This window comes from Marmota monax, unplaced genomic scaffold, assembly GCF_021218885.2.
Source record: "Marmota monax isolate L192 unplaced genomic scaffold, Marmota_monax_Labrador192_F-V1.1 WCK01_AAM20220418_F8-fsc00008, whole genome shotgun sequence".
NCBI lineage: Eukaryota > Metazoa > Chordata > Mammalia > Rodentia > Sciuridae > Marmota > Marmota monax.
Window position 1 is genome coordinate 22,790,883 of NW_026694432.1, and position 60,493 is coordinate 22,851,375.

Consider the following 60,493-nt stretch of genomic DNA (forward strand, 5'->3'; position numbering starts at 1 on the left):
GTATTAATTCCTTAGCTGGCCCAACCTACTCCATGAGTCCAAAAAACGACTTAAAAAAATGCTTCAAGAAAAAAAACTATTACCATAAAATCTGAATGCCTGAGGAAGTTACATTCCCAGCACTTAGAAAGTTGTGTCTTGGTCATAGCCTCCCAATCTCTTTTTAGTAAAAATATTCTATAGTCTTTGTAGAGTTGAGAGAAGGAAGAAAAAAGAAAGAAATAGCCCTAGCATGCAGCCAAGAAAACAAGGTCTAGGGGTTGGGATCGAGTCTGAGCTTGCCTCCCATCTTAGAAAAGTTATTTTAACGTGTCTCTCTCTCTCTCTCTCTCTCTCTCTCTCTCTCTCTCTCTCTCTCTCTCTCTCTCTCTCTCGGTACCAGGGATTGATCTCAGAGGCACTCAACCACTGAGCCACATCCCTAGCCCTTATTTTGTACTTTATTTAGAGACAGGGTCTCACTGAGTTGCTGAGCGCCTCATTTTAGCTAAAGCTGGCTTTGAACTCAAAATCCTCCTGCCTCAGCCTCTTGAGCCTTAGCTTCCTCGGTTCTAATGTGTATCTTGCAGAGTTTGTGATAAATAATACATGCAAAGCTACTAAATAATACAACTGACATAAAATGTGCTGAACATGTTGTTTTTGCTGTTATTAACATTGTTGTAAGCTTTCAATTGAGAGAGGTCACAGCACAAATAAGAAAGCATCTTGCTTAAAATAAGATTCCAACTGAGGGTGACAGTGAGCAGATCCTCATGTAATGGCTCAGTAATACTCTTTCAGGAAATGCTTAGTGCCAGCCACGTGCCTGGTATCCTTCCTGAACCAGGTCCATCTTGCCCACTGCACAATATGCCAATCACTGACAGAGTTTTGCAAAAAAAAGCTTATTCAAAAAGCAGCTGAATGTAGAAGAAGAGTCCCAGTTCTCAAATCCACCTCCCAAGGATAGGGTTTGGGGATGCTTATGGGATAAAGAAGCAGGGCTGTAACTAAACAAAAGCCTAAATACACCCTCTAGCTTCACTTGCTTTTAGTAGACTTAAAAATTCTCTAATTTTGAAGGCCATACAGCTGAGCAATATGTTATTAGTCTCCGGCAGGCTCTGCTAAAGTTGAAACTGACGTGTGGGCCATAATCATGGTTGCCTAGGTTACTTTTCAGACATTTGAAGTTTTGTTTGTTTTTTGTGGTACTGGGAATGAACGAACCCAAGCCCTCAAGCATGTGAGGCAAGGGCTCTGCCGCTGAGCTACATTCCCAGCTCTTTTAATTTTTTGACTTGGACACAGAGTGTTGCTAAGTCACTGAGGCTGGCTTTGAACTTGAGATCCTCCTGCCTCAGCCTCCTGAGTAACTGGAATTGCAGGTGTGCACCACTGTGGGGGCTTGAGAGTTGTTCATGCTGACAGCACTGTTCACTTAGGCCTGTGAAAGTATTTGATGGGCGACTAAAACAGGGTGAAAAGTTTCGCATCTCTGTCTTCATTTTGCATCTGTCTCTTTTGCAACTTAACCTTCGGGTCAGATTTCTGCTCATCTCTGCATGTAGATATTAGTCACAAGGGATGCTCATCCAGGTAGTACAAAGTTGATTAGCTCTAAATTTACCTAATCTCTCTCCTCCCCCTTCAAGACTAAAGGCACCAAGATATTTTCAAGATTTACAGGGGCATCAAGACCTTGTGATTATATGAGTACCAACTACCAGTTCTATACCATCCCATTTCGGACTACTGGAAAGGGGACTAGAAGTCTCCAGTTATTGGTCCTTGCCTAACCTAAGCCCCCTGCCTGACTCTCTCCCCCTTACAAAGCGGCTGGAAACTCATGCTAAGTTAAGATGCTCTTTATTGGCAATAGCCTGCTCTCTTCTTGGTTTGCTGATTTTCTAAAGCATTTTTTTCTTTTTTTTGCCCCACAACTTGTCCTCAAGTCATTGGGCCTTTTCAAGTGGCAAGTAAATGAACTTGGGTTCAGTAACAGGGTGACTTAAGGCTTGGGGAAAGACTCACCTCAGGCCCAAAGAAATGGAACAGACTGATCATGACATCAACCCTTGAAACCATGAGCCAAAATAAATCCTTCCTCTTAAAAAAGAAAGAAAAAAAGACCTGGAGGAACGTGGCTGGAGGAGAAGGGTCAGTGGTCTGTGCATGCAAAGCAGACTCCATGGCTCTGCTTGGGATGCGCCTTCAGAAAATGAGGTTAGCATGAGCTGAGGCTGGAGTTTGGGGCCTCGTGACATCAAAAGTTTGACATTTGTGCAGGACCAAGTGAAGAGTCAGAGGTCTCCAAAACAGACTTCAAGTTGCTGATAAGTAACCTAGGCAACCATATCATCATGACCCACGTGTCAGAGGGTCATCTACCACAGAGCTAGTGAGAGACTAATGATATATTGCTCAGCTGTGAGACCTCCAAAACCAGTGACGATTCAAAGCTTACTAAAAACAAGTAACTGAAAGCAAGTGAAGCTAGAAGGTTTATTTAGGATTCCCTTGGTTTCAGTACTGGGGACGCCACAGCAAACAACCAGCTAAAGTCTCTCTTCTTTCCTTTAGGGCATTCGCCTAAAACTGGGTGTATACGTTATTTACTTTGGCAGAACTTGCCAACAAGTGGTTTTAGGGGGCAAATAGAGAACAGAATGGTAGGGACTAGAAAACTGGAAATGATATGGGTTGCCTTAAGTCATTTTGGGGGATCTAAGTATACTTCTTTTTGTAAATTATGGTAAAAGGTACATAACATAAAATTCACCATTTTTGTAGGGCAAGATGTAACGTGGGGCATGTTGCTTCAGAAAAGAGGAAACTTAACTTGCTGGCTGCTACCCGCTTCCCAGTCCTGGAGCCATAGGTGGCTAAGAGAGCACCTAGCGATTAGCAAGAAGGCATTGCCATGGGTTATGATGAAGAATGGGACCACCTCTAGGATAGGCTCAGAACCCTTCTGCCCTCACGGACAGCTCCACAGCTCGTGTCTCCCTTTACTGCCTGTAGGATGGGTGTACACGTAAACTCTCCCCACCCTGCTGACCTTTTCCCTGATTGGCTCCTGTACATTATATTAGCTGTGTATGTTTTCTCATTAAACCGGATCCTGCTTTGACAGTTTTCCCTGGCACGTCTGATTGTCCTCCAGGGAGGGAGGGCTGGGTGTGGGCGGGCAGTCGACCTTTACCTTTCTTGGCCTGTCCTGGCCGGGGCGTGCTCCCCCAATCTCTCCCACAGGTCAGGAGGGAAGAGGGGAAGGACTAAAAACCCCGACACATTTTGACACTTTTGAGTGTACAGTTCAATAACATTCTGTATATTCACATTGTTGTATAACCATCTCCACTAAACTAAAACAATCATCCCAAACTAAAACAATAAACCTGTTATACAAAACTCCCCACTTCCCCTCCCCTAGCTCCTACTTGCTTTCTCTGTGAATCTGACTATTCTAGGTAACTCAGTGTATTAGAGTTCTCCAGAGAAAGAGAACCAGTAGGAGATCTACCAATAGGTGGAATTGGCCCACTGATTATGGAAGCCAAGAAGCCCTACAATCTTCCATCAGCAAACTGGAGAACCAAAAAAAGCTGGTGGTGTGCTTCTAGTCCAAGCAGGAAGGCCCAAGAAACCCAGATCAAGCTGAGAAGATTCTTCCTTCCTCCACTTTTCTGTTTGATATAGGTACCCACTGTTATGGTTGGCACACGAGCTATTCTCCAAGCTCCTATGTTAATGTAGCAATGTTCAGAGGTGAAGTGATTGGACTGTGAGAGCTGTAACCTACTGGGTCCATTCCAGTTTGAATGGACAAGGTGGTAACTGAAGCCAGGTAGAGTAGGACTGCAAGAGGGGGGTCACCTGGGGAGTGCCCTCGGAGGGTTCATGTTCTCAGTAGCCCCTTTCCTTCCTCTCTCTGCTTCCTGGCTGCTGAATGGAATAGTTTTCCTCTGCATGCCTTCCACCATGCTGTTCTGTCTGACCTTGAGCCCAGAGCAATGGACTCAGCCGACCATGGAAAAAACCTCTGACACTCTGAGACAAAATAAACCTTTCCTCCTCTAAGCTGACTAACACAGAAAATAGTGCCAGGAGTGGGGTCATCTTCTGACTAATCTGCCCATGTGGTCCAGAAACCTTTGGAGCTGATATGTGGTGTTAGACCAGGACGCAAGAAAAGACCACTGACTCCAATTAAAATCAAATTAAAGCAAACTTATTATTTTGACCAGCTGGGCTGCCTGTCCCACCCAAAACCGCAGGAACAAGACAGCACCCCAGCTTTCCTGCAGCCCAGCTTTATAGCCCAGAAAGTTACACAAAGCGGGGTTACAGATAACAGAACTCTGACGAGCATAACACAAATGGTAGTTTACATTTTTGCTGGCCCCGACATCAGAATTTATGAAGGTCATTAGAGCCTCAGAGAGGGTCGTTATCTGGCCAGGGAAGGCCAAGATTTGTGAGGCGTCACTAAAGTTTCAGAGACGGCTGCTATCTGGTCAGAGAGCCAGGCATGGTGAGTTCAAGGCACGGGCAGGCATTCCAAGCAGGTTCAGAATTTGCAGTAATTTATAGTAAAGCTGAAATTATCTTTTCATGGCTTTGTGACGAGATGGCTCCCAATTTTAAGAAAAGATCAGGTTGGGTCTATCAGTGGGAAGAATTTGGGAAAGTTTTGAGATTCAGGATGGAAAAAATGTAGAATGTTGTAAACAGAGCTCAATGGGAAAGTCTGGTGGGAGCTCAGAAGACCAGAATGATTATAGGAATTGCAGACTGTGCTCATGGGGTTTCAGAAGAAAATGAGGATTCCACTGGAAATTGGATCAGAGGTCATTCATGTTATATTTTGGCAAGGAACTTGGCTATATTTTGCTCCTATCCTGAGATGTTGTATGAAGTGCAATTTAAAAGTGATGGCCTAGGGCTGGGTATGTGGCTCAAGCGGTAGTGCGCTCGCCTGGCATGCGTGCGGCCCGGGTTCGATCCTCAGCACCACATACAAACAAAGATGTTGTGTCCGCCAAGAACTAAAAAATAAAAATATTTTTAAAAAATAAAAAATAAAAAAAATAAAAGTGATGGCCTAATAAATCTGACAGAGAAAATTTCAAGGCAGCCAAACTTCCAGTCAGTGGGATGGATATTGCAGGCGGCATTTAGACAGATTTACTGTGAGAATTAAGAAAATAGGGCTAAAGGATCTTTAAAACTTGTAGTTTTAAAACTAGGGACAAGGAAGTTGTACTTATTGAAGAGACTGTATCCCCTAAAGATATGCTGAGTACTTTGCACAGAGATAAGATGGTTTGAGGGCATCTCAGGAATTTGCAAGACCATACCCATTGGAGGCTTCTGGGTGTAAAGAGAAAATTTCTTTGAAAATAGATATGGATGTGCCCTGTTTGTGAAAGGAGACCTAAGAATTTGTTTCACTGTGCTCAGTCTCCAGGCACTTAAAGGCCACTGCAGCCATGACCTCAGGGAGTCAGCTACTGCTAGAACTGACAAAGACCTTGCCATCAACCATGTGGTGCTGGTGTTAGGTAGGAATTCAGGAACATCAAGATGGTGGAGATAAGGTATAAGAGATAAGAAGCCACTGGAAGATAAAACAAGGAGATGAGTCCTGTCCCTGTTTACAACGGATCCCCATTACCATGATAACTCCTGCCACTGAGGATTTATCATCATGACAACTCCCACCATAGGTTTAAATTGTAAAATGACCAATGGGGGTAAAGTGGGCAGTATTCTAATTAGGTTTTCTAAAATAACCAATAGAGGGGAATGGAAAAATATTCTAACCAGGTATCATAAGGTAACCAATGGAAGCAAATGAGGTGAGGTCTTCAATCAGGTCCATAAAGGGAAGAGAATGCCCCACAGCTCACTATATAAGACCCTAATTTCCAGACACTGGGGCCTTGAGCATCCCTCTCTTGCTCAGCCCACTCAACTTTACCTAACAGAGTGCTACCTTCTCCTTCAGCAAAGCTGTTCTTTGACTGTTACTTCTGTGTGTCTTGCTCAACTCTCTGTTCAGGACACGAAGGACCTGGACTTCCAACTGGACATCCCAACGGCAACACTGGCTCTGCAGGAATGCAGGATATTGGAGTTAAGGGGTCATGAAGGCTTCCATCAAGACTTCAAAGGAAGTACTGGGAAGCCAGGAAGAGCAAGGCAGGGCTGGAGTCCCTGCAGACTGTCCCTGAGAAGGTGAAGCCAGAATGAAGACCTCAGGAATGAAGAGATGTAAGTAATGTGGACTGTCTGCTGTAAGGGTCCGGCGAAACGTCGGAGAAAGAGACCACCAAGTGACCACTCATGCAATTGGCAGAAGGGGATTTATTGACCTAGCATGCTAGGGCTCCGTGCCCACTCAGGAAGGGAGAACAGCCCAGAGCCCAGAGCAGAGGTCAAGTAGTGCTTAAGTACACTTTTTGGGGAGGGCGGGGGCTTTGCATACATCAGAACAAATCATCATGAGGCGCGGGAAAATTGAACAACAACTCCTAAACATGATTAGTTCATTCATTGGCGGGAACAGGTCAGGCGGGGGTGATAGGTCAGTTCTAAAGCGGGGTACACATTCAAACTGATTGGTTTAGGCCCTGCGATGCCTACGCGCGACCACACAGAGCCCTTCAGTTATTAAACAACCAAGCAGTCAGGGGAAATATTTACTGGGCGGTTCCAAGCATTGTCTTAACAGCTACAGAAATTTCAGGTTTTGCAGGTAGCATAGAAACCTAACAATACCTAATCCTTTACATTTTAACTCAGACCTTGCAGCTTTAAAACTTTACAATACCCGGTCTTTTACGCTTTAACTTCAATTTCCTTTACCCTTACACTGCGAGGCCACACACCCTGCAACCAGCGAGGCCAGAGGAGCAGGAATGCTTAAGCCATTTGGAGAGTCCATCCCACAGCCATATGACCTAGATACAATAGACAGTTCTGCGACTTGTTTGCCTGGCTTGGTCTTGGTCTATCCCTTCTTTCTAAGTCCCTATTCCTCCCTTTTGTAACAGGAATATTTACTCTGTGCCATCGTATACTGGATATAGGTAACTTGCTTTTGATTTTTACAGGGGCTCACAAGTTTTGCCTGGAGTCTCAGAGGAGACTTTGGACTTGGACTTTTGGGCAATGCTGAAACTATTAAGACTATGGAACTCTTAGAGGTGAACTAAAGGTATTTTACATTGTGAGATGAATGTGAGCTTCTGGGGGCCAGGAGTGGAAATGTTATAGTTTGTATACGAGGCATCCTCAAAAGATCCTGGGTTATTTCAGGAATACTCAGAGGTGAAGTGATTGGATTGTGACAGCTGTTACCTAATTGGTCTGTCCTAGTTGAATGGCCTGGGTGGTAACTGTAGCCAGGTAGAGCATGGTAGAGGAAGTGGTTCACTGGGGGTATGCCCTGGAAGGGTTTATGTTCCCAGAAGCCCGTTCCCTTCCCTTTCCTGGCTGCCATGAATGGAGCAGCACTCCTCTACCATGCCCTTCTGCCATTGTTACCGCTGTTGGCCGGTGACGAGTCCTTGCTTCCCCAATGTTGAAGAATAACACCAGAAAAGCACACGCCTAGGCAAGGTCAGAGTAGAAATTAGAAGTTTATTAAAGGACAGCAGAAAAGACTTCTCCCGGAGGAAGAAGGGGACCCAAGAGGTGGAATCCGTGGAAGTGCGTTGTCTCCCCTTTTTATAGTTTTGGTGATGGAATGTAAGGGGGAAGGGTTGGGACACAGGTGGGCCAAACAAGTAATCTGGGCAGGAAGGACTTCATTATCACTTCTCGGGATGGGCTATCTCCAAATCTGTTGGGGGCTGTTTCCTGGGTTCCATTAACATTTCTTTGGGGTGGACTTTGGCCTAGGGCCTTTCTGGGACTTCATTAACATTCCATGAGTTGTCCTGTTTCCCGGAATCATTGTCAGCATGGCCTCCATTTTAGATTTCACTCGATATTAGACCCGATTTACCTAACTACACTGACTACCTAACTTTAAATCTGGCTTCACCATGATGGTGGGCCTCACTCTGGGCCTGAGTCCATGGACTCAACTGACCATGTACTAAACCTCGGAAACCGTGAGCCAAAATAAACCTTTCCTCCTCTAAGTTGTTTTTGTCAGGTATTTTGGCCACAGAGACATAAAGCTGATTAACTCACCCACTCACATTGGGGAAAACAATCTGCTTTACTCAGTCTACTGATTCGAATGCTAATCTCAACCGTAAATATCTCTTAGAAATAATGCTTAGCTAAATAATTGGGATCCCTGTGGCCTGGTCAAGTTATCCCCAAAGATTAACCATCACATTCATAAGAATGGAATCATGATTTCTCCTTTTGTTATCTGGCATAGCATAATTATTTTTTCAGTACTAGGGATTAAATCTAAGGCCTCATACATGCTAAGCAAGCACTCTACCACTGAGCTAAGTCCCTAGATCTTTTTAATTTAATTTTACATATATTTAGTTGCAGATGAACACACATTATCTTTATTTATTTTTATGTGGTGCTGAGGATCAAACTCAGTGCCTCATGCATGCAAGGCAAGCACTTTACCACTGAGCTATATAGCCCCAGCCCCTATTTTTTAATATATATATTATAATATATATATATATATATATATATATATATATATATATATATATATATAATATATTTTTAGTTGTAGATGAACTTTTATTTTTATTTATTTATTTATATGTGGGGCTGAGGATTGAACCCACTGCCTCACACATGCTAGGCACATACTCTGCCACTGAGCCACAGCTCCATACCCTTAATTTTATTTTGAGACAGGGCCTCACCAAGTTGCCCAGGTAGCCTCAAACTTGTGATTCTCCTGCCTCAGCCTCCTGTAGCTGAGGCATGTGCCACCATACCTAGCTCTAATAGTGTCCTTTGATGCACAAAAGTTTTTAATTTTGATGAAGTCCAATTTATCTATTTTTCTCTTGTTGCCTTTGCCTCTGGTGTAATACCCAAGAAATTACAGCCAGATCCAAAGTCAAGAACTCCTCCCCCTGTTTTCTTCTAAGACTTTTGTAGTGGTATGCTCTATATTAATATCTCTGACACATTTTGAGTTAATTTTGGTATAAGGTGGCAAGTACAGGTCCAACTTCAATCTTTTGCATGTGGATGACCAATTTTCTGTGCATCAATTGGTAAAAAGATTGCCCTGGGCTGGGGGCATAGCTCAGTGGTAGAATGCTTGTCTACCATGCAAGGGCCCTGAGCCCAATACCCAGCACCACAAAGAAAAGGAAAAAAAAAAAGCAATTCCATATAAATTTAAAAATGGATTTTTTCTATTTCTGCCAAAAAATAATTGGGATTTTGATAAGGATAGCATTGAATCTACAGTATGTTTTGAGTAGTTGACATTTTAACAGTATCGTCTTCCAGTTCATGAACATGGGATGTCCTTTCATTTATTTATATTTCTTTAATTTCTTTCAGCAGTGGTGTGTAGTTTTCAGTGTAGAAGTCTTAAAGTCATACTGTTTTAAACACCACACTGGTGTCTCTGGGCCCAGTTCAGTTTTCTAGCTGTGGGTTTTGCAATTCTGTAAGTTGTGATCTAAGTGTGATGATGGAAGGAAATGCCCAGTGCTGCTAAAGGTACTTGTCACATCTTGTTCTCTCCCTGGATGAAATCTGGGCCCCTTGAAGGCAGAAGCAGTCCTTTCTCTGACCACCTCCACTGCCCAAAATACTAACGATGGCGGACACATCAGCACACCATTCAATATCCACCCAGTAGCCACAGTGACTATTTACATGATGCAAATTTAATTCCTTCTCCCTGCTTTAAACCTCAAAAGTGTTCTTGTTAGGATAGCTGTCATTAAGGCATCCTCCAAAGACCTGAGATATGATTCCTGCCAAGCTCTCCAATCTTAGCAGAAAAACCCTTTTTTATTCCTTCTATACTCTTCAGTTATTCTGACCTTCTTTTCTTTTTTCCCACTAGTGGGGATTGAACCTGTTCATTGCTGAGCAGTCTGAACAAATGTTAACTGCGGGGTGGGCTGAACACTCCACCCTCACCCTAACCTATCTGGCTCCTTATTGCTCGTTTGCCTCAAGTCTGAACACTCCACCCCACTCAAGGCTGAACACTGGTCCCCAACTGTCTGGTGCAACGAAAACCCACATCTAGCCCCTGCCCCATCTACCTGAAGGCAGAAGATGACACCCTTAGCAACTACTGTATGATCCAATCACTGTGTGCCAACAAGGTAGCTTGCAGACCCAGAGACCCCATTAGATTTTGGTTATAAAATCTCTCTCCTGCTGGGCCCCCCCTCTCTTGCTCTCTCTCTCTCTCTCTTCTCTCACTTTCACTCTCTCTCTCTTTTCTCTCTTTCCTCTCTCACTCTCTCTTTCTTCTCTTTCTCATTCTCTCCCACCCTCTCTCTCTCTTGCACTTTGCTCTCCCCACCCCCTTCCTCTCTCTTGCTTCTCTCACTTTTGCTCTCTCTCTCATTCTCTCCTCTCCCCTCTCTCTCTTTGCTCTCCCCCCTTTCTTTTCTCTTTCTCCCCCCCCTCCCCCTCTCTTTTCTCCTCTTTCTCCTGTCGACCAGATACTGCAGCAATAAAGATCTCTTGGTCGCTGGAAGTATCATGGTTACTTTCCTTTCAAACCCAAGGACACTATCCCACTGAGTTACATCCCCAGCCCTTTTTATTTTTTATTTTAACACAGGGTCTCACTGAATTACTGAAGCTAGTCTGAACTTGCTATCCCCCTGCTTCAGCCTCCTAAGTGACTGGTATTACAGGTGTGTGTCACTGCATCTGGCTTCTTTTCATCTTTCTAAAATGCAGTTTTCAGGGCTGCGGTTGTAGCCCAGTGGTAGAGCGCATGCCTAGCATGCATGAGGCACTGGGTTCCATTCTCAGCATCACATATGAATAACTAAAATAAAGGTCCATTGACAACTAAAAAATATTTTTAAAAAGTTAAATGTAGTTTTCAAACATTTGTTCGCAGCCCATGGTAAGAAATTTATTTTACAATGAAAACTGGTGGACATATATAATAAGCTTTGCAAAGTGGTACTTAGATTTACTGTTTTTTTCAATGTACTCTGATATTTTCTATACTGTTTCTTCTCCCCCCATGCTCTACGGCCTGGAACTTACGATTTTCCTGCCTCAGCCTCCCAAATTGCTGGGTGAGTGAGTCACTGCTCCTGGCTCTGCACTATATATAATAATTGGTATCCAGTAAATTGATATTATAACTAATTAATGGGGCACAACACGCAGATTGAAAACATCGCTCTAAGCATTTGATTGCTTTGCCTCAGGGCCATTGAATAGGTGATTCCTTCTGTCTAGAAAGCTTTAATTGTGTCCTCTTCAACTGGATGGATCTTACTTGCAGTATCCATGGAAGGATGTTTCTCTTTTTGGAGATGACTCCTGCATTTGAGTCCTGACTTAATGAAGTTAACACACGCAAAGAACTCGTAACAGTGAGTGGCACACAATGACACTGCTGCTCCTTACCTTGGGAGTTAGGATTCACACAGCCACCTCTGGGATTGTTACCATCTCCCCACACCTCCCGACGCTAACGAAGCCGGAGGCTGGGTTAACGTCTGTGCATCTCTAGTCCCTACAGCCTCTCTTGGCCTGGCAGGAATAAAAACCAGGAGCCTGTGGGTGGAGCCATCGCGGAGCGCCGCACGTCATTCCCGAGGCTCCGCCCAAGGGGGCCACGCCCACCTGGCGGCGGTCACGTGGTGCCCAGCTGGGAGGTGGAGGCGGAAGCGGAGGCGCGATGGCGACAATGAGGAGGGCGCTGCCGCGGCTACTGGTGCGCTTGGCGTCCCTCCGGGCTGTAAGTGCCCCGGGCCCGGTCGGGTCGCGGCTCTGTCCGTGACGGCTGCTCCCTGAGCGGCGAAGCGGGACAGCCCTTCCGGCTGGGATGCGGAGGGCCGTGGAGCCTCGGACCTTGCCTGTCACTCAGATCTGCCCAGGGGTGTGGGGAAACCGAGGCCCGGAGCGGAACAGCGGCTGACTCGGTCGTGGAGGCCCGCGAGGCCGTCCTGGGCGTCCTGTGCCTGGCCCTCGGCCCTCGCCGGTGTCCCTGGCTCCTTTCTTATTTTAGTTGGGCTGCAGACCGCTCCATGTCCTCTAGTGCAAAACACCCTGCCAGGTCACCTCGCCCACTCGCCTCCTTTTCCAGCTCTTGTTGCTTTAGGGACAGTTAGGGGGAACCTGGGTGGCCCAGGGCCAGCTGTGTTTCCCTTGCGTTGTACTTTGGGCCTGTTCGATCCGTGTTTTGCGCTCTCTCCCGCGCTCTGTGGAGGTGCCCATGCCTCTGCCACTTGCTAGGCTGAGTGATACAGGTATTTACTCATTCCAAACTCACTTTTCTCATCTATAACACGAAAGTCATTACCTTAGGATTGTTCTGGAGTTTAGAGAAAATGTAGGCAAAGCGTTGGACATTATTCTGGCACTTAGTAAGCCTTCAGTGGGAGTCTTTTTACCTTAGTTTAGAAGGAGTTCTATCAACAATGGCGGAGAGTATGTCTTTAACTAGCCACCCACCTCCACCAGTTGCTCATGAGTAATATGGAAATGGGCATTCCAATTTGGGAGGTTAAGAAAAGCAAATGAGATGGTGGGGAACAATGAGCTTTGAAGCAAGAACAAAAACCTGGTGAAATGACACGTTAATCCAATGACTAGCATGGATTTAGTATCAGATCCAGACCTAGTTCAAGTTCAAGCTCTGTCACTTTTTAAAAATATATTTATTTTTTAGTTATAGGTGTACACAATACTTTTATTTTTGTGTGGTGCTGAGGATCGAACCCAGTGCCCCATGCATTCTAGGCAAGCGCTCCACCTCTGAGCCACAACCCCAGCCCCTCTGTCATTTTTTATTCGTGCAATTTTGGTAATGTTTCTGAGGCTGTTACTTCCTCACTGGAGTGAGAAAAGTGATGGTCCCAGTCTTGAGATACTACTGCCTGTAGCTTGGCCCTGGGCTCTAGTGTTTTCTGTTGATATTGATGTAGATACACCATACCTCAGGTTACTGTGGCACAGTTCATGTGGTTGGACGGAATCGTCTCAGCAGAACTTTCTAGAAAGAAGGGACTGGATGTTTAACCAGACTATAGTAGAGGCCACTGTGGCTTCGGAGTTCAGAGCATGCGCTCTAGAACCATACTGCCAGGTTCATGTACTGCTCTGTGACCAGCTGACCTTGTGACCTGGGGAAAGTTTAATCACTTTGGGCCTCAGATTTCTCACAGCAAAATGAAGATTATACAGTCCTTACCTAATAAGATTGTTGACAGGGCTGGGCACAGTGGTGAATGCTAATAATCCCAGCAGCTCAGGAGGCTGAGGCAAGAGGATCTCAAGTTCAGAGCCAGCCTCAGCAAAAGTGAGGCCCTGAGCAACTCAGTGAGACCCTGTTTCTAAATAAAATATAAAAGGGGCTGGGGATGTGGTTCAGTGGTTAAACACCCCTGGGTTCAGGCCCTGGTACAAAAAAAAAATTTCTTTTTGTTCTTAATTCTAAAACAGACCAAATGTGAATTAAACAGTAAAAAATACAGATTCTCATCTCAGTATTAGTGAAGCAGGAGCCATAGTGAAATGTGACAATGTCTTCCTTTCTTTTCCCCTTTTAAACCAAGGTCAGCACCTCATCTATGGGCACTTTCCCAAAGCAGGTGAAAATTGTGGAAGTTGGTCCCCGAGATGGACTGCAAAATGAAAAGGTAAAGGTGGAAATAACCCAGAAAAGGTTTTTCAAGTGTCTGCTTTGAGTATTCCATATGGCAGGAAGGTTGGGTCACATATATTATGAACTATTCAAAAATGGAGTATTTTGAAGTTGTTAATATAGGAGCATATTAAGTGACTCAAAGGTGTAAATGTGTGTGTGTGTTTTATATTTTTATGTAAGAAACAAGTTTATATATGTGTGGGAGCATTTATCTAGAAAATATTGTATACCCATACTGTTCCATAGAACTTTCTATGAAAATTAAAGTGTTCTAAACCTGAATATCCTAGATGTCAATGTAGTAAACACGTGAGGACTAGATGTACAGGGAGAGAGGAAGAGGCGACAGGCTGAGCACTGGGGGATGAATCCCATGCCAGCCGGGAGCTGGAAAGGGGAGGCTGTGATACTTGGGGGCCCCATCCCATAGGACCCAGAGGGTTAGTCACCTGCCCTGTTAGGGTGTGGCACCTTGCTCTCAATTTGTTTATGACGGGTCATAACCGAACACACATTCAATTCAGGAAAAATCTGTATGGCAGGAGGGTTCTGTTTCCTTGTGAATACTAACTCCTTTTTAGTGAGAAGCTGTCTGCACCGCAAGACACTCCGTGGAACTTGGAGACGGGCCTCGTACTGCCTCTTGACGAGGATGCACGTGCATCTGTGTTAGTGTTTGGAAGTGGAGATGTTGAAGTGTTTGCTCGAGCAAAAGCTTCAGAGCAGTGGGCATCGCTTGCTGAGGCCAGTTCCTTAGCAGCTTTGCTCACTGTCCTCTGCCGTCTCTCTCTGTTCTAGAATATCGTTCCTACTCCAGTGAAAATCAAGCTGATAGACATGCTCTCAGAAGCAGGACTCCCTGTCGTAGAAGTCACCAGTTTTGTGTCTCCCAAGTGGGTTCCCCAGGTGAGCCCAGCCCTCAGGGAGAGGCTTTTCCAGGCAAGAGGTGGGAGGTTTCGCATTTGCTCTTGAAGTGAGTGGCAGGTGGAAGCATAGGTTTCGCGTCCCTGGCTTTGAGAGGTCTCAGGAGATTGCTAGCACTGTGGGGCGACAGAAGGTCAGGCCTGGAAGCCTGGGCTCAGATTCAGTCTTGGCTCTGCCCTGACCTGCTGGTCACCTCTCTAGGGCTTTTCCTTGTCCAGTTTAGAGATGGTCTCTCAGGTCTCTTCTAACTCTTGAAAGTCTAGAACCTTCATGCCTTCCTGTGATTCCTGTGTTTGTAAAAAGGGAAGATTGGGGACTCTAGATACACAGAGACAGGCATGCAGGGGAGAAAGACCCTGTTGCAAAGTGAGTGCCAACAGTGGCATGTGGCACTGTCACTGCGGGTCCTGTTTGTGCAAAGCAGGCAGTGTTGGCCATTGGAAGAAATGGGGATATCACACAAACCCAGGCACCCCCTGTCCTCTCAGCAGTCACATAGATCATAAAAGCATTGGGGAGACAGCTCTGCAGAAGATTGTCATTCCCGCTCCACAAGTTCTAGAAAATGGAGATTAAGTGGTAAAAGGTTCTCTCTGACCTTTGAGCTCTCTGTCTGCTTGGTGATGACTTCATGTCTTCTTTGTCCCTAGATGGCTGACCACACTGAAGTCTTGAAGGGCATTCAGAAGTTTCCTGGCATCAACTACCCAGTCCTAACCCCGAATTTGAAAGGCTTTGAGGCAGCGGTAAGAGGATGGCTTGGTTGGGGGGCTCCTGGAGTGAGATTGATGGCCTTACTCCGTCTTTTTTTTTTAATATTTATTTTTCAGTTGTAGTTGGATACAATATCTTTATTTTATTTATTTATTTAATTTATTTTTTAAACCTTTATTTTATTTATATGCTGTGCCGAGAACCGAACCTAGTGCCTCACACATGCCAGGCAAGTGCGCTGCCGCTGAGCCACAGCCACAGCATTTGTTAGCATTATTCATTTATTTTTATGTGGTCTGAGAATCGAACCCAGGGTCTCGCACGTGCAAGGTGAACACTCTTCTGCTGAGCTACAACCCCAGCCCCCTTACTCCCTGTCCTATTTGCCTCAGTCCCCTTTCCTGGGATGTCCATCTGGACAGCATATCTCCAGTGGTGACAATTACCTTCAGCCCCTGCAGCAGTCCCGGCCCTGCCACTCACCATGTTGTGACCTCAGCAAGTTGCTTAGCCTCTCTGAGCCTCACTCTGCCTGTAAACTTGGACTAATGATAGCACCTAAAGTTGTGCCGGTTTTGGGAGACAGGGTGCTCATACATTGCACAGCCAGAGCCTGACATAAGACAGGTGCTTAGTCAATGTTAGTTCTTATTATTATCCCTTTTAGGGAAAGGTAACCAAGCTCTCCAGAGAGTTTCCACAGTAGTTGCTACATCTGCCAGCATCTTGTCACTTTACACAGCAGCATCATTGGAGGTGTCCCACATTTATTTTTTTTTAATATTTATTTTTTAGTTGTAGATGGACACAGTACCTTTATTTTTCATGTGGTGCTGAGGAACAAACCCAGGGCCTCGCATGTGCTAGGCGAGCACTCTACCGCTGAGACACAACCCCAGCCCGTGTCCTCCATTTAGACAAAAACCATCTTTCAAGAGTGATTTTCAGGGGGTGGGGATGTGGCTCAAGCGGTGGCGCGCTCGCCTGGCATGCGTGCGGCCCGGGTTCGATCCTCAGCACCACATACAAACAAAGATGTTGTGTCCGCCGAAAACTAAAAAAAAAAATAAATATAAAAAAAAAATTCTCTCTCTCTCTCACTCTCTCTTTAAAAAAAAAAAAAAAGAGTGATTTTCAGGGCTGGTGTTGTAGCTTAGTGGTAGAGCGCTTGACTCATGTGTGAGGAATGGGGTTTGATCCTCGCACCACATAAAAATAAATAAATAAAATAAAGGTATTGTGCCCATGTACAACTAAAAAAAAATTAAAAACTTTCAGGAGCCGGATGTGACGATGCATACCTGTAATCCCAGTGGCTCAGGAGGCTGAGGCAGGAGCTTTGCAAGTTTGAGGCCAGCCTCAGCAATTTAATAAAGTCTTAAACAATTTAGTGAGACCCTAAACAACTTAGTGAAACCCTGTCTCAAAATGAAAAACAGAAAGGAATGGGGATGTAGCTCAGTGGTAAAGCACCCCTAGGTTCAATCTGCAGTACCAAAAAAAAAAAAAAAAAAGAGTGACTTTCAGGGTGGTGACGACAGCAGTCACTGGTGACTTCCTTGGGGGACGTCAAAGTTGTTTCTTGGTGTCCCCTCCCCTGCAGTGCTAGGACTGAACCCAGGGTCTTACTTGGTAGTAGGTGCTCTACCACTGAGCTATACTCCCAGCCTTTTTTTAAAAATATTTTTTTAGTTATAAATGGTCACAATACCTTTATTTATTTTTATGTGGTGCCGAGGACCGAACCCAGTGCCTTACACTTGCAAGACCTGCTCTCTACCACTGAGCCACAACCCCAGCCCCCAGCCTTTTTTTTAAATTGAGATACATTTCACTGTCTACATTGTCTAGGACTCCTCTAAGAAACTACTGGAAAATGAGAAACTTAAAACAACAGAAATTTATTTATTCTCTCAAATTCTGGAAGCCAGAAGTCCAAAATCAAGGTGTCAGCAGGATTGGCTTCTTCTGAGGGCTTCTCAGAGAGAACCTGTTCCAGGCTTTTCTCTTGGTCCCTGGTGTGCCAGCGGTCCTGGGCATTGCAAGGCTTGGACATCCATCACTGCAGGGCCTGCCTCCAGCGTCATGTGGTCTTTGCTCTGCGTCGTCACACAGCCATGTTCTTTTAAGTACCAGTCAGTGGTTGCAGTGGCACACACCTGTGACCCCAGGGACTTGGGAGACTGAGGCAGGAGGCCAGTCTCAGCAACTTAGTGAGGCCCTGTCTCAAAAATAAATAAATAAATAAAAAAGGGACAAGGATATAGCATCCCTGGGTTCAGTCCCCAGTACCAAGAAAAGGAAAAAAAAATATCAGTCCTATTGGATTAGGGGTGCACCAAGCTGTAGGATGCCCTCATCTAATTCCATTTGCAATGACTCTGTTTCCAAACAAGATCACATTCTGAGGTACGGGGAGTTTTTGGTTTGGTTTGGTTTGGTTTTTTTTTTTTTTGAGAGAGAGGGTGTACTGGGGATTGAACTCAGGGGCACTCAACCACATCCCCAGCCCTATTTTGAATTTTATTTAGAGACAGGGTCTCATGAGTTGTTTAGCGCCTCATTAAGTTGCTGAGGCTGGCTTTGAACTCATGATCCTCCTGCCTCAGTCTCCTGAGCCACTGGAATTACAGGCGTGCGCCACTGTATCCAGCCCAACATATCTTTTTTTGTGGTGCTGGGGATCGAACCAGTGTGGCAAGCACTCTATCAACCGAGCTATATCCCTAGCCCCCAACATATCTTTTTGAGGGGACACAATTCAACCTATAACATTCACATACCATAAAATTTACCACTCTATCAGTGTTTCTTTTTTTTTTTTTGTTGAAATATCTATTTTATTCAAACTCACCAACTCTAGGTGTGAGAAAACTTTTTTTTTTTTTAATTTTTTATTGTTGGCTGTTCAAAACATTACATAGTATCAGTGTTTCTTGAAGAGGAAAATGCTGAAGAAATTCACCTGGATTTTGGCAGGTGGCTGCAGGCGCCAAGGAAGTGAGCATCTTTGGGGCCGCCTCAGAGCTCTTCACCAGGAAGAACATCAACTGCTCCATAGACGAGAGCTTCCAGCGCATGGACGTGATCTTGAAGGCAGCTCAGGCCACCAATATTCCAGTGCGGGGGTGAGTCGGGCCACATTGCTGTCTTTTCTCCCTGCCATCTGGAGTGAAGCTAGGCTGTGCCTCCAGCCATTCTCCCGACCACAAGCTCCTGGTCCTGGGTGGGGGCAGCTCAAGCACCACACTGAGGCATCTTTTCCCAAGTGAATGGTCAGAGAATCCTGGCAAGTATTTCTCTCAAACCTAAATTTAGGTCAGTTCAGTAGATGTATCCAGCAGGCCAGGGCATTAAATGGGGTTTGCAGAGGACAGCATGGTCCTGGCTTCTCCGCCAGCTCTTTGCCCATCCATGAAGAATCCTCAAGGCCTCTAAGTTTCCCAGGTGGCACCTCTAATCGTTGGAAGCCATCCATTGCAGGTGTAATGTCTAATTGAAACTTAGCAATAGCCCAGCGGGAAGCAGCCATGCCCACCTTACAGATGACAGGAACAAGGCTCAGGAAGGATGGGCAGTCTACTGTGAGGTCACACAGCAGCCCACATTGAGCCTGAAATTATCAATCCAGCAACCGTTTATTATACCTCCTAATATGTAGAACACTTTGCTCCATTCTAAAGGTCTCAAAGGCATCTTGGCCCCAACAGGGAGGGTGGGAATAGAAAATATCAACACCCATTGTGTACCATTCAGAGGTACATTATCTGATCACATGGCTTCTGATAAAAAACTTTCCATGCCATTTGCCAGTGGTGCACAGCTGTAATCCTAGCAACTCAGGGGGCTGAGGCAGGAGGATCACAAGTTCAAAGCCAGCCTTAGCAATTTAGCAAAGCCCTAAGCAACTTAGTGAGACCCTATCTCAAAAAAAAAAAAAAAAAAAAAGCTGGGGGTGGGGGAAAGTGATGGGGATGTGGTTACTCACCCCTGGGTTCAATCCCTGGTACCTGAATTAATAAATAAATAATACTTTGAGTGACTTGTTGAGTTCAGACTTTTTTTTTTTTTTTTTCCCAGTGCTAGGCAAGTGTTCTACCACTGAAGTACATCCCAGTCCTTTTTAATTTATTTGAGACATGGTCTTGTCAAATTGTCCAGGCTGGCCTTGAACTTGCTATCCTCCTGCCTCAGCCAACCCCCAACCCCAGTAGCTTGGATATCAGGCATGGGCCTTTGCGCCTGGCTGAGTTCAGACTTCATTGTGGTTTAAGGACCCGTCTGGTTCCGCCCTGCCACTCTGCAGCCTTATTGTTCACCACTTCTTTCTGGCCCAAGTCTTCTGTGCACCATCTCCATTCCACCTGGGACTTCTTCCCATCTGCCACTGTCCACTCTCTCACCTCTGGGCCTTTGCATAGACTCAGAACACTCTTTCCCCTACTTTTCGTGGCCTGACTCCTATTCCAGTCATCTCTGAGAAGCTTTTCCTGACCCTCACTGGGAATCAGTGGCCATGCTGCAGGTCCCACAGTACCCTGGATGTCCTGCAGCCTAGTGTTAAACTGCTTGTGAATCCTGTGCTGCCCCGGTCCCATGGACTGTGCTCTCTGCTAGGGCAAGCCACGTCTCCCTCAGTCCCTGACCTGCCCTGCCCTCACAGCACAGGCCTGGCTCACAGATGGCACTCAGTAACCGACAGGTGGATGGATGGCAAGGACGCAGGGCCTCAGTCACATTGCCTGACTCCCGGCTTGTGCTCTTCTTAGTGGCTCTTTTAACATTTCCTTGCTCAGCAGTATTTGGAGAAGAAGTGGGAGAATTAAAATGGAAAAGTGAAAGATCTTAGAGCCTGAAATTATCAATCCAGCAACCGTTTATTATACCTCCTAATATGAGGTATAATAAACTAGCAACTCAGGGGGCTATTCTAAAGGTCTCCATTCTAAAGGTCTCAAAGGCATCTCGGCCCCAACAGGGTGGGTGGGAATAGAAAGTGTCAATACCCAAAACTGAGCTCCTCAGACAGCCTGCAGGACCCAAGACGCCCGTGCCCGTCTCCGACCTCGTCTCCACCTCCTGTGCCTCTGCTCTCTGTGCCTCCGCTGTTCTGTTTTCATCCTGCTGGCTCCTGTCTCTGGAATGTTCTTCCCACAGACCCTCCCCGTCTCTCAGCTCCAACGTCATAGCCTTGAGGAGGTACTCCTGGGCCACCCTTGCCACTATTGGCCTTCTCTAGTGGCTCCTGTCGCACTTCCTGTTTCCGTCTTAGCGCAGTGCTTCATGAGGCTCTCTGCCACTTATTGGATTGCCTTTCTGTTGGCTCTCGCCGTCCTGAAACAAGCTCCAGGGGTATGAGGACCTCGGGGGTCTCGCTCATGTGCCTGACACATGGTAGTCACCTCAGTAGAATAAATGAATGAAGGAAGGTGGTGACACACTGGAGCAGCTAATCCCTTGCCCCTGAGGCCAGCCCAGGCTGGTCTGACTCACGTCCAGCTCCTGCTCTGGCCTTTAGTTCATCCGGTCCTGGTCTCCTGAGTACTGGCCGAGCAACTTTGGCACATGGTTCTGCTTTTCCGCCCCTCCAAACACAAAGGGGCTGCTCAGTGCCCTCTGCTCCACCCCCCCATAGATCCTCAGCCACTTCTGCCCCTGCAGAAGCCCCTGCCAGCCCTGCTTCCCAGACCTGGGCTTCCAGCCCTCCCACAGCGGCTCTCTACTGCCCCCTCCTGGCACTAGGCCACGCTCCTTCCCTCCACTCCGCCTCTGGATCAGCCTTCCACCCAGGCAGGTTTTGATTATAGGCCAGGGATGAGTGTCACACAGCCATCCACCTCTGCCCTGCTGGCTGAAGAGCTCAGGGGCACTGATGTCCTTCTTCCCCTGTCTTCCACAGGTACGTCTCCTGTGTGCTTGGATGCCCCTATGAAGGGAAGATCCCCCCAGCTAAAGTAGCTGAGGTGTGTGTGGCGGGGGGTGGGGGGGGTGGTATTAGGGTTGCCCACCTCACCTGTTCCTGAGCACATGGGTGCCCCTTGCCACCCTTTGCTGCTAGGTCCCTGCCTTCATTCATTCACCCAGCTGCCACACTTACCCACTGCAGGCGCGGCCTGTCCCTGCTCCCTGGAGCCGCTCTAGCGGCGCCCCTGCCCAGCCTGAAGCCTTCAGTTCCGCCCAGTCAGTGGACAGGTGATTGTTGAGGTGACAGCTTGGGGGGGGGGGGCTCACAGGAGTCCCTAGTTTCCTTGTAGTAGGCGAGAGGCCACACCCTGATGTCCTCTGAATAGTAACCAAGAGGAGGACTGGGGTGGGAATGGAATTTGAGCAGCCCAAGAGCTTATGTCATTTCAGCCACAAAATTCCTCTGCAGTTTGTTATCTTTCCTTTTTTCAGTTGAGGGAACCGACTAAAGGACTTGCCACCCAGGTAGTGAAATCAGGTCTCAGACATTTTGTCTTCCTACAAGCCCCTTATTCTTGCCCCATACCATGTGACATCCAGATAGGAGGAGGTAACAGTAGCCGCTTCTCATTGACAGTGGCCGCTGGGGCCCCTGCTTTAGCCTCCCACTGCCTCTGGCCGTCACTGTAGCCCCACAGAGAGCCACCACCTATGAAGCTGAGAAGAGTAAAGCCCTGGCCAGGGCACACAACTAGTGAGCAGGGAATGAGGAGTTCATCAGGCATCATGTGACTCCAGAGGCCTGTTGCACCCCCGGCCCTCCAGCCACAGCTCCTGTCTCCCTGTGTGCACCAGGTGCAGGGGGAGGGGGAGGGTGTCTTTACCTAGCAATCACTGGTGAGCATCACCTGTCTCTTGCCCCACCACACCCTTCCTCACCCTGTCCTCAAGAGAGGCAGGTGCCATCCAGCTTTGCAGCCTCTTTAGGGGTTCTCATATGGGCTTCTCAAAAGTTAAATAGTTGTTTATTTCCTGGAAGATCTATAACTAGTATCTCAGACCCAGGATCCCACAGATCTTACTACCGAGGATAAAACTACACGAATCAGTTTTCCTGAGTCCAGCATCTAGGTCTGACATGGTGAGAAGAACTCAAGTGGGAGGAAATCGCAGGGGGGAGGCCCTGCTCCTAGAGCCTCAGCTCTGGAGCCTCAGCCTCCTGGTCAGCAGCCCACGGCTCGCCATGCCCACTGGAAGTTGTCAGGAGCTTAGGACCCAGTAGGAAATTAGTGCCTAGCCATGGAGGTGACCTGTCTGCACAAAGGATCCCTGGGACCCCTGGCTGGTGGGACTTGGGGTCCTCCATATGCCTGCTTGCTTCCCCAGGTTGCCAAGAAGTTGTACTCAATGGGCTGCTATGAGATCTCCCTGGGGGACACAATCGGCGTGGGCACCCCAGGGATCATGAAAGACATGCTGTCTGCTGTCATGCACGAGGTACCTGTGGCTGCCCTGGCTGTCCACTGCCATGACACCTATGGCCAGGCCCTGGCCAACACCTTGATGGCCCTGCAGGTAATCAAAGGCAGGTACCCATTCTCCCAGAGGGCATGGGGAGGACTGTTTGGTTTCATTTATTCTTTCAGCAAACAACCACTGATGCCAGAGTGCCAGGTCCAGCGCTGGCAGTGGTGGGCAAAGACAGTGCCCCTGCCCTGAAAGTGCCCACATGTGCGTACTGAGGAGACAGTCGAGGGAGTTAGGACACAACCCTGCTGCATTATGACAGACACCAGGAAGGGAGCGCAGGGCGAGGAAGCCAAGAGGGCCCCTGGCCCAGCTGAGGAAGTCGGATTTGGCGAGGCCTGAGAAGGCTTAAAGGACATGAGGAATTAAGCAATTTATTAAAGGGAAGAGGGACAGCCACCAGGGAGAGCTGCCCTGAAAGACTAAAGTAGGGTTCAGGAGGTCTCGCGTGTCCTGGCCGTGTGGCAGCCCGTGGTATTGAGCTGGGGGAGCAGCTAAAGGGACAGGCAGAGGCTTTTCAGAGGAGTGGGGAGTTCCCCAGAAGTTGTACTGGCCTCGGGCTTAGCTTCCCTTGAAGATTGCTTTTGGTGGGCTGGCTGTGTAGGACTCTCCACAGGTAGCCCCTAGAAGGAACAATCTCTGTCTGACACTGGCTGCCTCGCAGTCGGCACTGGTCTACCTGCGTGGTTGGGCTGGAGAAGGTGGTTCCCAATCCTCACCTTTCTGGCTCTCTTGTTACCTCCTGGAGCTTCATGTCTCCAAGCCAGATGATTCTCTTACTTTCTGGGCCTGTTTCCCCAGAATCCTGGTTGTCAAAGTTGAGGCTTTGGCTCTGGGGTCCCCTCTACTTCCCAGCTTGGTGAGACCTCCTGTCTTGGGCCATTGGGCTCTTCTGAAGCCCGTGAGTTGCCTGGCCGGGCAGGTGAGGAAGAATGGCTTCTTCTCAACGTCCTGCCAGGCCAGGAAAAGGGATTTCTGTACCAGTGTGGAAGGTCTGCGGCAAAACGTCATCCTGACCATGCTCAGGATACTCCTGCTTTTCTGGCCTTCTGTTTCTTGGTATCTGATGTCCTCAGAGTCACCTTTTGCAGATTTCTCTGGGAAATCAGCTGAGCATGATGACCTATGGTAACTTCCTCCACCTTCCTCCATCCACTACTTCAGTGTTCATGCTTTCTGCGCTCCGGGCCGGGCGCTCTGTGAAGTGCTGACTGGACAATAGGAATGGATTCCCGGTTTCTGCCTTTTCAGAGCTCCTGTCCTAGGGGGAAGGAGGTGAAAGGTTAGACAGGCAAACAGACAGTACAGCTTCCTCAGCTACTAACACTAAATATGGTGTGAGGCCAGACCCTCTTCTCAGCATTGAGGATTCAGCTGTGAATGAGACAGATAATAAGTAGACAAATATATAGTCAGCCAGGTGTCCATAAATGCCATGGAGAAAGATACAGCAGGTCAAGGGAGCACCAGGTGTTTACAGAGAGGCCTCCTTCACCAAGGCAGCATTGAGGGAGATCTGAGGGACATCAGGGAGTGAGCCTAGCCATATAAATACCGGTGTTGGGGGTGTCCCAGTTCAGGAACGTAGGTTAAAGACCTCCAGGGGGGTACACTTTCTGTCCAGGAACATGGAGGCACAGGGGAGCAGTGTGACAGTGGGGAGCGGGGAGAGGAAGCCAGGTGAGTGGGCCTTGTCGGGCCCTTTCTGACTGACCTGAGAAGCTAAGGGGTGCGAGGGACGTGAACTGACTGTACAGAGAGTGGTAGAAGCAGGAGATGCCAGTTGGGAGCCTGCCGTCAGGGAGGTGGAAACTTCTGGCAGCAACCCTGGAAGGAGCAGGTGGTAGGCAGTGGTGAGGCCTCCCCAGGCTCCCAGTGGAGAGGCCACGCTGGGCAAGCCTCAGGCCTCGGTGTAGACATTTGGAGACTTCAGCACAGAGGCGAAGCTATCTGAGGGCCATGCAGTGAGGGCTCCATCCTTTAGAGGCCAGAGATGAGGAAGAGCCAGCAAAAACAGGACTGAGCCCTCAGGAGAGGCCAGAGGTGCTGGAGGAAACCAGGGGCTGAGACTTGACCTGTGACTTTAGCTACATGAAGGACTCCAGTGACCTTGACTGGACCTGTTTCCACGGAAGAGCTGGGGGCAAGGACGGCAAAACCCGGGACAGCTCTTTTGAGGCACTTTACTTCTTTTTTTAGTCGGTGGATTATTATATGCGTGCTGAGGATGAACCCTCTTCCTTACTCCTACCAAATGAAGCCTTTCAGTGGGATTTTCACTCAACACAATCAAGCAGGCCCTCTACCAGGACCCCAGCTTGAGGCACTTTGCTTTGAAGGGAGCAAAAGAAATAGGTTGGGTTGGGAGGAGGTCTGCAGAGGGAGGGGCAGGTGGCAGAGCCTGAGGGAAGGGCTACTTGGGCCTGCTTGGGCTGGCTGGAGTGGTGGAGGGATGGGCTTGGCCTGGAGCTCAGTGTCTCTTCTTTTTTTTTTTTTTGATTGCCTAAGTTCAGTGTTTAATAACAAAATAACAAAAGTTCCCCCATCTTCACCCTATCACAGTGTCTCTTCTGATTGCAGGTTTCCCAAGTGACTAGGAAGCTGCTGAGAGTGAGGGTGGGGGACGGGTGGGGGACGGGTGGGGGAGGTGTGAGAAAGGAGAAGAAAAGGAGAGTGGGGAAGCAGCTGACCTGGGGCACTGGGGCAGGTGTGGCTGAAGCAGTCGGTAAACAACCAGGGTCTGAAATCTCCACAGCCGGAAGGGGAGGTTGGGAGGGCCTCTCTGAGGAGGTGGCTCTTAGACTGAGACCTACAGGGTAAGAAGGATCCACTGTGAAAGGGAGGAGAAAGACTCCTGGAGAGGAAACTCAGGGAAGACAGACTCACATTGTCCCAGGAACTGAATGAAGCCTTTCAGTGGGATTGTCACTAACACAATCAGAAGCCAAAGGAAAGAATGACAGAATTTCAGGCAACAAGCACTGAGAGGCTTGCCAGGGCAGCTTGGTGGGCTCTGGTGCCCAGAGGCGGTCATGTTTCCCCATCCTTATTTCCAGATGGGTGTGAGTGTCGTGGACTCTTCGGTGGCAGGACTTGGAGGCTGTCCCTATGCACAGGGGGCATCAGGGAACTTGGCCACTGAGGACCTGGTCTACATGCTAACTGGCTTGGGCATTCACACGGTAAGCCTCCCTGCCCCCTAGTGGCAGACCCTCTGAACTGACCGGGCACTGTCTGAACCCCAGGACAGAAGCCAGTGGGGTTTGTGGGGTTAAGAAGGCAAAGGGGCCAGGGATTAGGGGTACCTTTGTTCTGTTTCTGAGGTAGCAGAGTGTGGTGAGGCCACCAGCAGGGCCACAAGAAGAAGGCTAGGGGCTCAGAATGTCCTCCAATGTTCCATTCTGAGTCCCTAAGGAACAGGGAGAGAGCCCTGAAGGGGCGAGGATCCTGGCCTGAACAGAGTCAGCTCTGTTTAGTTCTCTGTAAAAGGAGGGCAGTAGAATAAGCCCCCCAGGGCTCTGCCAAGGCTGTAAGGGCCCTTGGTGTTGGTCTGGGTGCCATATAACCTCCGCTTTGAAATCTGATGAATTTTGAAAACCAGCCCTGCCCCTCACAGGCTGATGTAATTCTTTCATCTCTCTAAACCTGAGAAATGGGCTGTTGTGAGGATTAAGAAAATGTGTGGAGCGCCCACACCTGTAATCCTGTAGCTCGGGAGGCTGAGGCAGGAGGATTGCAAATTCAAAGCCAGCCTCCTGAACATATTGACATGCCGAGCAACTTAGCAAGACCCTGTCTCTAAATAAAATATAAAAAGGGCTGGGGATGTGGCTCAGTGGTTAAGCATCACTAGTTTAATCCCCAGTACCAGAAAAAAAGAAAATGTTCAGCTGGGAGTGCAGCCTGCTTAGCCTGTGTGAGGTCTGCGTTCCCCCCGCCCCCCAGCACTGGTGTGTGTGGGGGAAACCAAGTAGAATGCTGAGCATGAGCTGAGCTCACGGTACACATCAGCAAATGAGAGCAACTGTGGGCCAGGTGTCATGGCACACACCTGTGATCCAGCCACTCCAGGACTGAGGCAAGAGGATTTCAAGTTAAAAAAAAAAAAGAGTCCTGTCGGCTGGCATTCATTCCTGCCCCTCCGCCTCACAGCCCTTACTTCAATACACTAGGCAGGCCCTGTGCCAGGCCCTGGAGATGAGGTCCCTCTCCTGATGGTGGCACCACAAGCCATTGTGAGGGACAGTCCCAGGGATGACCCCAGATGGCAGCCCACATCAGGAAGGAGTCTGTTTGCCGTCACCCCTCCCTGCAGCATCACAGTCTCTAGTCTGCTATTCCCCTGGGTCCTGAGGGCCATGACTTACTGTATCCTCTGATTTGTTTCTCGAAGGGTGTGAACCTTCAGAAGCTCCTGGAAGCTGGAGACTTTATCTGTCAAGTCCTGAACAGAAAAACCAGTTCCAAAGTGGCACAGGCTAGCTGTAAACTCTGAGCCCCTGGGCCATCTGGGGCCCCGCGGACCTGTATGGGAGTAGGAGCAGGCATGGATGATTCCTGAGTGGGAAATGAACAAGAGAATGAAATTAAAGGAGCAGGGCCTCCCAGCCAGCTCTGCCCGTAGGTCCCTGGCAGAAGGGAAGTGAGGGCCAGGGGACTTGCTTGGCCTCAGCCCTCCCTGCCAGACCTAAGTAGGAGTGAGTGGCCTTGGGAATGAACAGCTCCCTTCACTGTGGATCTAGTGGCCCAGGAGTCAAGTGCCTGAGGTCACCTGGAAACCTACTTGGGATGATCCGCAAGTCTCATTCTGGGCGCAGTTGGTCTCATTCTGGGTGCAGTTGCCAGCTGTCTAACCACATGCTCCATCCAGCCTGGACGCCAGGCCACTGCTTTCTGCCTTAAAGCAAGGGGTGGGGCCCAGTTTTCTCAAGGCTGGCAGAGGACTTTTGCACAGAAATGAGGGCCGAGCTTCTGTGGTGGCCATCTGCTGACTCCATCATCCCTGGAAAATCTCCACTCTGAATGTGATTTTTGAAAAGAGGTTATGTAATTAAAGGTTTAATTTTCCAGTATTCGTTTGTGCTGCTCTGTGTGTTTATGAGTGGAGGAATTCATCTCTTCCCAATGCTGCACTCTGCAGGGGGCCGGGATGAAACTTTAAACTTGTTTATTATCTCAGGATTCCCTTCATTACCCGACCTGAGCCCCCTGTGGCCTGAAAAACGGACTTTGGGCACATTTCCTGGCACCGCAGGGGCTGTTTTCTGAGGGTGTGTCTTTGTGCCCCGGGGTGCTGGGCGAGCTCCCCTGAGGGCAGGAGGCCACTGGGGCCTGGCCTCGGGCTCTGCGGGCAGACCCAGGGACTTCGTGGGGTGGGGACAGCTGTGCACTTGTGCATTTATTGCTTCTTTGTTCGGGTGTCCTCGTTATGTCACGTCATATATATATAATTGTTTTAATCGCCAGTGGACCATTACTTATTTACAGTGGCGCTAGGGTCCTACACGGAGCTCCGCACCCCGTTCCCAAGTCTGGCCTTTGGTTTTAAACTCCTGCAACCTCTCTAAGCCCCACCGGGGGGCGGGGGCGGACAGCCGCCGGGCCGCGGGGCGCCGAAACTCCCGCGGTAGCTTTGGGCTCCTCCCGCTCCGGGGTTGGTTTCCAAATCCCAACCTGACGTCCCGGAACCACAGGCTGGGCGGTGCCGCCGTCCCCGAGTCGGGCGTTTCATGCAAAACCTGAGGGCACCTGGGACGGTGGGAGCCTGGCTCCGGGCGCTGCTGCCAGGGCGCTGGGCGGCCGCGGGTCCCACGCCATCGCCGGGTCACGGAGTGGTGCCGCCCACTTCCGCCCTCCCTCGAAAAGCTCCGAGCAGTCGCTCAAAGTTTCACAGGCCTTTTGTCCTCCTGGAGTCTCCGTAGTGCCCGTAACCCAAGTGACACGTTTCCTTGGGGGCGTGGACAGGGCGGGATCCGGGTGGGCTGACAGCTCTTAAAGGGACCGCCGCGCGGGGCGCGGGAGGTGGCGCCGCTGGAGCCAGCGCTGGCGCGGGGCGCGGGAGCCCCTGCAGGTTTGCTGGGTGGCATTAAAGGGCCGGGCGGGCTCAGGAGGGCCGGGTGGTCGGCAGGGAGCAGGGGAGTTTCATGGTGGCTTGATCCACGTTCCGGGAAGACTCTCCCCGGGGCGGGCGGGCCCGCCCCTTCTGCTCGCGTTTCCCGCGGCGGTGGCCGGGCGACTCGGGTTCATTCATTCCCGACCCGGACTCCTAACTGGGCCCCTTCTGAGCCACGGCCCAAAAGTTTAGCCCGAGACTCCGCTGCCCTTGGGCGCTCACAGCCCAGCGCCTCCTCCCCTCCATTATACAGACTGGGAAAACTGAGGAAGCGACAGCTGACCAAGGTCATCCCGCGGGACGGGGGCGAGACCGGCCTCAGGCAGCCGTCCTGCCCCCCAGGGCCTCTGCGTGACCACTTTCGGGGGCCCCGCATTGGGAGTGCGGCTCGTCGCCGGGGCAGAGTCCAGAGGGGAAATGGGCGGGCTGCTGGGGAGAAGGGCCGGGCTGCGAGCCTGGAGATGCGAATTCCAGCTCGGGTGTCACTAGGGTGAGACCGTAGGCTCGGTACTCCCCGTCTCTCACTAGTAGGTTTCTCTGTAAAGTGCCAGTCATAATACCTGCCTCGGCAGGATGCGGGGAGAATTCAGGAAAATAACGCAGAAGTGCCTGGTGCCGAGCCTGGCACACAGCGGGCGCTGTCAAGTGGGTGGGAGCTCGATGAGCCCAGAGGGGTTCGAGGCAGCCTGGAGGAAGGCGGCAGCGGGCCAAGTCGCTGGAATGAAAGGCCTTAGTGTCTGGGGCTTCCTCCGGCCCCTCCCCCTCCGCCTGAAGTTTGTTCAGGGCGGGGATGCACACCTGGCAGTGGGGACTGGGCCAAGTCCACGTCTACACTGGCCCACCCAGCACTGCCTAAAGTTGGGCGGGCTCTGCAGCTCAAGCCTGGAGTGACTGGGCTGACCCTGGCAGGGCTGAGGTTGAGCCAGCCTGGCTCTACCCTGGGGTGGGGCTGGGTGGGGTGGATCCCACTCCAGGACTGCAGGTGCTGCCGTCCAAACTGGGCTTAGTCTTCCTGGTAAAGGATCCCACCTTTAAGGTCATCTGATATATTTCCTGTTTCCTCCCGGCTGATCCTTGAGGAAAGGATAGGGAAGGGGCTGCCTAAAGCAGGAGGTATTAGTTACAAAGGAGTCAGTTGACACTTAGCTATGGCAGAGGCACAGGAGGCCTGAGTCTGAATGGACAGAACACCTACCTGCCTGGGATCCTGGATTCCAGTCCTGCTGCCATATTCTCTTCTGCCCAGGACTGGCCTGTCCCCAGACATTGAAGAGGAAAGTGTGGACCCTCAGAGTTCTGGATCAATTGGAACTAGAAAATATGGTAGCCTTGGGTCTGTCTCCCTCCTCCTGTACCATGTGGCATGTGTTTAAAGTCACCTCATTGGACCCTCCCTACCCCATGCTGTGTGTACAACTATTAACTCTGTCCTCTAGAGATGAAAACTGCCACCAAGAGGGGTAGGTGATCTTAAAAGCCCAAGGTCAGAAAGTGACAGTACTCAGATTTGAACCAGAGTTGACTCCAAAGCTATCCTCGTAACTAGGACACAGGACTGCCTCTCCCTAAGGTTAGCCAGAGGCCAGCTCCTGTTGAAGAGGCAGGGGCTGAGCAAGCAGCTTCAGCCACCTGAGACTTTGTGTCCTGGACCAGGTGCAATGGCAGAGAAGGTGCTGGTAACTGGCGGTGCTGGCTACATCGGCAGCCACACGGTGCTGGAGCTGCTGGAGGCGGGCTACTCCCCCGTGGTCATCGACAACTTTCATAATGCCATCCGTGGTGAGCATGGGCGGTGGGGCCGAGTTTCTGGAGGGATGGAGAAGGGAAATCCTGGGTTCCAGAACTGCATCTCCTGATCTTGATGGCTTCCATGTGCCCCACCAGGAGGGGGCTCCATGCCCGAAAGCCTACGACGGGTACAGGAGTTGACAGGCCACCCTGTGGAGTTTGAGGAGATGGACATCTTGGACCAGGCAGCCCTGCAGCGCCTCTTCAAAAAGGTGGGTGCAGGTGGGCAGGGGGCAGGAGCACTGCCAAAGGCTTGGCCTACAAAGCCACCTCTGACCCTGGCTCTGCCCCTGCAGCACAGCTTTAAGGCTGTCATCCACTTTGCGGGGCTCAAGGCTGTGGGCGAGTCGGTGCAGAAGCCTCTGGATTATTACAGAGTTAACTTGACAGGGACCATCCAGCTTCTGGAGGTAAGGGGTCTAGGGGAGGGACAGAGACCCCAAGAGAGCCCAGAGCCAGGCTGAAGTCTGGCTGCAAGTGCCAGCCCCTGTGGGTAAGGGCCTGTGTGGGAATCAGACAGGCTCAATCTGTGTCATCTTGAACTTGTCTTTTTTCCTCCCATCCTCTGCCCTCCATGCCTTCCCCCTCTGGAAATGAGAGTGCCCATAAGTGCAGCCCTGCCCTTCCAATGTCACAGAAAGAGGGGCCTAATATGTGAGGCACAGGCCACTGACACCTCCCTCCATGGCCAGATCATGAGGGCCCATGGGGTGAAGAACCTGGTGTTCAGCAGCTCAGCCACTGTGTACGGGAACCCTCAGTACCTGCCTCTGGACGAGGCCCACCCCACGGGGGGCTGTACCAACCCCTACGGCAAGTCCAAGTTCTTCATCGAGGAGATGATCCGGGACCTGTGCCAGGCAGACAAGGTGAGGGCCCCTTGCCCCAGCCCCAGCTCTGCTCATTGACTGACTTCTCCCTTGAGCCTGAGGATGAGGACCCGAGGACGCCCCATCCTGAGAAGCTGAGGCTCAGAAGCAGCAGTGACTTGTGCTAGGTCACGGCACTGTCCATTTCTAGGGACCACAGAGGACAGCCATAGGTGTAAGGTGGAGGGCTCTGGACTCAGCTGGGACGTGCTGCTGTGTCCCTGTCCCCATCACCTGACTTGTGTCCCGCAGGCCTGGAATGCGGTGCTGCTGCGGTACTTCAACCCCACCGGTGCCCATGCCTCTGGCTGCATTGGCGAGGACCCCCAGGGCATTCCCAACAACCTCATGCCTTATGTCTCCCAGGTAAGGGTAGGGAGTAGGGACAGGAGTGGCCTAGGGGTACCACAGCTGGTGCCAGGCTGGAAAGAGCTGACCTAACCTCTGACCCTAGGTGGCAATCGGGCGACGGGAGGCCCTGAATGTCTTTGGCAATGACTATGATACAGAGGATGGCACAGGTGAGCCTAGGACCAGGTGGACTCAGGAGTAGGAGCCCCTAAGGAGACCCAAGTGGGACGAACTCCCCTCAACCGCCTCCTCCTCTGCAGGCGTCCGGGATTATATCCACGTGGTGGATCTGGCCAAAGGCCACATTGCTGCCCTGAAGAAGCTGAAGGAGCAGTGTGGCTGCCGGGTAGGGAGAAGCCAGGGAGGGATGGCCAGGGAACTCTAGGTAAATGGGCCCCAGAGGGGTGGAGAGTCCAGCCACTTCCACAAACCCTGTTCTCCTGGCAGATCTACAACCTGGGCACAGGCACTGGCTACTCAGTGCTGCAGATGGTCCAAGCCATGGAGAAGGCCTCAGGGAAGAAGGTGGGTGCCACTCTACCCTGCCCCATCAGCCACAGAAGGCCCTGCCCTTCCCACCCGCCTGCCCAGCGCACACGCCCGTCTCAGCCTGCCTCACACCCGGCGCTAACTATCTATAAGTGGCCCTGACCAGCAGTACGTGGGCAAGGCCCAGGGTCAGCTCAGCTAAGCCTGCCTCCTCTCTTGCAGATCCCGTACAAGGTGGTGGCACGGCGGGAAGGTGATGTGGCTGCCTGTTATGCCAACCCCAGCTTGGCCCAGGAGGAGCTGGGCTGGACAGCGGCCCTGGGGCTGGACAGGATGTGTGAGTGCTGGCCTGACCCAGAAGAAAAGGGGGCTACAAGGAGTGAACCAGGTCTGGGCTCCCATCCTGGACCGCCTTCAGCACAAGTTCTGATCATCACCTTGTCTGTCCCAGGTGAAGATCTGTGGCGCTGGCAGAAGCAAAATCCTTCAGGCTTTGGTGCACAGACCTGATGACCCTCCCATACCATGGACCAGAGAAGGAAGAGACACAACTGCCTGCTCTACGGCCTCTGGCAGGACCCCAGCACCCCAGACCTCTGGGGCCAAGCCAAGGCTGCCCCTACCTCAAACCCAGGCTGGGCCCACTCAGCCCACCAGGCAGGAGGCCAAGAGCTCCACTGACCAGGAGCTGGGGTCTCTACTGCTTATCTCCTGCAGGGGGTCAGGAACTCATCAGGACCACCACCAGTCGGTGAGGAGGCAGGGCTCGGGACCACACCCTCCCAGGCACTGACTTCTATAGCTATGAGGGAGCTTTCCAAAGTATTTAAAATAAAAAAATGTTTTCTTACACTGGAGCAGCATCTTGCAGATGGTCACTCTGCACCCCCTGCATGGAATCAGCCAGGACCAAGAGTTGAGGAAGCAATTTCTTTAATTTTATTGGAATCCAGGGCACAACAAGAAAAACACCCAAAACCACATGGAGACAGAAGACGAGACACGAGTCCTCCCTGGCCCTAGAGTGGGGTCGCAGTGAGGGTGAGACAGCCAGGGGAGACCTTGAGCCTCAGTCCAACCCTGCAGGCTCCAGGCCTGCAAGGGAGGAGGGTAATGGGGAGGCAGGGCCCAGCCCCCAAGTGGGGGGATGGCTGTGGGAAGGCTCCCAACTCCTCACCAACACCCCTGCCCAGGGGCAGGCAGCCACAGCAGCAAGGGGCCCGGGCCACGGACACATTCATGATTGAGAAGCAGCTGCAGTGAGGCAGGAGACACGGGATTATCCGGCAATCGTTGGGCTGGGGCCTGTAAGGGCCCCATGGGCCAAACCCTGAGGTCGCAGGAGGGGGCCCAAAGCGGGGCTAGTGAGTGAGGTCCTGAGTGAGTGGGTCAGCAGCTGGGCCCCTTTATCCCGCTGCCTACTTCCCCTCCAATACTGCTGCCAGGGGGCCACCTTCAGGGAAGTAGGGTAAGGAAGCAGCCCACCTGCTGCAGACAGCCAAGAGGCCAAGGCCAGGCCAGGCCTTAGAGGACAGGGCAGGAGGGAGGGAACGGGCTCAACCGGCTCAGATCCAAGATGGTGCCGCACTTGCTTGCTGGGTTCCCTGTTAGCTGGGGGCCAGCAACTCTGATTAGACTGGAGGCAGCAACTTCTCGAGAAATTCCTTCACAGCCGCCATCTCCTGGGGGTGAGGAGAAATTGAGGCTCCCGCTGGAGGGAGGAGGGAGAGAAGTGGGAATGGGAAGCCCCCCACTGACCTGAGGACAGGAACTGTGCATGACCCCTGGGTATGTCTTGAACTGGACCCTGGCAGGTGTGACAACTGACCGGAGCTTCTCAGCCGTCAGGGCCCCAAACCGTACAGGCACCATGGGGTCTAGCTCCCCATGGCACTGGAGGATGGCCAGGTCCTTGGCACTGCCGTTGGCTGCCTGTGGGCCGGGGAGAACTCAGGGCAAAACCAGAGTGCAGCCCAATGCCCAAGCCTCAAGGACACCCAAAGGCAGGAGAGGGTCTTTGGGAACCCTCACCTGGGGGAAGTTCCGGTGCAGAGGCAGCCAGCAGCTCAATGCCACAATGCCAGCCAGAGGGTGGGGGCAGGTGAGGGCCGTGTAGAGGGACAAGGCCCCGCCCTGGGGGGAGGAGAGAATGACAGGTCATGAAGGCACAGCTCACCCACCCAGCCCTCCCCGTCTCTCCCCACTCACCTGTGAAAAACCCCCCAGAACGATTCGATTGGCAGGGATCCCATTCTTCATCTCGTGCTCAATCAAGGCCTTGACTGGGGGGAGGGGCATGATTGGATGGGGGAAGTTGCTGGGAGGACCCCAAGGGAATCAGGCAGGTACTGTCCAGCACTTTCTTGGGACGGGGAAGGGTGCTGAGAAGGGGCCGGGGCCTTACTGTTCTCTGCAGCCTTCTTGATGCCAGCCTCATCCTCTGGAGCATCTGGACTCAGCCCCATCAGGTCAAACCTAGGGGAGCAGAGGAGTGGCAGCTGTGCTGGCCAGCCCCCACAGCTCCCTGGGTTTCTGTCCTCCCAGCCCCACACTCACCAGGAGGGCATCACCATCTTCATGTTGAGTGTCACAGGGATCCTAGGCCTGGGAGGGAGATCCAAAAGGGCCTGTCATGCTCAGGGGGGTAAGGAAGCTACAGTAGAGGGCCCAGGAGGGGACAGAGCAGCCCTTAGGGGCCCCTCCCAGCAAGCAGGGCCTGTGTTTAAGGTGTTGCCAGGCAACCTGCCACGTGGGGCTGGAGGCTGTGGTTGGGGCATCAGCAGTAACGATGGAGAAGCACAGCCCAGCGCTTGGTGTTAACGGGGCTCCAGCTCAGTGGGTGAGTACTTGGGGAAGGGGCATGGGAGGCCCTGGTCCTAGGAGGTCTAAGAGCCCCTAGGGCTGGGGGCTGGTGCTAGATCCATTCCAGAGGGGTCCATAAGAGCTCAGGCTAATAAGGCACTTCTGCAGGCTCTGAGCCCTAGCCCCAGGACACAGCTGACAGCTGCAAACAGGCCTGGGACCACAGGGTCATGCCCACCCTGAATGATCCCCCTACAGTCTCTCCCTTGCTGGGGTGACACTCACGCATGGGGACAGATGTATTTGACGTGAGGGAGCCGGATGGTGGAGAGGGCGTCAGCCCAGCTGTGCCTGTAGGAGGGAAGGAAGGGAGAAGAGGCTCTGATGCAGGGAGGGAGGCAGGGAGGGAGGCCCTCCAGCCTGCTGTCCGCCCTGCCCACCTCCGCAAGGAAGGCCCCCTCCCTAGCTCACTCACCCTGTGTCTCCAAGTCCATGTAAAAAAATAACCTAGAAAAGTCAGAGATGGGGCCATGAGGAAGTTCCCCCTCCAGATCCTCCAATATGGGCCACCCCTCCCACAGGCGAGGACCTGGGGGAAACAGGTGGCAGCCAACAGGCTATTAACCCTGAGCTTCCTGGCTTCGGCCTACTCCCTTCCCAGCACTGCCACCTCCATGTTTCCCACACCGGCTCCAGCCAGTTTCCCCAGCTGTCCCCAAGGAGTCTGGCAAATGAGAGCAGGGCAGTAGGGGGTGTGTGTGGGGTGCTGCCAAAGGTGAAAGGGTCCCCTTACCGCAGCCGTTTCCCGCTCAGCTCCAGACACAGTGGCAGCGTCGGTGAGCAGGGGCACAGACATGGTGTTACCACACATACACTGCAGGGCTCCCTGCAGGCTGGGCCTGAACAATGAGGGACTGCAGTCAAGAGCGAGGCTGGGCAGGGGGCAGCCTTCTGGCTCAAGGGGTGCCACCCATGCCACAGCCCCCAGGTTCTGTCCTGGACACAGAGAAAAAGCACGCAGAAGTCCCCAGGCAGGAGGGTAGAAGTTTGCCTCCATTCCAGGGCTGAAAAGCGAGGCAGCCACTGTAGTGGCCCAGAACTCTGTCCCTGGTTCTGACCCAACTCCAGAGCCTGAGCTTGCTGGAGATGAGCAGGGGCAGGGCTTAGGGGCTGGAGGGTGGGAAGGGAATGAAAGGAGGCAGGGCAACCCCTGCTGACCACCCCCCAAGCTCCTCAGTGCTGTGTCCTCTCTTGCCTTCAGTCATCCATTCTCTAGAGTCCCTGGGTCACCTCCTCCCCAACCCCACCCATACTGGGATGTGAAGGGGAGAAAAATGCCAGAGAAATACGCTTCCAGACCCTACTCTCCTCCCATCTTCTCCTTCTTCCCTCCCAGCCCCCCATCCAGCCTTCACAGCAGTTCTGGCTCAACCATTCCCAGAGCCCCTTGGAGCTGCCCATGTCCTCTGAATGCATAAGGACTCCCAAGTCCACCCACCCCCAACTGGTGCTCCACACACCCCTGAGTGGGGCTACCTGCTGCTGCCGCCGCCACTGACTCCAAAAGGGGCCCCAGCTGAACAGGTTCTGGGACTCCCAAACACACAAAAGAATGTCAGGCTGGCTGGCCCCTCCCCGCCCTTAGCATCCTCCAAACTCCGGAAGCTTCCGCTACCTACCTCCAAGTTCCTCCCTTTTACAGGGCGCCCAGCACTCCCAGCTGGCTCCCACCCTCCAGCTCTGACCCCGGGCTGCCCCTCCCTACAGCAGGAAGCTCACAGAGGATCTTGCACCTCTGATCCTAGGGTTCCTCTTCCCACCCAGGAATGCTGGGCTTCCCTGTCTTCTTCGCTCTGGGGACTCCCCCACTCCCACCCTGGCTCCCCCTCTCCGAAGGAGTGTCTTCCCCCCAGACCTGGGGTCTTCCTCCAACCCCAGTAAGACCCGGGGTCTCCCACTACCCACAATGGGAACTTCTCTTCTGACAAGGGTCACCGCCTCCCCAGTGACGTTTTCCACCTGGACCCAGGACTCTCACCTGCCCACAAAGGGGCTTTCTACCTTTGACCCTGGGGAAGCTCCTGCCCCACAACGGGATCCCCCACTTCCGACCGCGAAGTCCTCTCTGCGCACCGGGCAGCCTCTCGCCCGGCCGCGCTGCACTCCCTAAGTGCCCAGGACTGGACAGCGCCTCGCGCCTCGCCCCCCCCCCCCCCGCCATCGCTCGGCCCGCGCCGCCTCCCCGCGCCCCGCCCGCGGCCGCCCCCGGCGCTCCCTGCGCCCCGTGCCCCGGCCCGGCACCTCTCTCCCGGGCGTGCGAGACCGCTCGGGCGATTCTCCCCTTTCTCCCGCACAGACACTCTTCCCCCTCGGCCGCCCCCGCCGGAACTTCCGTTCGGGTCCCGGGAACCCAGCCATCGCGCTGCCGGAAGTGGCCTGGCCGGCGGTACGGAACCCGGAAGCGGGCCGGCTCCCCGCTCGGGGCTGCCATGTTTCCCCGCGGCCTCCCGCCCCCGACCCCACCTCCCCGACCCCACCTCCCGGCGCGAGCCTCCCGCAGGACGTCGTCGCGCTCAGCGAGGCGCGCACTTGGCCAGCGAGACGCCGGCCCATCTCCGCCCGGCACGCTGCGTTACGCCCTGAGGACCCGGGCCGCTTGGGACTGGCTTAGGTAGGTCTGTGTGTGTCACGGAGCACAGCGTGGGGAGGTGCACGTCCAGTGAAAGGGCATCAGTGGATACATCGGCATGGCTATCGCCTCGCACAGCCGCGTCTCGCCATTGCGGCCAGAGCACCGTTCGTCTGCTCAGGACGACTCCTGACCGCGCTGCGCCTAGCTGCAGCCCTCGTGGTCCTCCGTCCGTCCTCACCACCTGCTCCAGGTTCTCTGACCTGAAAAGACCCGAGATCACCTAGTCCTCCAGTCTTACCTTAAAGAAAAGGTGTGGGGAAAGAAACAGGCTGCTCTAAGCCTACCTTTCTTGACCTGCTTCCTGAGCCATAAAATGGTGTTAATAACCACCCTGCCTCCTCATAGTTTTAATGTTAGGCTCCCATGAGGTCGTGTGTACATGCTTTATACACAGTAAAGTCCCAGTATGAGGCTTTAATTACTCTAAAAGGTACCCTGGGAAAATATGCAGGCCAAATCAGGATAGCTGGAAAGGCATCAAGCAGTGTTATCTTAGAATTGTCCTTGACCAGCAGTGCCATGTGGGGTGCACAAAATGTCACCATCCAATGAGTCAAGAACAAAAGGGCTTCATTTGGTCACCAGTGGGTCGCCTTTACACTAGTAAAGTGGAAATAGAGCTCAGGGAAACAAAAAAAAGTCTGACAGGCAAGCTGAATGGAAGGACCATGCCCCCAAGAGCACATGTGGGGATCTGCAAGTTGAGTTACACTTGTCCCTCAGCAGCTGAGGACTCATCCTCCCAGCTTAACCTACACTAGGTTTTTTTTTTTGTTTTTTTTTTTTAATTCTTTGAACTGAAACAAAACAGTACAAGCTGGAAGGTCAACAAAGCACCTTTCTCCAAGCCAAGAGGCAGTTTGGTTTTGAGGACTCAACAGATCATGGAGTTGGAATCTAGAATACAAACATTCTGGGGAGAAAAAAAAAAACCACTGTAAACCAAAGATCCAGGACTGGATGTCACAAGAGAACACAAAAATGAAAGAAAGCATGGCTTCCACCACAACAAAATCCCTTCTGGGTCTGCTGATGAAGAATGAAATTCTTCCTGCACCTCCAATCACCCGACATGGCATTTTCAGCAAATTCTTCAGAGTGAAGTTTAAATTCAGAAGCCCAGCCCCAGGGGCTACGGGTCATTTGTGCTTTAGTTAGTAGAAATAATGAACGGCTGGTGTGCTCTGAGATTTCTAACTTTATATTTCTCCTTAGTCCAAATTGAAACATAGGGGCTGGAGTTGTGGCTCAGTGGCAGAGTACTTGCCTACCATATGTGAGGCACTGGGTTCGATCCTCAGCACCACATACAAATAAATAAAAAATAAAGGTACATCAACAACTAAAAAATACTTAAAAAACAACAACAACAAAAAAAAAAACATAGCCCTTCTTTTAATCCATAAGATGATTCAACCAAAACAAAGAGGTTGTGGCTGACAAGTGGGTAGGAACCTTAATGCGTCAAGAACTGCACTTGCATTCTAGTTGATTTCATGCTGCATTTCAGAATCTCCAGGCTGTACAAGGTTGGGGTGGCAGACTTCAGAGGAAAAGCTGAAGAAAGTAGCTAGATCCTCCTGAAAACAGCACAGGCCAATGCATCCTCTCAAGAGGATCAGATTCAACACAAATTCCCCTTATCAACTGCTCCTGCTTTCTGCAAGGGAGAGAACTTGACAACCTCAAATCTCCTTTTCAAATACTTAAATTCTCTCCAAGTGCTAGACTGATTTTCAGATATTAATATAAGTCCAAAGTCTGGCCCACCTTTAGACAGAATGCAGTGCTCATTTCCTTTCCTTACCCTTACTTCCTTTGATGTGTTCTAGGATCTGTGCTCCTTTCCCCCCTCCTCCCTTGTTTTTGTAAATATCATTCCATAGGTTACTTCCCTTCATGAGAAATGGAATATCGGTCTTTAACCCTACCTTCCTCTTTACAAAGGTGGGTATTGGATACAGAATTAAGCTTGACTTTTCCAGGAGAAACGGATCTAGTCTTAATTGTGGCACTATGATCTACCTAGATCAAAACAAAAATTTTTTGTTCTAGATCAGAACAAAAATTTAAAAGTTCAATACAGTTTCCAGTAAAATAAAAATTTCATCAGTACTACCTAAAATTCAAAAGAAAATACAAACGTTATGTCTGGCAAGGATTTATTAGGAAGCTTATTAGTCACAGTGAATAAAAGCCATGAACAGAAGAACTCAAGAGCTTATCTCCAAATTCTGGCATTGGGCTTACAACACAAATTAGAAGCTAATAAAACATTAAGGAGATTCCAAAGGGAATTTTAACTAAGTCTCAGTCTTACCCCAACCAGGTTACCCACAAACACAAATGATTCCCATGCTCTCCCCAGACTGCTTAGCTTGGCAGTGGGAAAGATCTTCCCCCCCCAAGCTATCACACATCATCAGGAGACTCCTGCCTTTCAAGCTATAACCACGGGACACTGTGCATGACGGACAACTCCAAGCTAGGCAACTTGACAAGAATGCTGAGTAACAACAGGGAGAAGGAACAAGCAGGGACAAGTATTTCTAGTTGGAGACCCTCCTGATAGCTCACACAAACAAAATCCTGATGCTTCGGGTTTCCTGCAGCTCAGGAAGAGTTTCCATTTAAAAGAAAAAGAAAAAATCACATAAAAATCCTGCCACAAAGCAACAAGACACTTGGGATCCCATGGCCACATCAACGGAAAAAGCAAGCATTATCCATGACAGCCAGATGCCACACAACCTAAGACCCAATTTCTGCAGTGCCCTAGAGAACCACGATTGTCCCTCAGCACCCACACAACCCTCACAGTGGTGTGGTATCTTCCATAGGCTGGATTTCTGCAGCAAGCCCCAAAGAGAAAACGCAGCAGAGGCTGTGGCAACCAACTCTCACTGGAGCCTCATCTCTGTCCTTCCCAACAGGTGGTACGTCTTCACTGACTGCACATCTGTGGGAGCCTGGGCGGCCAGCCCTTAGGAAATGAAGTGTGTCTGTGGGGTAACCTGATGGACCCGGTGGTCTGCCGGGTTGGCTGATGCTTCATAATTGCAGATGGTCACTTCATGTCGGCGAAGCTGCAAGAAAATGGAGATGCTGGGTAGGTGGGCCATTAAGAAACTGTGGCTTCCCAGAACACACACTGGAGTAGTCTATAGTCAGTCTCCTTTCTAGCAGATGTCTCAAAGCTCCTCTCTTCTGACATTTTTTTATCTTGAGAAATTTGCAAAGCTCATTATTAAGGTTTCACTTGCAACTGAGATCCATTCCCCACACTGTAATGAGGGCACTATGAGAATAGGAGCTTGTTTATCTTATCATCTTATCTCTGGTACTTAGAACAAGGATTATCAAGAATGCTTTTTGGTTTTGTTTGGTGCAGGAAGGGCCTTGAACATGCTAAGCATGCTCAAACACCGAGCTATACTTCCAGTGCCCTGCTGAAATTGCCAAAGGAAAAAATTTGAAAGTGAAAAACTGTGAATTAACATAAATTATGTAATTTCAATTTTAAAAATACCTATAGTCTGTCAAATGGGAACATTTTATAATGAAGAAACCAAGAAAATTTGTTTCGTTTGCTCTTTCCTTTCCCTTAAAAGCCCCCACTCTGATGGTGTGCTGATATGTTTTTATCAACCCCCCTCTTACCTCAGTCCATTCTCCTCTCAGGCCAATATAAAAGACCTTTGTGGTATCTGCTCCAAAATTTTTTGAAATATGAATCGAGAGATGATAGACATTTGAAAAACGGGAAATTCTAGAGGATGAAACAAGAAAGAAGACAAGACACAGGTTACTGTCCAGTGAGCACCTCACAACCAGGGCACAACAGTTCAGCTCCAACATATGGTAAAACCCAGGCAAATGTAAGGGATCAATCTTGGGTTCTTCCTCCTCATTTTTCTCCTTTGGACAATCAATTCATTCAGTGAATCTTTCCTGAGCCATCGCCATATCCTGTCCAAGGCAGCAGAGACACAAAGATGAATAAACACTGCTCCTCCCCTCAAGGGAAAAGGAATGAGAAATGCTGTGTAACTGGGCAGGGGTTCTGAAGCATGCTTAGTGTTGATCTAAGCCATAGGAGAAAGAAAACTAAGTGAGCCTGCTATAGGCCCACTATGCAAAGAGGAATTCCAAAAAAACATTTCCTAAGACTATCCTGGGAGCTCATGCAGATCTGCCAATTGCTTACAAGTTCACAAGTCTGTGGCCTACACTGATTTTCTGCCCCAAACTGACCAAGCCAAGGATCAAGATGCCTCCTCCACTTTTTAAACTCATCTCTGATGCTAAGAGGGCAGGAGAGTGGCCAAAAATAAATGGTAAGCTCTGTAAGCACTGCTGCATATGAGGATATGCTCACTGCAAACGAGAAGGTGCTACTGTTCCTCAGCAGGAGTGGAAGGCAGGTCCCATGCTTACTTTGTAGCATATTCTAATTCTCCAGTAAGATCCCGGTTCAGACTAAAGGTCTGATCTGGCTCCCTTTCTGTATCATCAAACGACATCTGTGGAATGTTCTTGTACCTGAGAAAGGAAAGGGGGGGGGGGGAAAATCAAGAAATGTGCACTATCAGTTTTCAGGGTTTTTTTTAAGACTTCCTATTGACTGCTCAACTGACTTTACTTCAATTCCATCTAAAGGAGATAAAAATTTGCAGTCAAATTTTGGAAATGGCATTTTACTGAAATTTAGACATAAATATCCTTAAACCAACAAGAAACAGTAGTGTACACCAATAGTCCCAGCTATTCAGGAGGCTGAGGCAGGAGGATTCACGTGAGCCCAGGGATTCAGGGACAGCCTAGGCAAGATATTAAGATACCTGTCTCCTTAAAGAAAGAGAGAGAGAGAGGAAGAAAAAAGAAAAGAGCTGAGAACTGCAACATGATCCAGTGGCATCTCTGAGTGGGTTAAGATCACATGAGAAGCAATACACAAAGAGGAGGCTCAAACTAGGTCACGTGCAGCAAATGCATGGAGAAAATAAGCCACTCAGCACATTCATACCAAGCTGAGGATGTGAAATAAAACAGCCTACTCATGGGAAAAAAGACACACTTTGGCAGAAGCATATTAAACAGTTAAGAGATAAGATCAGGTAACCCAATATTCAAGCATTTTTTGTTTCTAAAAATTACCCCATACACTCAATCATCTTACAGTTCTTAAAATAATACAATTTAGGGATTTCCGATTCCAAAGAGCACAAAAGCCTGCAAACTTGCAAAAGGCTTTGGCAAGTCAAGGTATCACTGCAATTTAAGAAAATATTTTTCAAAGGAAAATCTAAGTAATAGCAGTTTCTACAAATTCTGCAGGACTAAGCCACATACACCCACCAACATGAAGGTGTTTTTATTAACATATCTACAAAGGAAAGGCCCAGACTTCAGCAGCAGCAAAATGCATATAATTTTAAAAAGCAAATGTTTGCTTCAAAGTGTTTCTAAGAATGATGCACAGCAGAATGATAATAATGAACATTTATGAGCAGTACTATGAGAGCTAGTGCAGCTCTACAGTTAAAAGCAGTGTCTCAGGCTGGGGGGTGTAGCTCAGAAGCAGAGTGCTTGCCTAGCATGCCAGAGGCCCTGGTTCAATCTTCAGCACTGGAAGGAAAAAAAAATAGTGTCTTAACCTATAGGATTGCAGAAAATATTTGTGATCTATTCATTAGTTATCATAAGGGATTAATGGCAAGAATACATATGGAACAACCCAACAGCAAAAACACAAATAATTCAATTAAAAAACAGGCAAATGAACTTGTAGTACACGCCTAAAATCTTAGCTACTTGAGAGGCTGAGGCAGAAGAATCAAAACTGAGGCCAGCCTGAGCAACTTAGTGAGACACTATTTCAAAATAAAAAATAAAAAGAGCTTGAGATATAGCTCAGTGGTAGCAACCTCAGGTTCAATCCCCAGTACTGGGAAAAAAAGGGGGCAGGCAAAAGAACTGAATAGAGTTTCTCAAAAGAAGTTAAAGGGCCAACAAATATATGAAAAAATGCTCAAAAGTACTACCCATCAGGCAAATAGAAATCAAAACCACAACGAAGGGCTGGGGATGTGGCTCAAGTGGTAGCGTGCTCGCCTAGCATGCATGAGGCACTAGGTTTGATTCTCAGCACCACATAAAAATAAAATAAAGATATTTTGTCCACCTAAAAAACTAAAAAAAAAAAAAAGTATTAAAAAAAAAAAAAAAAAACACAACGAGATATCAACTCACTTCCATTAGGATGGCTATTATCAAAAATCCAGAAAATAAATGCTGGTAAGGATGCACAGAGAAAGGAGCTCTTCCACATGTTGGTGTGACGGAAAACAGTATGAACAATCCTATAGACAGAGAACTACTATATGATCCAGCAATTCCATTATGGGGCATATAACAAAAGGAAAGGAATCAGTACGTTAAAGAGACATCCATACTTCTATGTTCACTGCAGGGCTGTTCACAGCAGTCAAGATAAGGCATCAATCTAGGTATCCATCAGCAGGTGAATGGATGAAGAAAATGTGATACATACACTCACACACACACACATATGTGTATGTATGTATATGTGTGTGTATATATATAGATACATATACATACACTATGAACATTAAGTGAATTACAGCAAAGATAGACAAATATTGCATGTTCTCACTTAAGAGTGTAAGCTAAAAAGTTGATTTCATGGAAGTAGGTAGAATGGTTAGAGATCGGGAAGAGTGAGGGAAGAGGGAATGAAGATAGGATGGGTAATCAGTATAGGGATACATTGGATAGGAGGAATACTACTAATGTTCTTCTTTTTTTTTTTTTGGTACCAGAGATTGAACTCAGGAGTGCTTCTATTACTGAGCCACATCCCCAGTCCTTTCTATTTTTTTATTTTGAGACAGGGTCTCACTAAGTTGCTGAGGGACTTGTTGAGTTGCTCAGGCTGGCCTCAAACTTGCAATCCTTCTGCCTCAGGCTCCTAAATCAACGAGATTACAGGTGTGCATCACTGCCCAGATTCTAATGTTCTTAATAGCACAGTAGGATAACTATAGTTGATGACAATTAGTTGTATATTTCAAAATAGCTAGCAGAGAATATTTAAGGTTGGGGGGATGGGAAGGGTAAGGCTGCCTGGGATTGAACCTAAGGCTTCATGCAGGCTAGGCAAGTGCTCTACTACTGAGCTACATCTGCAGCCCTAGTGATAATTTTGAATGTTCCCAACACAAAGAAATGGCAAATGTTTAAGGTGATGGTTATATCAATGATCCTGAACATTTGTGTGTATGAAATATACTGTACTCCATAAAAATATGCACAATTATTTTGTTTTGTTTTGTTTTGTTTTAAAGAGAGAGTGAGGGAGAGGGAGGGGGAGAGAGAGAGAGAGAGAGAATTTTTTAATATTTATTTTTTAGTTCTCGACGGACACAACATCTTTGTTTGTATGTGGTGCTGAGGATTGAACCCGGGCCGCAGCGAGCGCGCTACCACTTGAGCCACATCCCAAGCCCTGCACAATTATTTTGTGTCAATTAAAATAATAATAAAGATTAAAAAGAGATAAATAGCAGTATCTCTGGAGCTACACTTCTAGGTCTAAAGCTGGCTGTCACTTACCAGCTGTGTAATTTTGGACAAGTGATTTAACCTCTCTGTGTCTCAGTTTCCTCATCTGTAAAATTGGGATAGTGACAATACATAGTCCAAACAGTTGATATGAAGATTAAATTGGATCAATTCTAAGAGTTGCATATATTAAAACTTAAAATTTTATGAAAAACTACATTCACAAAAGCAGACAGAAAATAATGAACTACATACCTTACTACTCAGCTTAATTAACAAATTTATGCTGATTTTGCCTATCACCCCTATTTTGTTTTTGTTTCATATTTCAGTGCAATCCCAGATATACCATTTCACCCATAAATACTTTAGTATTTCTGAATAAAACTTTTAAAAATATTTTTTTTAGCTGTAGATGGACACAATACCTTTATTTTATTAATTTATTTTTAGTGGTGCTGAGGATTGAAACCAGTGCCTCACACATGCCAGAACAGTGCGCTATCACTGAGCTACAACCCCAGCCCTGAAAAAGATTTCTTAAAAAAAAAAAAAAAGATGCTAGGGCTGGGGCTAGAGCTTGGTGGCAGAGAGTTTGCCTAGCATGTGTGAGGCACTGGGTTTGATCCTTGGCATTGCATTAAAAATTAAACAAAATAAAGGCATTCTGTCCATCTTCAACTACAAAATTTAAAAAAAAAAGATATTCTTTTACAGTAATTAACAATATTAATAATTAGCCAAGCTAACAACAATTCTTTCTTCTCTTTCTTTTATGGTACTCAGGTCAAACCTGGGACCTTGGGTATGCTTGGCAAGCACTTTACTACTGAACTATTTACCCTCTGCAACAGTAATTCTTTAATATCATCTAACATCTATACTTGGTATTCACATACTTCGATTTAAGATTCTCAATTTAGCTGGGCACGGTGGCAAACCCCTATAATTCCAGCAACTCAGGAAGCTGAGGCAGGAGGATCTCAACTTTGAGGCCAGCCTCAGCAACTTAGCAAGACCCCATCTCAAAACTCAAAAAAAAAAAAGGACTAGGGATGTAACTTGGTGGAAAAGCCCCCCTGGGTTCAATTCCTGGTATCCCCCAAAATTCTTTTTTTTTTTTTTTTTAAAGAGAGAGAGGGAGAGAGAGCCCAAAATTCTTAATTTAACTTTTTTGGATGTGTCAATGATATGTCATTGCTGACCAGGAATCATTGTTTCTTTTTATAAACTCTACCTAAAATAATAGTGTGTTTACAATGACATCTTAGATTCAGAGAAATGTTATATATGTAGTGTGTTAGAACTATTAAGTATTTGTACCTGCTCACCCAAAAACTGGGCCTGTATTATGTTCCAGACCTATTCTAAGTTCTTTACATGTTGGATCTCCACAACCTCGAGGTTATACTCTTATTCTTCCTATTTTACCTGAGAAAATAGGCATGAAGTTATGTAATGTCCTAGTCATGCAGCAGCTAGCCAGTATGCAGCCAGAATTTGAACCCAATTTACCTCACAGCCCACTCTTAATCCAAAGCAACAGGGATATCCTGAAGTCAGCCCATCTTCCTAGTAACTGAGTCTCCAAAAGCATCAGTCCAAACAAACAATTTTTTTAAAATGACTGCATGTATAAATCTGCTTTTAAATTTGTTTTATAATACTTAAAAATGGTATCAAGTTATCAAATCTCTCTAAAGTCCATTTAAACTGGATCAATTTTTCAGATTAAAAAAATTTTTTTTCCTCTTTTTCTTACAGTGCTGAAGATCAAACTTGGGGCCTCAGGCACACTAAGCACACACTCTATCATTGGGCACCATCTTGGATAAAAAAAAAAAAAAAAAAAAAGATTTTTTTGCGGGGGAGGTGGTGGTATTGGACTCAGCAGCACTCTACCACTGAGCTACATTCCCAGCCCTTTTTATTTTTTATTTTGAGTCAAGATCTCACTAAGTTACTTAGAGCCTCACTAAGTTGCTGAGGCTGCTCTCAAACTTGCAATACTTCTGCCTCAGCCTCCTGAGCTGCTGGAATTACAGGCATGCACCATCACAATCCAGCTGGATGGTTTTTTTTTTAATGTAAAATTATTCTGTTATTTGTTTCTCAGAACTCAGAAAAAAATTTTTCCTCTTTTAGACTACACTTGAAAAAAGTAAGTTGTCTAAAAGGAAGTACTAACTCTGGTGGCAACAGATCTAGTGTCATAAAAGATACACAGAACTTAGCCATATAAAGGCACACAAACTCAGACAAAGCAATCTCATGTCAACATAACATCTGCAAAGATGACGACTGAGTGAAATACCAAGGAACATTTTGAAGCTCATCCCAAGAGTGGAATCCATAAAGATCGTTTGAGATCTGCAGCTGGGTTATTAAGAAAACTGCAAAGTCATCAACAGTTGGCATTTATAGAATGCTCTCTGAATGAATGATGCCACAGTACGCACTTTGAAAATGAGACAAGCTGTTGGCCCTGAAGATGTTTAATCTAAACAAGTCACTGGGATGGGGATGTAGCTCAATGGTAGAGTGCTTGCCTAGCATGTGTGAGGCCTTGGGTTCAAAAATAAAGAAATAAAAAATAAAGAGATAAGTGTATTCCCACATAAATAACAAGATCAAAAGGGAGAATATCAAATCTAATAAAGAAAAATTATATTTTAAGAGGGAGAATATCAAATCTAATGAAGAAAAATTATATTACTATGGAATAAAGTGTTACTAAAGAAAGAAATAGAACTAAAAGGTTCTTGAGGGCCTAAGCCTGTCCACTTACAGTCTCATCTCAGAGGGGTGTGAGTCATCATCCTCTCCCATTATAATGATGCCTTTGAGCTTGACATTGCCCGTAAATCTGCCAGAATGCAAAAGAGAAGGTTGTCAACCTGGGATTGTATCCCTACTTAGCTGTGTGACCCCTAGTCAAGACCCTTCCCCTTTCTGACCTTCAATGTACTCATCTGTCAGACTTGTACTTGATCATTTCTAAGATCATGTCCACCTCTGGCATTATGCAATTCTAAGAAATTTACATCTACTTTTCAGTTATTGCTCAACAAATATATCTGCTTCCAGTTTGCATCAAAAGAGTTATGATGCTCTCCTCCTAAAACCCACCAAAGTATTATCCCATTTCTACAAACAGATGTGTGCTCTTGACCCAAGCAATGAATGAATCCATCTGAGAAGACAATTGTGTACAGCCTATTTAGCCTGAAGCAGACACCAAGGAGATACTTACGGAATATTAAACAGAAGCTCTTCATCTGCATCACTTTCAACAAACTGGAGAGAATGGGGAGGAGGGAGGAGAAAGCAACAAATATTTGCTGAGAGCCTATGTCTTCAGGCATCTCCCACCCTGTTCTGCAAACTGGAGTACAATGCAGTCAACCTTCCTCGGTTTTCCAGGACTTATTAATTTGAAACTAATATGTCTATCCACAGAGTTCTGATAAAGACCATCCAATTAGAGGTTTCCTAACCCGGAGTCTCCTGAATTACAAATTGAGAGATCAGTGCTCATGTGCATTTTTCTGGAGAGGGTCCATAACTTTCAACCGGCTTAGCTCTCAAGGGGGCCTGCGCTCTAGATCGGAAACACCCATGGTCTCCCTTGCCCGTCCTCACCAGGTGACACGATCACGCAGCCACTGGGACCAATGGTCAAACAGAAGGGAAAACGCCCTCACGGCCATCCTCCTCCTAACCCAGGCAGCCTTGGAACACAGCGTTACGCTGTGTAGAGCCAAGCGCCCGCTTCCACTCTCCGGGACTCAGTTTCCGTATCTGCAAAGCGGGGAAGATGGCCCTGCTCGCCTCCCAAAAGGCAAGCGCGAGGCCGGCAGCGGAAAGCGCCTGGCGACCTGGCTGTCGTTATTTTTAGCATCAAGAGTGAGGCTGACAGAGCAGCCGGGTGTCCGAAGGCCCCGCGGATCCCGCCCCGCCCGCCCCGGCGCCGGCAGCCCACCTTGGAGCGGTCTGTCCGCTCCTCCCACGGCTTGAAGACGCCGCGGCCGCTGCCCTCGCGGCTCTCGTTGAGGCACTGCAGCCGCTCCAGGTCGATGCGCAGGTACAGGCCGTAGGCCAGGCCGCGCTGCTCCGGCGGCTCCTCCCGTTCCGCGGCGCAGCGACAGCCGCCCCCGCCGTGGCTGTGGCCATGCGACATGGCGACGCCGCCACCCGCGCGTCCCCTCGGCCCCGCTGCCGCTCGCGCAGCTCTCTCCCGGCTGCCCTGCGGCCGCCAAGCGCAGTGTCTGACGCGTCGTAAAAGGCGCCCCTGAGCGGCGCATGCGCCCGCTGGGGAGGGGGCGTGGATGTGGGCGTGGCTACGATGGGCGTGGTTCTGATGGGAATGGCTCGGGCGGACTTTGACAGGCGTCTTCCTATCAACACCGGCTTCAGAGCCGTGGAAACCGAAGGGTAGAGATGCTGCTGGTGTTATCAGCAGACTGTGGTGCGGGATTCGAATCCCTCTCCCCGAGATTGAAGTCTGCGCTTTCTTCTTCAGCTGCCACGTTTCACTGGAGCTGGTGGAGCAAGGCGCGCGGAGTGCTAAGGCCCTGAGCTCTTACCACGGCTCTTATCAGTGCCTCACACGTGCGCTCGGGCGTGGAGAGTTCACACACCCAATTTCCCAACCACGTTCTTGATAGCGGGCTTTGTGGACCTCCTGACCCGGAGACAAGTGCTAGGATGGTATGACGCTCTGAATAAGTCATTTACCCTATTCTGAGACTGTTTCCTTGTCTGTAAAGTGGGAAGAATATTAAATGAAATAATGCGATTCAAGATCCCAGAGTGATGACTGACACAAGGTAGGTTATTACCATCAAATCTAAGCACTGGGCAAGTGACTTAACCTCTCTGAGGCTCAGTTCAAGTAAAGGGCTTCAACCAGATGGTTTATTTTCATTTTATTTATTTTAGTACTGGCGATTGAACCCAGGTGCATTTTGCCACTGAGTTACCTTCCCAGCCCTTTTTATTTTGAGATAGGATCTCGCTAAGTTGTTTGGGGCCTTGCTAAATTGCCGAGGCTGGCCTTGAACGTTCGATCTTCCTGTCTGGGCCTCCTACGTTGCTGGAATTATAGGCGTGTGCCACCATGCCCCGTGCTAGATGATCTTAAAATTGCCTCCCCTTTGTGATATTTCAGAACAGCTCTTTTATTTATTTTTTTTAAATATTTATTTCTTAGTTTTTCGGTGGACACACCATCTTTGTTTGTATGTGGTGCTGAGGACCGAACCCGGGCCGCACGCATGCCAGGCAAGCGCGATACCGCTTGAGCTACATCCCCAGCCCAGAACAGCTCTTTTAAATGGCTAATTTAAAAGATTGTGATATACTTTTTTAAATGATTATTATTGTTGTTGTTGTTGTTGTTGTTGTACTGGGGATTGAACCCAAGGGCTCTTTACCATTGAGCTAAATCCCTAGCTCTTTTTATTTTTATATAGAGTCTTACTAAGTTGCTTAGGTCCTCACTGAGTTGCTGAGGCTGGCTTCTAACTTGCCTTCCTCCTGCCTAAGCCTCCAGAGTCCAGAGTCACTAGGATTACATGTGTGCACCACATGTTGGGTGTAACCAACATATTGAAAGAATAAAATAGAGAGGCTGGGGTTGTGGCTCAGCCACGTGTGAGGCCCTGGGTTTGATCCTCAGCACCACATAAAAATAAATTAATAAAAAATGGGTATTGTGTCCAACTACAACAAAAAAAATATAAAAAAGAATAAAATAGAATACAATACAAAAACTCAGTACGTATCTTAAATTTAGTCTCAATTGATGAAACTTTTGTTTATATTGGAGTTTGTGTACCCAAGTGCAATGGAAAGTGTTTTTCATAGTGTCAAAAAGAATTGAAAAGGGCTGGGTCTGTGGCTCAGTGGTAGAGCCCTTGCCTAGCATGTATGGAGGCACTGTGTTAGATTTTCAGCACCACATATAAATAAATAAAATAAAGGTCCATTGACAAGTAAAAAATATTTTTAAAAAAGAATTGAAATGAACAGTGTGCCACTACATATTCAGGAGGCTGAGGCAAGAGGATCAGAGGTAGGAGAATGAAAAGTTGGAGGCCAACCCAGGCACTGTGGCACATGCCTGTAATCTCAGCCACTCAGGAGGCCAAAGCAGGAGGATGGCAAGTTCTAAATCAGCCTCAGAAACTTAGTGAGGCTTTAAGCAACTTAGAGAGACCCTGTCTCAAAATTTAAAATAATAATAAATAAAAGGGCTGGGGGTGGAACTCAGTGGTAAAATAACCCTAGGCCTAGGTTCAATCCCCAGTACAAAAAAAAAAACAGAAGAAAAAAGAAAATTCAAGGCCATCTTGGATATCTTAGCAAGACTCTGTCTCAAAATTTTTTTAAAAAAATTTACAGGGCTGGGATGTAGCTCAGTAGTAAAGCCACCTGGGTTTAATCCTCGCTACTGTGAATATATAAATAAATATTTATTTATTCTTTAAAAAGAATCAAAATGATTTTGTTTTCAGAATAGAATGCTCTGTGATAGAAAGAGGAAAACCAGGATCCCAGGAAGTTCTGAGATACTCTGAACTTCACAGCAGGCTCAGGAGTGCCACGGTAAGACTACTAAACTACAAACAAAAATATTGATCTGTTCACGTTTTCCTACTTCAGTTATTTGTGAAGTAGACAAGATTGGTTCTGCTTCAAAGTAGCTCTAGTTCATAAATTATGCCTATTTTCACATCACAATCTCAGGCAAGGGCCCAGCGTGTAGTGTTCATTATTAGTGTTCATTTAATTGAATGATATACTCAGTAGCTTTTCTTTGGAAAAACTGAGTCTCACTTAAGGACCAGTTAGCTAATTCTGCGTGAATTCATCCTAAATTCATCCTAAAACTTCAACAACAACATTTATTAACAACTTAAACACAAATATTTATTATTTCTCAAAGTTTTGTGGATAGTTCTTTGCTGTGCCAGTTTGGAATGGCCTCACATGCCTCATTGATATTGGCTGTTATATGAGATGATAGGGTCTATGTCTCCAACAAACTGTCTGAGCTCAATTACAAGGTGACAGTCACCGAGTTCCCAGGAGCAAGAGAAAGCAAGACCCAATTGCACAAGCACATTTTAACCTGCTGTAATTTTTCTGTAATGTCCTATGTGGCTAGCTTTGAATTTGCAATCCTCCTGCCTCAGCCTCCCGAGCTGCTGGAATTGCAGGCATGTGCCATTGCGCCCAGCTAAACTTCACCTACTGATTAGAGAAACTACAAAATACTGGGGCTCCTTTCACCTTACCTCTTATATATCTGTGTGTGTTTCTTTTGTTGTGTAACAAATTACTCCCAAACTTAATGGCTTTAAACTACAATTAACATTTGTAATCTCACAGTTTCTGAGAGTCAGGTCTTTGGGAGTAACTTTGCTGGGTGGTTCTGGCTTGGGGTCTCCCATGGAGAGAAGGCTTAAGGATCTTCTTCTGGAAGGCTTGACTGGGGCTTAAGGATCCACTTCCAAGATGGCCAACTCACATGGCAGCAAACTATGCAGGCTGTTGGAAGGAGGTCTCAGTTCCTTGCTTCATGGACCTCACCATAGAACTGTTTGAATCTTTTTTGTTGCTGTTGTGGGGGTTACCGGGGATTGAACCTGATCAGGGGTACTCAACCATAAGCCACATCCCCAGCACTCTTTTGTATTTTATTTAGAGACAGGGTCTCACTGAGTTGCTAAGCGCCTCACGGTTGCTAAGGCTGGCCTTGAACTTGCCACTCCCCACCTCAGCCTCCTGAGCCACTGGGATTACAGTGTGCCCTACTGCAACTGGCCCTGTTTGAATATCTTATGTTCTGATCACAGCTGGCTTTCACCAGAGCAAGTGATCCAGAATAAAGCAAGGTAGAAACCATTAGGCTGCCTATGAGCTAGCTTTGGAAGACACATACTGGCAGTTCTGCACTCTCCCTTGGCTTCATAGGTCAGCCGTGTTCACGGACATGTGAAAGAATGGCACAAGAATGCAAATACCAGGATCTGGAACTCATTAGAGGCCACCTTAGAGGCTGGCTGCCATACAACCATACCTGTTAAGTGGAAATAAAAATATTTTCAGGGCTGGGGTTGTGGCTCAGTGGTGGAGTACTTGCCTAGCATGCGTAGGCACTGGGTTCGATTCTCAGCACTGCATATAAATAAATAAAATAAAGGTCTATTGACGGGGCTGGGGATGTGGCTCAAGCGGTCGCGCGCTCACCTGGCATGCATGCAGCCTGGGTTCGATCCTCAGCACCACATACAAACAAAGATGTTGTGTCCACCGAAAACTAAAAAATAAATATTAAAAATTCTCTCTCTCTCTCTCTCTCTCTCTCTCTCTCTCTTTAAAAAAAAAGGTCTATTGACAACTAAAAAATTTTAATAAAAAAAAAATCTTCAGTCTATTCATGTTTCATTGGTAATTTGACTGTAGATGAAATCTTTCATAATGTTGAAGCAATTGCTCTGTTTTCTTCTAACTTTGAGAAAGCATCTTTGAGGGCCAGGGTTATGGCTCAGGGATTGAACTCTTGCCTAGCATGTGTGAATCACTGGGTTCAATTCTCAGCATTGCATATAAATAAATAAATAAATAAATGTTTTGTTGACAACTAAAATTTTATAAAAGAAAGCATCTTTGAATGTACCCCCTCCTTTTCTGAGTTTTGAAGACCTTCTCTGTGTTCCCTGGTATTCTGAAGGATGATGATGTGTACCTCATTGTGTAGACCAGAGTGTGAGTGTGCAGGTTAGGACATCTCCATGTGTGTGCACTTAGTTCCTTGCCAGGCAACAGATTTAGGTATATAAAGAGAAAGGAGCCTTCTACCTCCTTATAGTGCACAGATCTGAGAGGTCCAGAATTCCTATTTATTTATTTATTTGACTGGGGATTGAACCCAAGGGCATTCTACCACTGAGCTGCATCCCTAGTCCTTTTTTTTAAATATTTTTTTTTTACGGAGCCCAGACCAGAACCCACCATGTGCAGCCTCAGCTGGAGCCAAGAACCATGTGCCTGCATGGAGAGGAACACCACACTGTGGCTCCCTATCCACCAAAGTGTGACTGCACCCAAACCACCTACATCTTGGGACATTACAGCCACAGCCATAGCCCTTTCCACATGGTAATCTCCACTGTGGGACAATGGACAGGGCCAGGAGGCAGCTGTCTGCTGCAGCACTGCGTGCCACACTGTGCCATCACCGAACAGGCTGCCCAATGCTATCACACAGCCCATCCTCCCAGCCCCATCTGTGAAAGTGGATGCCTCCATCTTGGGACACCTCAACTGCCATATTGGGTTACCTCCACTGCCACCTCCGCCATATTTAGTTGGGGCAGATTCCATCTTGGGACACCAACTGAGGCCTGGAACCCCAATAGCAAGGTACCTACAGGCTTGATGCTATTGCTGCCACCAACTAGGAATGTGGCCACTTCTATCTAGGGACAATAACCAGGAACTGTAAGACCATCACCAAGGTCTCTGGGGGCCCAGTGGCACCAGAAGTATCCCTATTAGGTGTGCTAACAGTCACCATCCTGTTGCAGAGGCAACAGGGAGCCTTGCATAGGGTAGCCTCTCTCTCCTTTTTTTTTCCCTCCTGCTAACAGCCAACTTCTGTTGATTTCCCTTTCACTCTTCCTATAATCTAATACCTCTATATTCTCACATCCTACCTCATAAACATCACATCCTACTCCCTTCCCTCTCTCTCTCTGTTCACCACTACAAACTCTAAACCCTATTCAAACCTACTGCCTTTATGGTAGAAGATAACCAAACTCATCATTTCTGTTTATAGTGGCAAAACTGTATCTAAATAGAAGCTAATTGATTTATAGCTGCATAGTTGCATCGGGTGCTGTACACGTTGATCTTTCTTTCTTTCTTTCTTTCTTTTTTAAAGAGAGGAGAGAGAGAGAGAATTTTTTAAACATTTATTTTTTTTTTAGTTATTGGCGGACACAACATCTTTATATGTGGTGCTGAGGATCGAACCCGGGCCGCACGCATGCCTGGCGAGCGCGCTACCGCTTGAGCCACATCCCCAGCCCCTTGATCTTTCCCTTAAAGGTGAGGTATTCCATAACCTGCAGGGACATTACAAGATTATAGAGTAGAAACTTCAATACCTTAGATCCACAATGCAAGAGAGGAAGAGACATAGACAATATGAAAAAACAAGGGAGGAAAATGCCCCAAACAAACCAAGATGGTATAACACTAGAATCCAATGACAGTGCTATAGATGAAATGACAGAAAAGGAGTTCATAATGTACATGATTGGGGGCTGGGGTTGTGGTTCAGTGATAGAGCGCTTGCCTAGCATGTGTGAGACACTGGGACACTCAGAGCCACATAAAAATAATAATATAAAAGTATATGGGCTGGGGGTGTGGCTCAGCGGTTGAGGGCTCGCCTAGCATGTGCGAGGCCCTGGGTTCGATCCTCAGCACCACGTAAAAATAAAATAAAAGTATTGTGTCCAACTACAACTAAATAAACAAAATATTTTTTTTAAAAAGTATTATGTCCATCTATAACTAAAAAAAACATATTTTTAAAAAAGAATGTACATGATTAAAATGATGTGTGAATCAAAGAATGACCTAAATGAGCACATACAGGCAAAAATTGATCACTCTAACAAAGAGATAAGAGAGCAAATATAGGTAGCAAAAGATTACTTTAAGAGAGAGATTTTGGGAAAAAAAAAACCAGAAATCTTTGAAATGAAGGATTTCATAAATAAACCAAATAAAAACTCAATAGAAAGTGTCACCAACAGACTAGATCACTTGAAAGACAGAACCTCAGACAATGAAAAACAAAATACACAATCTGGAAAATAAAGTTGACCACACAGTGAAGATGGAAATAAATCATAAATAGAACATCCAAGAATTATGGGATAACATAAAAAGACCAAATATAAGGTTTATCAGGATAGAAGAAAGCACAATATCCTCAATGAAATAATATCAGAAAATTTCCCAAACATGAAGAATGAATTGAAAAATCAAATACAAGAGGCTTACAGGAAACCAAATGTACAAAATTACAACATATCTACACCAAACCACATTATAATGAAAATGTCTAGCATACAGAATAATAGAATTCAAGGCCATAAGAGAGAAGAATCAGATTACATATAGGGGGAGACCAATTTGGATCTCAGCTGATTTTTCAGTCCAGACCCTCAGGGCAAGGAGATCCTGTAACAACATACCAAGCTCTGAAAGAAAATGGATGCCGACCAAGAATCTTATATCCAGCGAAATTATGCTTCATATTAAATAAAAACCTTCCATGATAAACAAAAATTAAAAGAATTTACAGCAAGAAAGCCTGCACTACAGAATATTCTTTTCAAAATATTCCATGAGAAGGAAATGGAAAACAACAATGACTATCTGCAAAGTGAGGAACTACACTAAAGGAAAGGCCAAATGAAAGAGAAACTAAGTCAAATTAAAAACCAAAAATAGGGGCTAGGGGTGTGGCTCAGTGGTAGAGTGCAAGGCCCTGGGGTTGATCCTCAGCACCACATAAAAATAAGTAAATAAAATAAAGGCATCATGTCCAACTACACCTTAAAAATATTTATTTTTTAAAAAACCCCAAATAAACCAAAATGACTGGGAATATAAAACATATTTTAATAATAACCCTGAATGTGAATGGCCTAAACTCAATAATTAAAAGATATAGACTGGCAGATTGGATTTTAAAAAAAGACCCAACAATTTGCTGCCTTCAAGAGACTCATTTCACAGGAAAAGACATCCACAGACTGAAGGTGAAAGGTTGGGAAAAAAATATCACTTACATGGATTGAGGAAACAAGCAGGGGTTTCCATCCTTATATCAGATAAAGTGGACTTCAAACCAAAGTTAGCAAAAAGGGATAAAGGAGCACATTTCATACTACTCAAGGGAATCATACATCAACAAGACATAACAGTCGGGTGCAGTAGCGCATACCTGTAATCCCAGCAGCTCGGGAGGCTATGACAGGAGGATCGCAAGTTCAAAACCCTGTCTCTAAATGAAATACAAAATAGGGCTGGGATATGGCTCAGTGGTCAAGTATCCCTGAGTTCAATATCCCTGGTAACAAAAAACAAAGAACAACAACAACAACAAAAACAAGACATAACAATTGTAAATATCTATGCCCCAAACATAGGAGCATTTATGTATATCAACCAAACATTTCTCAACTTCAAGAATCAAATAGACCACAACACAATAATATTAGGTGACATTAATACACTCTCTCACCACTGGATAGTTCTTCCAAACAAAAACTAAACAAAGAAACTATCAAACTCAATAAAACAAATAACAGTTTAGACTTAATACACATATATAGAATAGTCCTTCCATGAACAAATGAATATACTTTTTTCTCAGCAGCACATGGATCCTTCTCCAAAATAGACCATATGTTATGCCACAAAGCAAGTCTCGGCAAATACAAAAATAGAGATATGAACCTGTGTTCTATCTAACCGTAACAGAATGAAATTAGATATCAATGATAAAATAAAAAATAAAAGCTACTCCAGCATCTGAAGACTAAATAATACGCCACTGAATGGCACCTGGGTAACAGATGACATCAGAGAGAAGATAAAAAAAATTCCTAGAAGTAAATGAGAACTCTGATACAACATCAAAATCTCTGGTATACTATGAAAGCAGTGCTAAGAGGAAAGTTCATTGCATTAAGCTTACTCATTAACAGAAGAAAAAGTCAATAAAAACGAATTGACATTACATTTCAAAGCCCTAGAAAAAGAACAAATCAACACCAAAAGTAGAAGAAAACAGAGAATAATTAAAATCAGGGCTGAAATCAATGAAGTTGAAACAAAGTAATTCAAAAAAATAACAAAACAAAAGCTGGTTCTTTGAAAAAATAAAATTGGCAAACCCTTAGCCACCCTAATGAAAAGGAGAAAACTCAAATTACTAAAATTCATGATGAAAAAGGAAATATCATGACAGACACTATTGAAATACAGAAGACAATTAGAAACTATTTTGAAAATTTATACTCCAGTAAAATAGAAAACCTCGAAGACACAAATTTCTAGAGGCATATGATCTACCCAAACTGAACAAAGAAGACATACACAATTTAAAAAGATCAATTTCAAGCAAGGAAGTAGAAGACGCCATCAAAAGCCTACCAACAAAGACAAGCAGGGGACCAGATGAATTCTCAGTCAAGTTCTACAAGATCTACAAAGAATTAATACCAATACTCAAATTATTCCATGAAATAGAAAAGGAGGGAACTCTTCCAAACTCATACTATGAGGCTAGTATCATCCTGATACCAAAACCAGACAGAGACACATCAAGGAAAGAAAATTTCAGACAATATCCCTGATGAACACAGTTGTAAAAATTATCCAGAAAATTCTGGCAAATTGCATATGAAGACATATTTAAAAAATTGTGTACCATGATCAAGTGTGGTTCATTCCAGGGATGCAAGGTTGGTTCGACATACAGAAATCAATAAATGTAATTCATCATATAATAGACTTAAAGAAAAGAATCATATGATTATATCAACTGATGCAGAGAAAGCATTTGACAAAGTGCAGCACCCTTTCATGTTCAAAACACTAGAAAACTAGGAATAGTAGGAACATACCTCAACATTGTAAAAGCTATCTATGATAAACCCAAGGTTAACGTCATTCTAAATGGAGAAAAATTGGAAGCATTCCCACTAAAAACTGGAACAAGACAAGGATGGCCTCTTTCACCACTTCTATTCAACATAGTTCTTGAAACTCTAGCCAGAGCCATTGGACAGACGAAAGAAATTAAAGGGATACAAATAGGAAAAGAAAAACTCAAACTATCATTATTTGCTGATGACATGATTCTATACTTACAGGATCCAAAAAATTCCACCAGAATTTAGAATTAATAAATGAATTCAGCAAAGTAGCAGGCTATAAAAATCAATACCCATAAATCAAATGCATTTCTAAATATCAATGATGAATCCTCTGAAAGAGAAATTAGGAAAACTATCTCATTCACAATAGCCTCAAAAACATAAAATACTTGGGAATCAATTTAACAAAAGAGGTGAAAGACCTCTACAATGAAAACTACAGAACACTAAAGAAAGAAATTGAAGAAGACCTGGTCTGGGTCTGTGGCTCAGTGGTAGAGTGCTTGCCTAGCATGCCTGAGGCACTGGGTTCAGTCCTTAGTACCACATAAAAGTAAAATAAAGATATTGTGGCCACATATAACTAAAAAAATAAATATTTAAAAAAAAGATATTGAAGAAGACCTTAGAAGATGAAAGACTTCCCATGCTCCTGGATAGGCAGAATTAATATTGTCAAAATGGTCATATTACCCAAAGCACTATACAGATTCAATGTGTCTCCAATTAAAAGCCTAAAATCATTCCTTATAGAAAAAGCAATCATGAAATTCATTTGGAAAAATAAGAGACTCAGAATAAGCCAAAGCAATCCTTAGCAAGAAGAGTGAAGCAGGAGGCATAACAATACCAGACCTTAAACTATACTAGAAAGTTATAGTAACAAAAATGGCATGGTACTGGCACCAAAATAGACATGTAGACCAAAGGTACAGAATAGAAGACACAGAGACAAACCCACATAAATACAGTTATCTCATACCAGATAAAGGTGCCAAAAACACACATTAGAGAAAAGATAGCCTTTTCAACAAATGGTGCTGGGAAAACTGGAAATCCATATGCAGCAAAATGAAACTAAACCCCTATCTCTCACCATACACAAAAATCAACTTAAAGTGGATCAAGGACCTAGGAATTAGACCAGAGACCCTATGCCTAATAAAAGAAAAAGTAGGC

The 60,493-nt window shown here is 47.4% G+C and overlaps 3 protein-coding genes and 2 long non-coding RNA genes across 8 annotated transcripts; 3 read left to right on the forward strand and 2 right to left on the reverse strand.

The window, feature by feature from the left end:
• The first annotated feature begins 11,752 nt into the window (after positions 1 to 11,752).
• On the forward strand, positions 11,753 to 27,942 carry Hmgcl (3-hydroxy-3-methylglutaryl-CoA lyase). Of its 3 annotated transcripts, none has more exons than XM_046418771.2 (9): positions 11,753 to 11,890; positions 13,710 to 13,793; positions 14,600 to 14,707; positions 15,376 to 15,471; positions 18,419 to 18,567; positions 21,339 to 21,402; positions 22,730 to 22,918; positions 25,927 to 26,052; positions 27,264 to 27,942. In XM_046418771.2, exons 1-9 carry the CDS (start codon positions 11,831 to 11,833, stop codon positions 27,363 to 27,365), a joined length of 978 nt encoding a protein of 325 aa, XP_046274727.1. In that variant the 5' UTR covers positions 11,753 to 11,830; the 3' UTR covers positions 27,366 to 27,942. The 3 variants fall into 3 exon arrangements, with proteins under 3 accessions (XP_046274727.1, XP_046274728.1, XP_046274729.1); XM_046418772.1 differs by having other exon boundaries at positions 11,816 to 11,866; XM_046418773.2 differs by lacking the exon at positions 11,753 to 11,890 and adding an exon at positions 11,945 to 12,401.
• LOC124075257 (uncharacterized) lies at positions 17,325 to 27,375 on the reverse strand. Its single transcript, XR_006845984.2, has 3 exons — positions 27,238 to 27,375; positions 20,446 to 24,131; positions 17,325 to 17,660 (listed from the first exon to the last, which is right to left on the reverse strand). It is a non-coding gene; the product is annotated as an uncharacterized LOC124075257 (long non-coding RNA).
• Positions 27,943 to 28,821: 879 nt separating the features above from the next.
• Positions 28,822 to 33,336, forward strand: Gale (UDP-galactose-4-epimerase). Of its 2 annotated transcripts, none has more exons than XM_046418769.1 (11): positions 28,822 to 28,940; positions 30,636 to 30,761; positions 30,867 to 30,982; positions 31,067 to 31,180; positions 31,463 to 31,639; positions 31,892 to 32,005; positions 32,094 to 32,160; positions 32,251 to 32,336; positions 32,438 to 32,515; positions 32,702 to 32,816; positions 32,931 to 33,336. In XM_046418769.1, exons 2-11 carry the CDS (start codon positions 30,641 to 30,643, stop codon positions 32,987 to 32,989), a joined length of 1,047 nt encoding a protein of 348 aa, XP_046274725.1. In that variant the 5' UTR covers positions 28,822 to 28,940; positions 30,636 to 30,640; the 3' UTR covers positions 32,990 to 33,336. The 2 variants fall into 2 exon arrangements, with proteins under 2 accessions (XP_046274725.1, XP_046274726.1); XM_046418770.2 differs by lacking the exon at positions 28,822 to 28,940 and adding an exon at positions 29,026 to 29,269.
• Positions 33,337 to 33,395: 59 nt separating this feature from the next.
• Positions 33,396 to 37,736, reverse strand: Lypla2 (lysophospholipase 2). The gene is made up of 10 exons (XM_046418774.2): positions 37,583 to 37,736; positions 36,075 to 36,180; positions 35,757 to 35,788; positions 35,567 to 35,632; positions 35,036 to 35,083; positions 34,884 to 34,954; positions 34,688 to 34,761; positions 34,511 to 34,612; positions 34,238 to 34,411; positions 33,396 to 34,161 (listed from the first exon to the last, which is right to left on the reverse strand). The coding sequence occupies exons 2-10, from the start codon at positions 36,150 to 36,152 to the stop codon at positions 34,111 to 34,113; spliced, it is 696 nt and encodes a 231-aa protein (XP_046274730.1). The 5' UTR covers positions 36,153 to 36,180; positions 37,583 to 37,736; the 3' UTR covers positions 33,396 to 34,110.
• LOC124075258 (uncharacterized) lies at positions 37,680 to 55,564 on the forward strand. The gene is made up of 4 exons (XR_006845985.2): positions 37,680 to 37,952; positions 38,785 to 50,386; positions 52,076 to 52,166; positions 54,567 to 55,564. It is a non-coding gene; the product is annotated as an uncharacterized LOC124075258 (long non-coding RNA).
• The last annotated feature ends 4,929 nt before the right edge of the window (positions 55,565 to 60,493 follow it).

Coding starts and splice junctions, on each gene's coding strand:
- Hmgcl (XM_046418771.2), top strand. CDS start 11,831: ATGGCGACAATGAGGAGGGCGCTGCCGCGGCTACTGGTGCGCTTGGCG. Junction 14,708..15,375: donor CTCCCAAGTGGGTTCCCCAG/GTGAGCCCAGCC, acceptor CTTTGTCCCTAG/ATGGCTGACCACACTGAAGT. Junction 21,403..22,729: donor CCCCAGCTAAAGTAGCTGAG/GTGTGTGTGGCG, acceptor TTGCTTCCCCAG/GTTGCCAAGAAGTTGTACTC.
- Gale (XM_046418769.1), top strand. CDS start 30,641: ATGGCAGAGAAGGTGCTGGTAACTGGCGGTGCTGGCTACATCGGCAGC. Junction 32,337..32,437: donor AGGAGCAGTGTGGCTGCCGG/GTAGGGAGAAGC, acceptor TTCTCCTGGCAG/ATCTACAACCTGGGCACAGG. Junction 32,516..32,701: donor AGAAGGCCTCAGGGAAGAAG/GTGGGTGCCACT, acceptor CCTCTCTTGCAG/ATCCCGTACAAGGTGGTGGC.
- Lypla2 (XM_046418774.2), bottom strand. CDS start 36,152: ATGTGTGGTAACACCATGTCTGTGCCCCTGCTCACCGACGCTGCCACT. Junction 35,789..36,074: donor CTGAGCGGGAAACGGCTGCG/GTAAGGGGACCC, acceptor TGACTTTTCTAG/GTTATTTTTTTACATGGACT. Junction 34,613..34,687: donor TTCTGGGGGGTTTTTCACAG/GTGAGTGGGGAG, acceptor TCCTCCCCCCAG/GGCGGGGCCTTGTCCCTCTA.